Source organism: Antechinus flavipes, chromosome 5 (assembly GCF_016432865.1).
Source record: "Antechinus flavipes isolate AdamAnt ecotype Samford, QLD, Australia chromosome 5, AdamAnt_v2, whole genome shotgun sequence".
Classification (NCBI taxonomy): Eukaryota; Metazoa; Chordata; class Mammalia; order Dasyuromorphia; family Dasyuridae; genus Antechinus; species Antechinus flavipes.
This window is the reverse complement of record NC_067402.1, coordinates 91,579,605-91,651,320: the sequence shown is the minus strand read 5'-3', so window position 1 is coordinate 91,651,320 and position 71,716 is coordinate 91,579,605. Positions and strand designations below refer to the sequence as shown.

At 39.4% G+C, this 71,716-nt stretch overlaps 3 protein-coding genes across 6 annotated transcripts; 2 read left to right on the top strand and 1 right to left on the bottom strand.

Moving 5' to 3' along the window:
• The first annotated feature begins 18,608 nt into the window (after positions 1-18,608).
• On the top strand, positions 18,609-32,636 carry LRRC61 (leucine rich repeat containing 61). 3 transcript variants are annotated; one of them, XM_051961815.1, is made up of 2 exons: positions 18,609-18,870; positions 31,244-32,636. In XM_051961815.1, the coding sequence occupies exon 2, from the start codon at positions 31,462-31,464 to the stop codon at positions 32,239-32,241; it is 780 nt and encodes a 259-aa protein (XP_051817775.1). In that variant the 5' UTR covers positions 18,609-18,870; positions 31,244-31,461; the 3' UTR covers positions 32,242-32,636. The 3 variants fall into 3 exon arrangements, with proteins under 3 accessions (XP_051817775.1, XP_051817776.1, XP_051817774.1); XM_051961816.1 differs by lacking the exon at positions 18,609-18,870 and adding an exon at positions 25,943-26,031; XM_051961814.1 differs by lacking the exon at positions 18,609-18,870 and adding an exon at positions 29,455-30,746.
• Positions 32,637-40,203: 7,567 nt separating this feature from the next.
• RARRES2 (retinoic acid receptor responder 2) lies at positions 40,204-45,766 on the bottom strand. Its single transcript, XM_051961828.1, has 6 exons — positions 45,661-45,766; positions 43,694-43,919; positions 42,519-42,623; positions 40,938-41,036; positions 40,607-40,734; positions 40,204-40,388 (listed from the first exon to the last, which is right to left on the bottom strand). Exons 2-5 carry the CDS (start codon positions 43,889-43,891, stop codon positions 40,618-40,620), a joined length of 519 nt encoding a protein of 172 aa, XP_051817788.1. The 5' UTR covers positions 43,892-43,919; positions 45,661-45,766; the 3' UTR covers positions 40,204-40,388; positions 40,607-40,617.
• A 7,424-nt stretch (positions 45,767-53,190) lies between these two features.
• REPIN1 (replication initiator 1) lies at positions 53,191-62,857 on the top strand. 2 transcript variants are annotated; one of them, XM_051961805.1, is made up of 4 exons: positions 53,191-53,384; positions 55,015-55,120; positions 55,442-55,519; positions 56,234-62,857. In XM_051961805.1, exons 1-4 carry the CDS (start codon positions 53,280-53,282, stop codon positions 58,057-58,059), a joined length of 2,115 nt encoding a protein of 704 aa, XP_051817765.1. In that variant the 5' UTR covers positions 53,191-53,279; the 3' UTR covers positions 58,060-62,857. The 2 variants fall into 2 exon arrangements, with proteins under 2 accessions (XP_051817765.1, XP_051817766.1); XM_051961806.1 differs by having other exon boundaries at positions 53,192-53,384; positions 56,237-62,857.
• Positions 62,858-71,716: the final 8,859 nt, after the last annotated feature.

Sequence of the window (71,716 nt, the reverse complement as noted above, 5' to 3'; positions counted from 1 at the left end):
AAAATGAGTGCTATATTATATATCTTTAGCGTTTTATTATTAAATTCATATATGTTTATAATTTTCTTAATATTCAAGTATCCTTGTACTTTTGCATAAAAACAACTCTTTTCCTAGTTTAAGTAGTGGGAATATATTCTATAAAAGACAGATGAATTTTGGTAAGGAAACATTATTTTCCTACACAATGTATATACCATGAGTTACCTTTTAAAGAAATAAGTTTAATAAAATTAACTTGTAAATCCATTTATAACAAGAGTTTTTTTTTTTTTCCTCACCACTGGGAGTTTAATTTCTTTTTTGGAGAGCAAATTGTTTAGTTTTCTGTTAGGTTCTTTAATCTTTAATCTTTAATTCTCATTTCCCTCTTCCTCCTCCTTTCTTCCCCTCCCTCATCATCATATAGGTGTTTTGTGTATGTGTATAGTTAAATCTTTATCTGTTTTATTTAGCACATCAGTTTTTGTGCTTATTCATTTGTAACTTTGCTAGTCTTTAAAGTTTGAATACTTAATTCATTATTTTTCTCTTTTTTCTTTTGTTAATATCTTTCAGGATTATAAATTTCTTCATAAGAAAAAAAAAGTTTCATCATGGAATTCCCATGCTCTAAAATCTTCAATAGTTCCCCATATTCGATTACATGAAATTTAGACTTCTTTTCCAACTTTTTTTTTAATTTATTATAACTTTTTATTGACAGAACCCATGCCTGGGTAATTTTTTTACACCATTATCTCTTGCACTCACTTCTGTTCCGATTTTTTCCCTCCCTCCCTTCACTCCCTCCCCAAGATGGCAAGCAGTCTTATACATGTTGAATATGTCACCGCATAGCTTAGATACAATATATGTATCCAGAATCAAACAGTTCTCTTGTTGCACAGAAAGAATTGGATTCAAAAGGTAAAAAATAACCTGGGAAGAAAAACAAAAATGCAAACAGTTTACATTCATTTCCAGTGTTTTTTCTTTGGGTGTACCTGCTTCTGTCCATCATTGATCAATTGAAACTGAGTTAGATCTTCTCTTTGTCGAAGAAATCCACTTTCAGCAGAATACGTTCTCATACAGTATCGTTGTTGAAGTGTATAATGATCTCCTAGTTCTGCTCATTTCACTTAGCATCAGTTCATGTAAGTCTCTCCAAGTCTCTCTGCATTCATCCTGCTGGTCATTTCTTACAGAACAATAATATTCCATAGCATTCATATACCACAATTTACTCAACCATTCTCCAATTGATGGGCATCCATTCATTTTCCAGTTTCTAGACACTACAAACAGGGCTGCCACAAACATTTTGGCACATACAGATCCCTTTCCCTTCTTTAGTATCTCTTTGGGGTATAAGCCCAGTAGAAACACTGCTGGATCAAAGGGTATGCACAGATTGATAACTTTTTGACATAGTTCCAAATTGCTCTCCAGAATGGCTGGATGTGTTCACAACTCCACCAACAATGTATCAGTGTCCCTCTTTTCCCACATCCCCTCCAACATTCCTCCTTATCTTTCCCTATCATTCTAGCCAATCTGACAGGTGTGTAGTGGTATCTCAGAGTTGTCTTAATTTGCATTTCTCTGACTAATAATGATTTGGAGCATATTTTCATATGGCTATAAATAGTTTTAATTTCTTAGTCTGAGAATTGTCTGTTCATATCCTTTGACCATTTATCAATGGGAGAATGGCTTGATTTCTTATAAATTAGAGTCAATTCTCTCTATATTTTGGAAATGAGGCCTTTATCTCTCTATATTTTGGAAATGAGGCCCTATTTGTGGTCAATAGTGATCTCTAGTTCTTTGGTCATAAATTCCTCCCTCTTCCACAGGTATGAGAGGTAAACTATCCTATGCTCTTCCAATTTATTTATAATGTCATTCTTTACGTCTAGGTCACAAACCCATTTTGACCTTATCTTGGTTTATGGTGTTAAGTGTGGGTCAATGCCTAGTTTCTGCCATAGTAATTTCCAATTTTCCCAGCAATTTTTGTCAAAAAATGCATTCTTAACCCACAGACTGGGGTCTTTGGGTTTGTCAAACACTAGATTATTAAAGTTATTGGCTGTTTTGTCCTTTGAATCTAACCTATTCCATTGATCAACTAGTCTATTTCTTAGCCAATACCAGATGGTTTTAGTAACCGCTGCTTTATAATATAATTTTAGATCTGGTACAGCTAGGCCACCTTCATTTGATTTTTTTTTTCATTCATTCCCTTGAAATTCTTGACCTTTTGTTTTCCATATGAACTTTGTTGTTATTTTTTCTGGGTCATCAAAATAGTTTTTTGAGAGTCTGATTGGTATAGCGCTAAATAAATAGATTAGTTTAGGTAGTATTGTCATCTTTATTATATTTGCTCGACCTATCGAAGAGCACTTAATATTTTTCCAATTGGTGAGATCTGACTTTATTTGTGTGGAAAGTGTTTTGTGATTTTGCTCATATAGTTCTTAATTTTCCCTTGGCAGATCAGATTCCTACACTATTGGCAGTTACTTTAAATGGAATTTCTCTTTGTAACTCTAACTGTTGGGTTTTGTTAGTGATATATAAGAATGCTGATGACTTATGTGGGTTTATTTTGTATCCTGCAACTTTGCTAAAGGTGTGGATTGTTTCTAATAACTTTTTAGTAGAATCTCTGGCGTTCTCTAAGTATACCATCATATCATCAGCAAAGAGTGATAATTTGGTTTCCTCATTGCTTATTCTTATTCCTTTAATCTCTTTCTCAACTCTTATTGCCAAAGCTAGCATTTCTAATACAATATTAAATGGCAACGGTGATAGTGGGCAACCTTGTTTCACTCCTGATCTTATTGGGAATGGTTACAGTTTGTCAAGGGCCGAAACTCATAAAAGGTGTGCTAGAATCAAACAACCGAGCACTTAAGGCTAATTACCTATTGGACAATGACTCTATTAGCATATGTTTGGAATTGCTCTTTTTCTAGTTAATGCTAACATTTTTGGGATTAAGAGAATTGTAAGTAAGGATTAGGGGATGGGGTGACAGAGGCCAGAGAACTACACTTTGCAACAAGACCAGGAGAAGGGAGGTTGGTAGTGACTTGTGGCAGTTTCGTCCATCTCTTTCACTTCTCCCCTAAAAGACCAAGGACTTTTACTTATCCTGACTCTGGCTTATCCTGAGGCCTCCAGGGAGCTACCTAGGACTTTACAGTGATCCCAATGAGAAAGGGGAATATGTTCTTAATTAATATACAGGAAAAGAAAAGGCAACTGGATAGTTTTGGAACCTTACCATTAGTTATGCTAGGAAAAATGGATTCAGGAATGACCTCCTCTAACAACTAAGGAATATTAATTGTTTTATGGAATTCATTGGCCTCTCATAACTTTATGAGATTATGGAACTAGGACCAATAGGACCAATATTGTTGTCTCCTTAGAATAAGCAAGTCTCCCTTAATTGCATAAGGACAGGCAAGGACAGATGATTTGTCTTTTGGGAGATGGCAACAGATTAAACCTGTTCTACAATGAGTAGATGATCTAGGGGCCCCAATGGCATGGATGATATCAACATTTTCTTTTAACAACACCTTTCTTGAGCTTAATACCAGAATGGAGAAATGTAGATCGACAAAATGGGGAATACAGTCAATTACATTATTAAATGATACAGAATAGTTTCCTCATTGGTTAATAGATCCCAGAGAGTTAACTATAATCAAAGAATTGAATTTCACAGGAAGCTTGCAGGTCCACTTATAAATCTAACTTCAAACTTTAATTCATCGGCATTGTGAACGAATCTGCTGACCAAACAGTCTCCAGACAAAACCCCAAAGGGGGATATAGCCTGATCCCCATCACACAAGGCTCTTCTAGAAAAAATGATAAAAGATCTTAAAAGAGAGTTATAAGAAAAATGGGGAAAGAAAAGAGAAGCTCTGCAAGAGAATATGGAAAAGGAATATAACTCATTAAAAGAAAAATTTGATGAAGTGGAAAAAGAAAACAACTTCCTGAAATGTGAATTGGAAAAGGTAAAGAACGCCAAGGGAATAGAATTTGTGAATTGAAAAACATAAAGAACTCCCGGGAAAGTAGGATTTGTAAATTGGAAAAAGAAAATAACTCATTAAAAAAAATCAGTGAAATGGAAAAAAAAAATCCATAGAACAAACCAACTTATTTAAAAACTCAATTGGACATATACAAAAAGTAAAAAAAAAAAAAAAATAATGAAAAAATAACTCATTAAAAATCAGAACTGAACAAATGGAAATGAATGATTCATTGAGACCTCAAGAATCAGTCAAGCAAAATCAAAAAAAAAAAAAAAAAAAAAAGAAAAGAAAAGAAAAGAAAAGAAAAAGAAAAAGAAAAAGAAAAAGAAAAATTAGGGAAAAAATGTAAAGTAAAAAATTACTTGGAAAAACAACAGACCTGGAAAATAGATCTAGCACAGATAATACAAAGATTTTTGGGCTCCCTGAAAACCATGATGAAAAAAAGAGCCTAGCCACTATTTTTCAGGAAATCATCAAAGAGAACTGCCCAGATGTAATAGAATCAGAAGGTAAAATAGGCATTGAAAGAATTCATCAAACATGTTCTGAAAGAGTAATGGGGATAAATTGGAATCATTCCCAATAAAATCAAGAGTGAAACAAAGTTGCCCACTATCACCATTACTATTTAATATTGTATTAGAAATGCTAGCTTTGGGATTAAGAGTTGAGAAAGAGATTTAAAAAATTACAGTAGGTAATGAGGAAACCAAATTATCACTCTTTATGGATGATATGATGGTATACTTCGAGAACCCCAGAGATTCTACTAAAAAGCTATTAGAAATAATCCACAACTTTAGCAAAGTTGCAGGATACAAAATGAATCCACATAAATCATGAGCATTCTTATACATCACTAACAAAATCCAACAGCTAAAGATACAAAAAGAGAAATTCCATTTAAAGTAACTGCCAATAGTATAGGAATCTGATCTGCCAAGGGAAAATTAAGAACTATATGAGCAAAATCACAAAACACTTTCCATACAAATAAAGTCAGATCTAACCAATTGGAAAAATATTAAGTGCTCTTGGATAGGTCGAAAAAATATAATAAAGATGACAATACTAACTAAACTAATCTATTTATTTGGCGCTATACCAATCAGACTCCCCAAAAACTAGTTTAATGACCTAGAAAAAATAACAAAATTTATCCTGCAAGAACAAAAGGTCAAGAATTTCAAGGGAACTAATAAAAAAAAATTAAATGAAGGTGGCCTAGCTGTACAAATCTAAAACTATATTATAAAGCAGCGGCCACCAAAACCATTTGATATTGGCTAAGAAATAGACTAGTTGATCAGTGGAATAGGTTAGGTTCACAGGACAAAATAGTCAATAACTATAATAATCTAGTGTTTGACAAACCCAAAGACCCCAGCTTTTGGGAAAAGAATTTACTGTTTGACAAAAACTGCTGGGAAAATTGGAAATTAGTATGGCAGAAACTAGGCATTGACCCACACTTAACACCATATACCAAGATAAGGTTGTTGAGCTCCCCACTCACCAAGGGAGTTCCTTACCATCCTCCAGGTACTTTTTTTTTTTTTTAACTAAGTACTGCAAGCATTTATTAAGTACCCTACATCTTCTCTAATGGCATCTGCCACTTCTAGCAGTTACATTCCTTCTTATATACCATCTCATTACATCATCTCATACCCAGCTTTCCTTGTCTTTACCCCGTCATGGTACAGGCTACTCAATAACAAAATCATTAATCTTGGGGTAAATAACCTTTCACTACTATCTTCCTGTTTTCCTCCTCTGCACATCTTGCTCCCCCTCCTCAGGTTATTTCCTGCTATACAGCACCTTTTGCCATGTATACCTAAAATCATCTAATATAGGTCAAAATGGAATTTAGGCATAAAGAATGAGATTATAAATAAATTAGAATAACAAGTTAGTTTACCTCTCAGACCTGTTGAGGAGAAAGGAATTTGTGACCAAAGAAGAACTAGAGATCATTACTGATCACAAAATAGAAAATTTTGATTATATCAAATTAAAAAGTTTTTTTTTGTTTGTTTGTTTTTTACAAACAAAACTAATGCAAACAAGATTAGAAGGGAAGCAACAAACAGGGAAAACATTTTTATAGTCAAAGGTTCTGATAAACGCCTCATTTCCAAAATATATAGAGAATTTACCCTAATTTATAAGAAATCAAGCCATTCTCCAACTGATAAATGATCAAAGGATATGGACAGACAATTTTCAGATGAAGAAATGGAAACTATTTCTAGCCATATGAAAAGATACTCTAAATCATTAATCAGAGAAATGCAAATTAAGACAACTCTGAGATACCACTAAACACCTCTCAGATCAGCTAGGATGACAGGAAAAGATAATGTTGAATGTTGGAGGGGATGTGGGAAAATTTGGACATTTATATATTGTTGGTGGAATTGTAATTGCATCCAACCATTTCAGAGAGCAATTTGGAATTGTGCTCAGAAAGTTTTCAAACTGTACATACCCTTTGATCCCCAGTGTTACTACTGGGCTTATGTCCCAAAGAGATCTTAAAGAAGGGAAAGGGACCTGTATGTGCAAAAATGTTTCTGGCAGTCCTCTTTGTAGTGGCCAGAAAATGGAAACTGAGTGGATACTCATCAATTGAAGAATGGCTGAATAAGTTGTGGCATGTGAATGTTATAGAATATTATTGTTCTGTAAAAAATGACCAGCAGGATGGTTTCAGAAAAACCTGGACTTACATGAACTAATGCTGAGTGAGATGAGCAGAACCAGGATATCATCATACACTTCAACAAAAATACAATAGGAGGATCAATTCTGATGGAAGTGTCACAGAACCAGCTACACCTAGCAAAAGAATACTGGGAAATGAGTATGGATCAAAATATAGCATTTGCACTCTTTTTGTTGTTGTTTGCTTGTGTTTTTGTTTTTCTTCCCAGGTTATTTTTACCTTTCTAAATCCGATTTTTCTTGTGGAACAAGAGAACTGTATAAATATGTACATATATATTGTATTTAACACATACTTTAACATGTTTAACATGTATGGGACTGCCTGCCATCTAGCGAAGGGGGTGGAAGGAAGGAGAGGAAAAGTTGAAATAGAAGTGTTTGCAAGGATCGCTGTTGAAAAACTACCTATGGGGGACTTCCAGCCAAGATGGCAGAGAGGAGGCACACAGCTGTGTAAGCTCCATGTTTTCTCTCACTATCCATTTCACTACAAGCCTCTGAATTAATGCTTGACTGAAAAAAAAAAACCACAAATAGTTACCAAGAGAAGACATCCTTGAAACTCGCCAAGAAAGGTCTGTTTTTGCTCGAGGGTGGGGATGGTTTTAGATCAGGTGCAGGCTGAGGGCAGGAAGTGGCAGCAAGAGCAAGAGAGCAGAGTGCAGAGGGGGTGGGGTGTGATCGCAGCAGTCTCTGCAGGGAGAGCTTTGCTACAGGACTGGATACTTTGCCCTGGCAGCAAGCCAGCAGCCCAGCAGAGAAGCTAAAAACATGGGGGGCAGGGGTGAAAAATACAACCCCAAACAGCTGGAGTCTATTGGGACCTGGCCACCCCTCCCCCACAGTGTCGCAGCACACTCTTGGAGTCTCAGAGCGCAGGCGCAGCACAGTCCTGCTAGTGCCTTGCTGCTGCCCTGCAGTCTGAAGAGGAAACTCGGTAACACCACCCAGCCCCTGCCCCCAAAAAGCAGACTCCATTTAGGGTTTTTTTCTTTTTTTTCTTTGCTAGTTTGTTTTTGATTCTTTGACAAAATGAGCAAAAAATTGAAGAGGACTTTAACCCTTGACAGCTTCTATACAGATAGAGAGCAGACTCTAAATCCTGAGGAGACTAAAAACAGACTGTCTCCAGGTGAATCCCCAAAGGAGGAGATCATCTTTTCCTCAGCACAGATGAACCTCATAGAAGTAGTTTAAAAGGCTCTCACAAGGGAGCTAGAAGAAAAATGGGAAAAGGAGAGGGAGGCTTGGCAAGAGAGGCTGGAGAAGTCATCCCACTCATTTAAAGACAGAGTGGATAAAGAAATCAAATCCTTGAAAAATAGGATTAGTGAACTGGAAACAAAAAATAGCTCTCTAAAAAATAAAATTGGCAAATTGGAAAAAAATTCCATAGAACAAAAGAACTCAATTGCACAATTGGAAAAAGATTTTTAAAAAGTGAGTGAAGAAAATACTTCACTGAAAATCAGGTTCGAACAAATGGAATTGAATGACTCAAGGAGACAAGAAGAATCAGTCAAGCAAATCCAAAAAAATCAAAAAATGGAAAAGAATCTGAAATACCTTCTGGGGAAAACAACAAGACCTGGAAAACAGATCCAGGAGAGACAATCTGAGAATCATTGGACTCCCAGAAAAGTATGATGAAAAAAAGAGCCTGAACACTATTTTCCAGGAAATTATCAAAGAGAACTGCCCAGAAGTCATAGAAACAGAGGGTAAAATAGACATTGAAAGAATTCATCGATCACCTACTGAAAGGGATCCTAAAATCAAAACACCAAGAAACATAGTGGCCAAATGCCAGAATCCTCAGACAAAGGAAAAAATATTGCAAGCGGCTAGAAAAACCCAATTCAAGTAGCGAGGAGCCACAATAAGGATCACCCAGGATCTGGCAGCATCCACATTAAAGGATTGAAGGGCCTGGAATATGATATTCCGAAAGGCTAAGCAACTTGGTATGCAACCAAAAATAACTTACCCAGCTAGAATGAGCATTTTTTTCCCAGGGAAGAAGATGGACATTCGACGAAGTAAGCAAATTTCACCTATTTTTGATAAAAAAGCCAGAACTTAACAAAAAGTTTGATCTACAAATATAGAACTCAAGAGAAATCTAAAAAGGTAAATATAAATCTTGGTAACTATATTTCAGCTATAGAGATGTATAAAGAATACATGTGTACCTTTTTCTAGAAACTAGATGTGGAAAGGATATTGTACCAGAAAAAGGGAAATGTGGGGGCACTACATCTCATGAAGAGGCAAAGGAAACCTATTATATCTGGGAGAAAGAATGGAGGGGGATGAATACAGTGGGTATCTTACTGCCTTCAGAATTGGCTTTAAGAGAAAATTTTTAGACATATTCAATTTACGGTGAAACTTCTCCCACCTCATTGAAAAGTGAGAAGGGAAAAGTGAAAAGGGAAGGAATAAGCTAAGTGGAAGGGAATACGGAAACTGGGAGGGAAAGGGGTAAGATAGGGGAAGGAACTCTAAGGCGGGGGGAGAGATACTAAAAAGGGAGGGCTGTGAGAAGCAAGTGGTGCTCACAAGCTTAATACTGGGAAAGGGGGTAAGGGGGAAAGAAGGGAGAAAAGCATAAACAGGGGTTAACAAGATGGCAAGTAATACAGAATTGGTCATTTTAACCATAAATGTGAACAGGGTAAACTCCCCCATAAAGAGGAAGCGGTTAGCAGAATGGATTAAAAGCCAGAATCCTACAATATGTTGTTTACAGGAAACACACCTGAAGTGGGGAGATACATGCAGTTTAAAGGTAAAAGGTTGGAGCAAAATCTACTATGCTTCAGGTGAAGTCAAAAAAGCAGGGGTAGCCATCCTGATCTCAGATCAAGCTAAAGCAAAAATTGATCTAATTAGAAGAGATAAGGAAGGACACTATATCTTGCTAAAGGGTAGCATGGATAATGAAGCAATATCAGTATTAAACATATATGCACCAAGTGGTGTAGCATCTAAATTCTTAAAAGAGAAATTAAGAGAGCTGCAAGAAGAAATAGACAGCAAAACTATAATAGTGGGAGATCTCAAACTTGCACTCTCAGAATTAGATAAATCAAACCACAAAATAAAAAAGAAAGAAGTCAAAGAGGTAAATAGAATACTAGAAAAATTAGATATGATAGATCTCTGGAGAAAATGTAATGGAGACAGAAAGGAGTACACTTTCTTTTCAGCAGTTCATGGAACCTATACAAAAATTGACCATATATTAGGACATAAAAACCTCAAACTCAAATGCAGTAAGGCAGAAATAGTAAAGGCATCCTTTTCAGACCACGATGCAATAAAAATTACATTCAATAAAAAGCCAGGGGAAAGTAGACCAAAAAATAATTGGAAACTAAATAATCTCATACTAAAGAATGATTGGGTGAAACAGCAAATCATAGACATAATTAATAACTTCACCCAAGAAAACGATAATAATGAGACATCAGACCAAAATGTATGGGATGCAGCCAAAGCAGTAATAAGGGGAAATTTCATATCTCTACAGGCCTATTTGTATAAAATAGAGAAAGAGAAGGTCAACGAATTGGGCTTGCAACTAAAAATGCTAGAAAAGGAACAAATTTAAAACCCCCAGTCAAACACTAAACTTGAAATTCTAAAAATAAAAGGAGAGATCAATAAAACTGAAAGTAAAAAAACTATTGAATTAATTAATAAAACCAAGAGCTGGTTCTATGAAAAAACCAACAAAATAGACAAATCCTTAGTAAATCTGATTAAAAAAAGGAAAGAGGAAAATCAAATTGTTAGTCTTAAAAATGAAAAGGGAGAACTCGCCACTAACGAAGAGGAAATTAGAACAATAATTAGGAGTTACTTTGCCCAACTTTACGCCAATAAATTCGACAAATTAAATGAAATAGAAGAATATCTCAAAAAATATAGCTTGCCTAAACTAACAGAGGAAGAAGTAAATATCCTAAACAGTCCCATCTCAGAAAAAGAAATAGAACAAACTATCAACCAACTCCCTAAGAAAAAATCCCCAGAACCAGATGGATTTACATGTGAATTCTATCAAACATTTAAAGAACAATTAACTCCAATGCTAAATAAACTATTTGAAAAAAAAAAAGGGATTGAAGGAGTCCTACCAAATTCCTTTTATGACACAGACATGGTACTGATACCTAAACCAGGTAGGCTGAAAACAGAGAAAGAAAATTATAAACCAATCTCCCTAATGAATATTGATGCTAAAATCTTAAATAAAATATTAGCAAAAAGATTACAGAAAATCATCCCCAGGATAATACACTATGACCAAGTAGGATTTATACCAGGAATGCAGGGCTAGTTCAATATTAGGAAAACTATTAGCATAATTGACTATATCAATAACCAAACAAGCAAAAACCATATGATCATCTCAATAGATGCAGAAAAAGCATTTGATAAACTCCAACATCCATTCCTAATAAAAACACTTGAGAGCATAGGAATAAATGGACTTTTCCTTAAAATAGTCAGGAGCATATATTTAAAACCAATAGTAAGCATCATATGCAATGGGGAAAAACTGGAACCTTTCCCAGTAAGCTCTGGAGTGAAGCAAGGTTGCCCACTATCACCATTATTATTCAATATCATATTAGAAACACTAGCCTCTGCAATAAGAGTCGAGAAAGAGATTAAAGGAATTAGAGTAGGCAATGAGGAAACCAAACTATCACTCTTTGCAGATGATATGATGGTATACCTAGAGAACCCCAGAGATTCTACTAAAAAGCTATTAGAAATAATTCATAATTTTAGCAAAGTAGCAGGATACAAAATAAATCCCCATAAATCCTCAGCATTTTTATACATCACCAACAAAATCCAACAGCAAGAGATACAAAGAGAAATTCCATTCAAAATAACTGTTGATAGCATAAAATATTTGGGAATCTATCTACCAAAGGAAAGTCAGGAATTATATGAGCAAAATTACAAAAAAAGTTTCCACACAAATAAAGTCAGACTTAAATAATTGGAAAAATATTAAGTGCTCTTGGATAGGCCAAGCGAATATAATAAAGATGACAATACTCCCTAAACTAATCTATTTATTTAGTGCTATACAAATCAGACTTCCAAGAAAATATTTTAATGATCTAGAAAAAATAACAACAAAATTCATATGGAACAATAAAAAGTCGAGAATCTCAAGGGAATTAATGTGAAAAAAATCAAATGAAGGCGGCCTAGCTGTACATGATCTAAAATTACATTATAAAGCAGCAGTCACCAAAACCATTTGGTATTGGCTCAGAAATAGATTAGTTGATCAGTGGAAAAGGTTAGGTTCACAAGACAGAATAGTCAACTATAGCAATCTAGTGTTTGACAAACCCAAAGATCCTAACTTTTGGTATAAGAATTCATTATTTGATAAAAACTGCCGGGATAACTGGAAATTAGTATGGCAGAAATTAGGCATGGACCCACACTTAACACCATATACCAAGATAAGATCAAAATGGGTCCATGACCAAGGCATAAAGAACGAGATTATAAATAAATTAGAGGAACATAGGATAGTTTATCTCTCAGACTTGGGGAGGAGAAAGAAATTTGTGACCAAAGATGAATTAGAGACCATTACTGATCACAAAATAGAAAATTTTGATTATATCAAATTAAAAAGCCTTTGTACAAACAAAACTAATGCAAACAAGATTAGAATGGAAGCAACAAACTGGGAAAACATCTTCACAGTTAAAGGTTCTGATAAAGGCCTCATTTCTAAAATATATAGAGAACTGACTCTAATTTATAAGAAATCGAGCCATTCTCCAATTGATAAATGGTCAAAGGATATGAACAGACAATTTTCAGAGGATGAAATTGAAACTATTACCACTCATATGAAAGAGTGTTCCAAATCATTATTGATCAGAAAAATGCAAATTAAGACAACTCTGAGATACCACTACATACCTGTCAGATTGGCTAAGATGACATGAAAAAATAATGATGAATGTTGGAGGGGATGCGGGAAAACTGGGACACTGATGCATTGTTGGTGGAGTTGTGAACGAATCCAACCATTCTGGAGAGCAATCTGGAATTATGCCCAAAAAGTTATCAAATCGTGCATACCCTTTGATCCAGCAGTGTTTCTATTGGGCTTATATCCCAAAGAAATACTAAAGAAGGGAAAGGGACCTGTATGTGCCAAAATGTTTGTGGCAGCTCTGTTTGTAGTGGCTAGAAACTGGAAAATGAATGGATGCCCATCAATTGGAGAATGGCTGGGTAAATTGTGGTATATGAATGTTATGGAATATTATTGTTCTGTAAGAAATGACCAGCAGGATGAATACAGAGAGGCTTGGCGAGACTTACATGAACTGATGCTAAGTGAAATGAGCAGAACCAGGAGATCATTATACACTTCGACAATGATATTGTATGAGGATGTATTCTGATGGAAGTGGACTTCTTTGACAAAGAGACCTAACTGAGTTTCAATTGATAAATGATGGACAGAAGCAGCTACACCCAAAGAAAGAACACTGGGAAACGAATGTGAACTATCTGCATCTTTGTTTTTCTTCCTGGGTTATTTTTACCTTCTGAATCCAATTCTCCCTGTGCAACAAGAGAACTGTTCGGTTCTGCAAACATATATTGTATCTAGGATATACTGCAACATATCTAACATATATAGGACTGCTTGCCATCTAGGGGAGGGGGTGGAGGGAGGGAGGGGAAAATTCGGAACAGAAACGAGTGCAAGGGATAATGCTGTAAAAAAATTATCCTGGCATGGATTCTGTCAATATAAAGTTATTATTAAATAAAAAAAAAAAAAGAAAAACTACCTATGCATGTGTTTTGTCAATAAAAAGATATAATAATAATGATTTAAAAAGAAAAAAACAAATTATTCAATATACAATTTAGTAAGCAACATATTTTATCTAATTAGGAGATTCAAACATATGACCTCTTTAGGTAAGTTACCAGAGAACTTTGTTTCAATAACTATTTTTTAAACTTAAAATCAATTCAAATACAGATTTAAACTTCTAGCAGCAATACCACAACACGAATTCACACATATTTTTTACAATTTTATTCCCAAATGCATCAATTGAAAGTAATTCTATCATATACCATTTAAATTTAAACACATAGTAAATAATGTCACATTTTGAGGAGAAAGCTCATCCCTCCTCAAAAACTCTTTCTCCTAGACTACTCGAAATCTTTGAAAAGACAGAAAACTATTTGAGAACTGAGATGGAGATACAGGCCCCTGGGCAAAATGGCAATAGCACCTATCTCCCCCCACCTAAATTTTGTATTCTTCCCTATGTGGGCCACTGTATTGGGAAGGGGGAAAGATTTTAAAATGTAAAGTAGATTTCCCCAGATTTCCCCAAGCCACATAGAAATAGATGATACCCTCTTACAGAATCCAGAGTCTCCTGAAAAGAGTTTGGGGACTCTGGGGAAGGGGTTGAAGAACATAGAAACCATGTAGAGAAAAACCAAGGCTGACTCCAGAGCATGGGGTTTGGGGGAGCCTATCGTTCTTTGAAAAAGCTGGACTGGATATAAGTCCACATACAATGGCCTTGGTCATTCCCAATCCCCTCAAGGGAAAGAAGCTTGAAAGTTTCAGAAAAATTCAAGTTAGTTTGCAACAAGATGCCTTGCAAGTGCTTTTAAATCCCAAAATGGCCACATTTTTTTCCCTTTGTAACTCAGCTGCCTGAGAGAAACATTGAAGACAAAACATACACGCACACACACACAAACTGCTTTTAAATTTCTTTTCTTTCTGTCTAGTACAGAGTTGTTCCTTCCCTACTAGCTGGAAAAGTATCGTATTTCTTTTCTTTATTTATTATTTATTTGGAGTTTCTTATAAATTTCTTTTATGCAGATCCTTCCTGCACCCCATTATGGAGATGTCCACACTCCAATGATCCCAGGTCACTAATATTTACTCAACTTAGATTTCCTGACAACTTCTCTCTTCTAGGACTATATGAGAAGTATGTCCTATGAGTTTCACTCCTTGGCACTATTACATTCCCTATTTACTAATCTGTCTGACACCTCAGAACCTGTAAGATGGCCCCAGCTACCAAAGACAATACTAAATAGTCCATGTTCTGACCTTTGGTCTAAGAACAGTTTGCCTGGTTGCTGCAGAATCTACTCTAGTTTTCTTCCTGATACTTAGATTCATCAGCAACCTTACTTACCAACGTAGGATCTTGGACAGTCTATGAGGGGGAAAGCCTGAGCTGAGCCATAAGGCCATGAAATGAATGAGAGGAGTCTCCTTGTGCTTGAACAGGGGCCACTCTGAATTCATAATGTCTGGATCCCTGATGAGCTCCCATTTGTAAGAAACAAAATATCTTATCAAGAAAGCCACTGACTTACTGATATAGTGTAGGAAAGATTTATTTTACATTGTTGCAAGAATGGGTGCCTGAGTGAGTAGATATACCTTTGAAACTCCAAAGGCAGCATTTTATTTCTTATCCTGAAGCACAAGTTCTTCCCCTGATTCCTCATTAATTGGATATTACAGAAGTTACATGACATGAATCTCCACCCTTCATTACATAACCAGTCCTTTCTCCAAAGGAGGGTCCATTCTAGAGGTGGGGGGGGGGGGGAGAGAAGTTAACAGAGGAGGGATGAGGGCAAAGACCAAGAGATTCTTTTCAAATCTCAGGCTACCACCCCTGATTACAAAAAAATCAGTCTCTGCCCCCAAGGAGCTTACCTTCATTTTGAGGAAGATAACCTCCACCCTTGATTATTTCTTGATGTCCTTGTGGATTTCAGTTTTCTATTTTAAGTTTCATTTCTCCAATTTAATTTTTAAAATGGTAGAAACCAGAATGCCCATCCATTTCTCACATCATGATATTCTGCTGTAAAATATTGGGAAGAGTATCAAATTTAAAAACCACACAATACTGTACTCTGCATTTCAGGTACAAGTCTGCCAGAAACAATTCTTAATATCAACAATTTAACATTAGTCTAAATCTAAGCATTCCTTGTTGGAGGAGGGAAGGGGTATCCCAAACTGGAAGAATCCTCACTTGCCCCAGACATATCCTTATTGCAAGATAATTTGAAGTAACATTTATAGGACTCTCAAAACAGGTGGAAAGTCACAATATGCTAAAATACAATTTAGGGTTAACATTTGTCAAACAGGAAATCACAATGTGAAACCCAAATTTATTACAAGAGAAATGAAAATGCATGTGAAACTCAGCATTCACAATTCATACAGAAGTTTGCATATTTGTGACAGCAGAACAAAGAAAGGAGGAGATAACAGGAAAAAGGCACAATATGGAAGGGAAAAGATGCAGTAAAGATGAGAAAAGGACAAAACTCCTTTCAAAAAGGAGCAAAAAAAGATGGCAAAAGCCACATTCTTTTCCTTGGGAACTGCTAGACTATGAATATAGAACTGTCCATTTTATCTGCAATGGACTCCAACTGAGCAAGCATTTTCCCAGTCTCACACAGATTGGCTGGTGCTTCTTGCCTTCTAAGGATACACAGGAATTTGGCTTGGGGTACAAACAACAAATTATGTCAGTTCAGGAGTCCGCCTTGTCTTTGACACATTCGGGGCCTTTTGCATGCTCTGGGTCCAATGTTTCTAGAAAATATGGCAACTCAAAGTAAGTTCAGGGGACACTTTAACACGTTCTATTCAATAGAAGAATAATCACTTAATCTTCTTTTTAAAAAAGTTAAAGGGGTGGGGGAATTAAATGACCACTATCCTCAAGAATGGAAAAGGATTTCTTCTCTGTGACCAATACTTTTCTCCAGTGTTTCTTATTAAACTTTTTTATCTCAAGACTCTTTAAGAATTTTTAAATTATTGAAGACTCCTCCCCAAAAGTTTTTGTTTAGGTATATCTATTAATATTTACTATACTAGAAATTTATTATTGAAAATAATTTGACCTTGGTTTTAGAACCCTTATGGACATCCCAGAACAACCATCGCTCTAATCTAGGGGTTAACAAACTACTGTGGAAGGCTAGCCAGCTATTTTTATACATTGTAGACCCAGGAGAGCTAAAAATATTTTTATAATAATTATTATATTATAATAATATATATATAACAGAATGTTATAGATGAAACTGGTCTTGTATATAATCATTAATATTAATATAATGAACTAATATATAATATGTACTATTATAATAATATTGTATTATTTTAATAATAAATAACTTTATTTTAAAAGATAAAAATAATCTTAAATTAAGGGTGCTGTAAAAACAGGCTAAGGGCAAGATTTGCTAAGCTCTTGCATCCCTTTTAAATGGGAAAGAAGATACTATAGAAGAATCTTATTACCAGTTCTTTTGAGGGACAGAGAAGACAACATTTTAACAAGAAAGAAGGCATTTTTGTTCTCAGTTTGGTTACCACTCTTATTTTCCCTAGGCCTTTTGTTTTTGTATTTAAAGGTTTTTTTTAAAAAAAAAAAAGTCTAGAAAGATTGGATAAATATTTATTTCTTAATATTTTTAGTTGAACCAAAAAGGATACTTTTACAATATCTCCACAGATGTTAGATAAAAGCTTGATAGATTGTTTTATGCAATGATCCTGTTGTCCAAAGCAAAACAACCACAGCTGCTCAGCTTCAACACTTTTTCCACTGCCATTCTTTAGAATTACAACATAATCCATTTGTTTAGACTCCAAATTCTCTAAGGTGTTGCTTAGCAGATGAGCTGAAAAGTATTTGTTGAACTAAATTATTGAGTAACATGATATTGAGCTTTCCCCTTCTATATCATCTTTTCTACTGATTTTCAGGTTCTTTTGCTTAATCCACCTGATTGTCCCTTTCCCATTCCTAGATGGGCTAAACCACATTTGTACCTCTGTTTATGGCATTTCCCCAAATACAAATGCCTCTTCCAGTTCTTTTCCACAATCCTCATCTACTATTTCAAATAAGTCTCCTCAGTTGAACCCCAGACCACTAGAATTGCTCTCCTTTATATCTCTCTAGTCTTTTTCTGTTCAATTTGCTTTTATAAAACTTTTTTTGCAAGTTGGAAGTTGTATATTTCATGTGCATTCATATATATATATATATATATATATATATTTCACGGTCATAGGATGAGATCATGTAGTTTGATCTTTCCCTCCTCCAATTTTTTACGATTCTTTTCTTGATTATTTCCCCATTCATTAACAAGATTTCGTGTTTCTGTTACTTGTCTGTATGTAAAAACAACAAAAATTTTAAAAAATGAATTTTTTCCAATTCAACTTTTCCAACACTGTTGGTAACCAGTATGATTTTTTTTCTAAAAAATCAGTCAATAAACACTTAAATCAATTCATGAACAATTAAAAATAATAATAAAGAAAACGTGTTTTGTTTTTGAAGTCCTGAGTTATTCTTTGGATCAGATTTTGCCAGTGAACATGGTGAATAATAACGTACAATAAATACTTTCCAAGCGGCAGAGTCACCATTGACCTTACATTTTCTAAAGAAACCTTTTTATATTCCAATTTCAAACATTTCTACTGAAAGAACCAAGGGCATTCTAATGAAACAGTATTTTGGTGCATGCCCAGACCACTTGAAATAGCATCACTCACTAGAAGAGGTTCGAGATCAGACTGGGGAAAGAACAGGACAACTAGCGCATGCGCTTTACACTAGCACTGCAAGATAACGGAGGAAAGGAGAATCCTCCTTTTGGACTGTATTATCCTATTTATTTTTTCGGGGGAGGATGAGTCTTAGAAGGGTGGTTTTTCGGCCTCAATTCTGACTACCCCTCTGAGTGATAACCCCCCAGTTACATTCCGATGATCCGGTCCAGGTCTACCGCTCCCTCCGAGCCTCATCATAGGCTAGTCGTGGCTGCGAACCCAGAGCGCCCAAGACAGGGGAAAGTGGGGCGTGAGCTGCTCCCAAGGTTGGGCCCGCCTCTGTGGGCGGATTGGATTGGATGCAGTTGGTTACCGCCCCGACTGAGATTTCCCCTGCGGCGTCGGGTAAGGGCCTGTGGCTCCGGGAGGCCGTGTTACGGCGGGGGTCACGGTTAGGGGAAGCGGGGCAGGAGGTTGGGCATTATTTCTCCTTGACGCCTTTTCAGTGCTCGCAGTGAGGGACCAGAGAAGTGGTTTAAGGTCCGGTTGCTCAAACGGAGTGGCCTGTGGCGTGTCCTGCCCACCCAGGAAGACAGGGTGCACGAGACTCGTAGTCCGAGAGAATCATCGTCATGGCCTGAGCCCATTCTGCACTCACACCTGCTATTATTGGTAAGGTGAAGCAGGAACTAGGATTATACCCAGGTGACGAGGAAACTGTCTCTTGTGTGACCACGGGCAATCTTTCTGGTACTGGGTTTCCTAATCTGTAAAATAAAAGGGTTATTGTCAGTGTTTGGGGAGTGTCTTCCAGCCCATATAAAATAAAAATGCTATGTTATATATAATGTGATTAAAATGTAACAATATATAAATGCTAGCTTTTATATAGCCCTTTAAGGTTTGCAAAAAGCTTTTCACATATACATAGACATACACATTTGTATCTTTGAGATTCCAAATCTACCTTTGAGGTAGGGATGTTTCATTGGAAATGTTCAAGAAAACGTTAGATAACGAGGATTATAGAGGAGAATTCCTCATTGGGCTAAAAGGTTGGAGTGGAGAATTCGCAAAATCTTTTAATAAATTTTTGTCCAAGATCACACAGGAATTGTGAACCAGAAGACAAAAACAAGATCTCTGAATTGCTAGTTTATAGTCTTTTCCATTCATAATAGTGCTTCCCTTTTCCAATCATAATAGTGCTTCCCCTGACTACACATGGAGAATATGGACTTAAATAATAAAAATTCATACCTAAGTGGCATTTTCTATAAATGCTTTTGTCCGCCTTTAGCCCTCTGACACCCTAAGACTTACAATTCAAAAGATTTTAAGTTTGAATAGATATTAGTTTATCTAGTACAACCTCCTTATTTTACAGATTAGGAAATTTAGTGAAGAGGTTTATCTGCCATTACATAGCTGAACCAAGAAGATATCTTGTCATCTGCTTTAAAGCTATTGCTTTTTCTTTCCCCACATTCCTTACAACAGTTACATGAAAAATGTCCTATTAAGCTGTTAGTACTAGAAAGACAAAATGGAAGAAGAATGAATTTTACAGAAATCAGGTAAGTCATTAATGGTGGGAGAGTGAGAAGCTTCAGATGAAGAACTCAAATACCACATTGGTAGAACTCATAATGAAAAGGTTGGAGGAAGTGCTTCATTATGTTCTTCATAGAAAGATATAAGTGAACAAAACTCACGAACTATGAGAAGGGTTTATTAAGCTCTAACTAAAGAAGTACCCACCCTGATGAGGTCACATAGCTCTGATTGTTAAAGATACACATACCTATATGTACATACATATGCACATAATCAGAGTTACAATAAAAAGATATGATTTTAAAACTGCATGATATAATTGGTTCATATTTAAAAGTAAAATAAAATCTTAATGCAAAACCAAGGTATACTTGATTTTGTGATTTTAAACATTATCCTTTGCTTATTTTTAATTTATAAAGGACAAGTTCTTATATGGAAAAAAATTAACTGGTTATTGTTATCTCAGCCTATTATGTACATATATATTTTATGTATGAATGCATTCACTATCTCAGCCATCCTGTCTCTTCATTTTTTCAAATGCTCTTCCCTTTGTAAGTAGGCTTATTCTTATGTAGTTCTGAATTTGGATTTTGGAGACTTTGATTTGGATTCTATGATGCTAGTGGTATGACTGTGGACAAGTTACCAGTGCCTCCTTTACCTTATCTGCAAAAAATAATAAAATACTTATTCTGTCTTACCCCATAAAATTATGATTCTAGTTAAGTTGCTTTGTAGAGTTTAAAATTCTACAAATATGAATTATTACTGTCACAAATTGGCCAGATTACTGTCACAATTGGCAGTACAGAATGTCACAAAACATAATCTATTTTCAAAATCCCCTGTGCACTAAAGATGTCTTCAGGTGTATGCTGGAAAACCATTTATCAAACATTATAGAGGGGCTTCATGCCTCAGATGGAATGCTGAAATTGTTTAATCTAGTATTCTATGTTTCTCTGGTTAGAAATTGTTGGGCTGGAGCTTTGAGATTTTGGAAATATGACAATAAGCAGATGTTAAATAAGGAGGGCTGAGACAAAAGGCAAAGAGCTTAACAGTGTTCTCTCTGTCCACAGCCTTCAATGGGACAGTTGGGATCAGACTATAGGTAAAACAAATAGAAGCCCTTGAGGAGAATATAATTCAGGAAGATAATATATATTCATGTTGAAAGAGATAATAAGAACAAAGCAATTTTAAATGGACCACCAATAAATTTAGGGCAGATAAAATTTGTGAACACTAAAATACAGGCTAATATATTTACATGATTGCTGAAAGACAGTTTACAAAAAGGGGCCTAACTTGTGGCAAACAAATATATCATGGTTCTAGAATACAGAGTTGGAGAGGCAACCAATACTCTCACCCAGCCTGAAGTGACCCACTCCCATTCCTTTGTGGTAAGTGAGAAAGTCTCAGTAGTTGTTCAGTTGTTTTTTATTTAAATCAGAAACTTCTTTTAGATCCTATCTGATAATGGTGTTAAAGAAAAAACTCAGATCTTGGGTCCTCCAGCTGTGGATTCTAATCCAGCTCTATTATCTACTGTATGATGATGAGTAATTGGTCTAACTTCTCCTGGCCTCAGTTTTTTCATCTGTGAAATGAAGAGACTGGAATAGATAACTCCTAAAATCCTTACTAACTCTCATGTTATAGCATCTTTCTTGAGCAGAGATGTGGTCTTTAGTTTCTATGGTATCTCACGTCCTACAGACATAGAGAATAATACTATTATACACTTGATTTCAACAAGTAATTCTATGTATAATATCAATAATGCATTGATGGTGATTCTAAAGTAAATAAAGACTACTCTTCAGAGAATTTAGAGATTGGTACCTACGATCATGATCCTGACTCTCTGAGCCCATTCTTCAACTGTAAAATAGTAATAATAATACTTATACTATTTATCACATAGGATGTGGGGAAAGTGCTTTGTAACCTATAGAGGCTCTATATAAATGTGAGCTATTAGCAGGGAAGATAAATCAAGTAATTGTAATATAAAAAAGATAAGTGCATGATATATGTTAACAGTATTATAAATGACCATAGTATAAAGAGATTACCACTAATTCATAGGTTCACAAGCTTAAAATTCATATAATCACAATTTAAGTTTAGGGATCTTAGAGATCTTTTAGTTCTTTATTTTTTAATTTGTTCATAGGTTGAAAGTAGCAAAAGTGAAATTTGAACCTTAGTCCTCTGATTGTAATTTCATCATTCTTTCTGATATACCACACTAGGGTCTGGGAGAGGGGGATATTGAGAAAGATTCATTGAGGAATAGGCAGTTAAACACTTAATATTCAAATAAGTCCCTCATAGACTTGATAGGTATTAACTAGGGATAGGAATAGATTTGAAAGTATTGGATCTTGCCCTTTCAAGACCCTCAAAACAAAGATCATCTAGTGTTTCCTCTCCTACTTTTCAAAAAACAAGTTGAAGAATTTTCCCAACAATGGCCTACCGTCCTTGATCTAGCCTACTGATAGAAATAACAGGCACAGCAGCCATCTTAATCACATGATTCTGAGACCTGATGAAGGAATGGAACACTTCAATTTTTACCAGTTTTGTGTTGGGAGGTACTTTTTTATATTTAATTTCAATCACTCTGGATACAATTTCAATCCTTTTTTCTCCATTTCAAAGTGAGAAGCTCCTAAATTCAGAATTGGAAGTGATTCAAGAAGGCATCAAGTCAAAGACCTTCATTTGACAGATGAAGAAAATAAGGTCCACAGATTTGAAGTGATTTGTCCAAAGTCATATAGGCAGTGAATAGCAGTATTAGGATTTGAATTCAGGTCTTCTGATTCATTCTCTTCAAGCACTCGTGGGCTTTCCGTGGTATATTTTGTCTTCTTTTCATCTAGTTGACAGCTATATTAGATCTGCTCTTTTTCTAGTCAACACTAATTTCTTTGCCATTTTTATAAGTGAAGTTGGATTACATAGGCTATTTCTTATCCTTTTATTATCTTCATTTCTCTCATCTCATTTCTTTCTCAACTTATTCTAATTCTTACTAGAGGCCTGAACTTGAGTCAATAACCTTGTTAAGACTATTCCTAAATACCAAACAACAAAAAAACTTTTGAGTTTTAAAAATGTATCTTATGAATTAATGGTAACATTTTTAATCTTGGATTTTCTTCTTGTACTGCTTTACTCTCTACTTGAAGGGCAAACTAATTTTATCATTAACCAAAGAAAAAATTCTATATAATTCATTATATTTCTGAATAGCAATGACAGCTTTATCATACCATTCCCCAGCTAGCATGACAATCTTTGAATTAACTTTGTTTTTATGTAGACAGCTTGTCTCACCCAGCTCAGAAGTGACTCAGAGTCTAGGGAAGCCTGATGGATTTTCATCTTGTTCTCTTCTACCAGAGGTCCATTTGTTTCAGTTTACACCTTCTAGTCCTTACAGGATAAGAGTAGCTAGCCTCCCACCATGACAACATGACTGAGAGAGACAGATTACTAGGACTCCACTTTTAAATCTAAAATGATTTATAGAGTAGAAGCACCATTCTTGTAATTAGGCCAAAAGGCATTAGCTTGATAAATGGGGTGGGGATCTTCTTCCCAGGATTTTAGAGCCTTACAGAAAGTCTACTGAAGTTTCTGTAGCCCTTTGAGATAATAACCTGAGTACCCAGGGCCTCAGGGAGTCAGGTGCTGCCACAAGTGTACTCTCTGCATACCTTCCTAAAGATCTGTTTGTACTTTCACGCAAAGGAAAATGGGAAGATCATTCCCCTGTGCTATTGTAACTCTGTACCTCTCTACCACTATATTCATTAGCTTCCCCTGGAAGTGGAGCCCCCCTCTCCACAGAGAACTGGTCAAGAAACCAGACATGGGGGACTTGTTCCACTAAGGAAAAATATCTGACCAACCCTGGCCCTGCTAGCCTTCTTTTGTGTTCTATCTACCTTCTGGAATCTTCTCTGCATATTCTACTCCCCAGATAGTCCTGTCATCTTAAACCAGAGATTTTCCCTGGAGATGGAGAGTATTGAGCTTTTTAGAGAACAAGCGGGAGAATTTTCCCAACAATGGCCTACCGTCCTTGATCTTTTGGATCAACCTTGGGGATGTAGTAGTCAGTTGGAAGAGAAGACTTTTCTAGCCCAGCATTCATAGCCAGCTTATGTGTTTAGGACATCGAGAGACTAGAGGATGTCGAAGCTGTTAGCATTACTTCTGCTAATTCAGAGAGTTCAGGACAGCACAGAGCATTCAGCATTCTGGTCAGTATTACCTGATAGGACCTGTAGTCTCTGAGAATTATGCCCTTTACCTTCTATCTCCATGCTTAATCAGAAGATTATCAGTTTTCTTTTTTGATCACTTAAAAATTATAATTTCAACATTGATATATGAATAGGAATGTTTGCATCATTCTTGTGTGATTTTTATTACTTCGTAGAAGCAGAGTTGACATCTTGCATCATATAGCTTTTCAAGCATAAAACTACCAAACCATTTCAGCATCATAGATGTATTCAATAAAAGGACAGGCAACAGCAAAGAGGTCCTTTGCATGATAAGAATAGATGTAGACCAACAGAGCATTTCTCAAAATTACTTTCAATCCTTCTTAAAAGGATGCTAAAATGTACCAGTTTTAAAGGGAAATGAAAATATGTAACCCCATCCTAATGTATTCACCCATTAATGTCTTCATGGACCCACAAAGTTGCAAAGAATTATGCTCAAGATTGTTGGGACTTAAGTGGTAAATATTGGGAGCTACCCCAATAAATAGAGTATCTCCCCCACTAATCTAACCCATAAAGTTCATTTCTTGTGATCAATTGGAATCTAATGAATTTTTAGTGTTTTCTACTGTATACAAGGAAATATACAAATGAAATATAGATCTTGATATCAGGGAGCTTATAGCTTAATAGTGAGGGGCACAATATGACAAATATTAATAAAAGTAGAATAAAGTAAGAAAAGTCATAAATCACTCTCATCAAAACAAGTTGGGGTAAGGGGAGGCAGACTATTCTTTCTTTACTGGTGAGAGAACTGGAATTAAGAAAAAAAGACCTGTCTCCCAGGGGATGGACCCAGGATTCCAAGGCTCTTAATTCCAAATTCAATGTTTTTTTTTTTTTTTCTTTCACTACACCACAGTGCATCCTGAAAAGAAAATATTCATTGGAATGAAATAAAACAGCAGGTTAAGATGGTATGTTTTATGAGAACTCCTACTAAAGGGGAAAGTCCTCAATTGGGAGAAGTGAGAAAAACTCATTCGTTATGTTAATATGAATTATGTTGCTCAATAAGAGAGGCCCTAAAAGGATGGATCACCAGAAAGGTATATTTTGATGAGGGAATTAAGGAAAGAAAGAAAAAGTTGGAGATTGCTTAGGAATATTAGCCAAAGTATGGGGCTCTGACTGAGATTTGGGGCATCTGGTGTAGACAATACTAAAAGGCAGAAAGGAAGATTGAAAAATGAGGTGGGGTGTGACCCAGAGGCCTTCACAGCTTGGTCCAGTTGATTAAGATAGCCTTGGGGATGCATTTCCCTTTCCTCTTTATCAGAACTAAAAGAGACCTGAAGCACCAGCCAGTCAATTAATTCCCTCATTTTGAATGTGAGGAAACAAAATTAAAGCTAACAATGGTGAAATTATTTTTCCTTATTTTCACAATGAACTCACAACAGAGTTGGGTTAAAATCACTTGAAGTTCAAATCAAAGCTCTTTTCACCACCCTACATAGGCTCTAATGGGTTAATGAATTCAGACTCTATCTTTCAAGTCCCCATAATCCATTCTGTTCATATAGAATTTGTCCTCCCAAGGCCATTTGGTGGGGTTTTTTTTCATTATAATGCCAAATTCATTTTATATTTTCAGGTGGTGTGTTCATTAAAAATGTGTGGTTTTTTTGAACACTGGTCTACTCGGATATTTCACCACCTCCTTAATAGATAGAAAGTGGTATGTATGTATGCTTATGTTAATATATGTATAGCTATATTCAGTGTCTATAAGCAATAGTGGCATAATGGAAAGAGCAGAGGATTTGGAATCAAAAGATCTAGGTTAAATGCCTACTTTTCTACTTACTACTTACTGTGGGGTTTGGGGCAAGTTTCCTTGTCAGTACTTCTCATCTGTAATTAGGGGATTGTTCTATATCAATAGTTCTTAAAGCTTTTGGTCTCTGAACTATTTTACACTCTTTAAAAATGTTGACTCTCCAAAGAGCTTTTGTTTGTGTGTTTAAATTTATTGTTTCTATCAAAATTTATAGTATTGGAAGATAAACTGTCTTAGTATTATTTTGAAAATAATTTTGGCTTAGAGGATCCCTTGAGAGAGTTTTAGGTATCTCAGTAGTTCTCATACAATACTGGGAATCACTGAGCTAGATCATATTTAAAGCCCATTGCAGTTCTAAAACCTATAGTCCTAAGAAGATAATTTTCTTAGGGTCCCTTCCTCTAAATATGTTCAGATTAAAAAAAAAATCAGGGCATATGCCTTCTGTTCTTTCCTTCCTTCCTTCCTAACTCTCTCCATCCCTCCCTCTCTACTTTCCTCCCCTTCTTCTCTCTTTCCCTCCCTCCCTTCCTTCCCTCCTTGTTTCCTTCCTACCTTCCTTCCTTCCTTCCTTCCTTCCTTCCTTCCTTCCTTCCTTCCTTCTTCCCACTCTCCCTTGAACCTACCCTTTTTTCCTTCCTGCAAAGCATTGTGTTAAACTCTAGGGTCGTGAATTTTAAAAATCAAACACTCTCTGCTCTCCTCATATTTAACGGGAAAGCAACATACATGGAATGTTTCATCTATAAATCTGATGGAAAAGTCACATGGTTTCTAGGATGCAGCAAGTAAGCAACTGGAAATGAATGTTTCTTTGAAGTCATTTTCACTAGTAAAAATCATATCTATTTCTGGAGTAGAAGCATTTCTTTCCCAAAGCTTCTTAGCTTCAGAATTCACTAGTGTTCAACAGGGTCTGGAGGGAAATAGTGCTGGCTGAAGATGGTTGCCCTCATTTGTATAGACATTGCCTCGCTTATTGGTGGCTGAGCCAGAAGCAAAACCCACGGTAGTTTGAGGATTGTATCCACATCCAGGTTCCTGCACTAATCTTCCCTTTGGATATCAGTTAATCAGCTGCTGTTACTGGTGGACTTCTCCATGATGATTTCTTCCCTCAGCAGTGGCTGAAGGTGTTGGTCTCAAAGCAGATCTGGTGGCCTGGGGGATGCTTTCATTCCCAGTGCTTTGGGGTTTAAAATCTTGTTTCCATCAGGATTTGAGTAATGATGATGGGTAAGGTGCTCCTTCAGCTAGGCTGGCTTGCTTCCCCTATGGGTGACTGTTCAGGAAGGAAATTCTGTCAAAGGAAAAGGGCTGAAGGGTTTTCTAAGTAGCAGCTTTCATAGAAATCATCCTTTCCCACACACATAACTGCCGAGTAACTGCCTTTACCTCAAGGCCAGTTGAATATGAGAGAATCTTGATTCATCCTTCTGGGTGCTGGTTGTTTCTCTTGCTGACAGAACAAAAATAACATTGTGGGCACTATACTAGAGATAAGAAAATTGAGGCTCAGAGAGGGAACTACATCATACAATTCCCCAATATAGATTCCCTAAAGAGAAAGGACTTAAGTCATTCATTTGTAAAGGAGGAAGCAAGACATTTAAAAGACAGTTATTTTTTATTATATTGTTTATGCTTAGATTATTTTGTGTGAAATAACTAACTTATGCAAGAATCATTGTCTTCATCATACAGAAGGTAAAATAGGTTCAGAAAGGGGGACGTCTTCTATCCCTTGTCATATAGCCACTGAGATCCTTCTAGAATATGTTTTTTTTTTTTTAATACAGAGAGTGCTACTATTCAACCACCAGTGCATGTATACTTTTGAGTTTTTTTCAGGACTTGATAAATTTGTACTGATCTATCTAGGTCTTGTTGAGGCTAGTAGTATGTGATTATGCAAAAACTAATTTACCTATTCAAAAATTGTATCTGTGGCTCTGTTTTCTCCAATAGCATCATGACCTAACTATTTCATAATCAGCTAATCCAGGAACAAGAACCAGGGGCTTCTTGATTCCCAAACCTCCCTGTTATAGACCACATAACAACAGTAATAATAACAATAACATTTATGCGACATTTTTAAAATTTGCAAAGTGCTTTCCATATTATCTCAGTTAAGCTTTGTAATAATTTTGTAAGGTGGGTATTATCTCTATTTTATAGATAATAAGTTGAGGTTCAGAAGTGATTTTTCCATGACCCATAATAGTAAATGTCAGATAAGACTTTCAACCTCAAATCTTCAGATTTAAAATTCAGTATACTATTCTCTTTCCACATACTAACCACCTGAGACTTAGATCTGTTGTAGAAATCAAAAAAGAAAATTCTAAGAAAATAATTGCCTAAATATACTACCTTTTACTTGCAAGCAAGTTTAATGAACAGTATTGTGTACAAGCTCAATTCGATTTTACTATATGACTTATTTTGTACAGAAAAGCAACAATCGAGAAATGTTTGTTCCAGTGATTTTTAACTTTTTTTCTTAGTATCCTACTATATACCCTTTAAAATTCTTGAGAACCTCTCAAAAGCTTTTGTTTATATGAATTATAACTATTGATATTCAGAAATTAAAATATCTTAGTATTATTATGAGAATAGTTTTGATCTCTTGGACTTTCTAAAAGGTTATTAGGGATCCCCAAGAATCAACCACATTTTGAGAATTAGTTTATTTTGATAGATTTCACTAAGAAGGTACAAGTATATATGAGAATGCAGGAAAAGCAAATTCAGTTAAGAAATAATTTTTTAAATATATAAATGATATATAGTAGCAACAACCTCAGCTCACAAGACAGCTGCATGAACAGAATATAGATGATGCATTGTTTAGAGAATTAACTACTTACTATAAGATAAAAAGTTCAGGATATTTCATCAAATGCATATATGTTCTGGAAAAGGTCTGACTCGGGATCATCCCAGTAGTTTAGATTTAAATTTGGAGCAAAATCAGACTTTTCTTGCTCATTCAGCAAATTAATAAATAAATTTGTTTATCCATAGCAAAAGAAAGATATTCAACAATTTGTTGATTCTGATGAATGCAACTCTTGTTTTAGACTGTCTATCTTGATGTACAAATTAAGCATTAGAGTGCTTCTGGAGTGCCTTCGAATTTGTGTTTACTTGACCATTCAATGATGTCAACAGCCTGAGACAACCAAAACTTAAAGATGGTTTCAATACCTTTTAAGGAAAAAAAATTAGTCTATCTCACATGGAGTGAGGGATTGTTACATGGAGTGTACCATTGTTCTGCATTTGTACTTCCTCAGTAAATTGTAACTGTTTATAGTTATTTAAAAGCAAGATGGAGTTACTTAGGTTCAAATTTAATTAAACTCTGGCCTAAAGATAATGAAATTTCTCTACTCCAATAAGACTTGAAATATCTCAGTTAAACCCTCCTGAGAAGCAATTTTTTTTTTCCAGAATCATTATAACAGGTCAAACCAGAAGTGTAGACCTGGGCTTTTGGCAAGTATGCCCCTGCCACTAACTTGGTGTGTTACCTTGAATATATCACCTCATCTCCCTGTGCCTCAGCTTCCTCATCTGTATGAAAGACTAAAATGGTGATCTCTCAAATCCCTTCCAGGGTGCATGCTGTATCCAACAGCATGAGTAATCTAAAAATGAATAGAGAATGAGGTAAAAATTGAAAAGTGGTAAAAATGGGTTCCAATGGCTTGCGTCTTTAGTTAAAAGAAATCACTTATGTTTTAGCCTTCTTTTAAAGTGTAATTGACTTTTTCCTCACAAGTGTTGATGAATAATATTGAATTGCATTTAGGGCTTTTGGGAGCTAGTAGAGTGAGTCTGGGAAGACTTCATAGAAGAGATGACCCTTTAGAAAGAGGGCAGCACTGGTGTAACTTAATAAATGTTTGTTTAGACTAGATGTAGAAATGGAGAGAGAAATAGTTATGTGCAGAAGGGAGAGGTTACATGTGTTTACTATGAGTTGTGTTGTCATGGGCTAGATGTTTTAGGGAAGGGGAATAGGTCAGCTAGTAGAATCTTGCTGAAGATCTCCTAATGTGAGGGTGTTTGCCAAGGTCAGTGGTACTGTCAGGGAAGGAAAAAGAATTATAGAAATATTTATGAACATGTCCTCCAGCCTTTTGCCTCAGAAATGGACTTTGGTCTTCCCTTCTGCACTGGTACTTGGGTATGAATCTAGCCCTTTAAATGTATGGGAGGGGCTGGTTGCCTTGGCAGAAGGCCTGGTTTCCATGGAGATTAGGTATGGCTCACAAGGTGGTAACTGTTGTAATTAATAGCAGCATATCTTGGGAAGTGGCCACATTTGAAATCACCAGATTCTAAAATTCCTGGGGTGAGTGGCTCCTCCCCACCATTCAGAAGCCACTCCTGATTCCTTTACAAGCCTTTGGGGCACATCCAACTCATCAAGGTTAATGAAGCCACCAGGATTAAGGACTCTGTGCTGAGCCCAGGACTCTTGGGTTCGGACCCAGCTTGAGTATCTTAGACTGAAAGTGGTCCAACTATGCAGAGAATGTGGCCCATAAGGGAGCATTGAAGGAACAGCTTGGAGTGTGTCTTTTTTAGCAGAGGTATTTGAATTTTTCCAACCCTTTCTCCTTACTGCAAATCCTTCCCTCTAAGCAGCTCAGGCTCTTTGCTATTTCTTCTCTCTACCTATGACTCATTCTTTCCTCTTGCTGTTAGTTTATACTGGATTTGTTTTTGTTTTTTTTTCCTATTCCCAGCTTGAACTATCCTTCCTCAGATATACACCCCTGCTCCCAAAGTCAACACTTCTTCCGAAGAAAGGACTATTTCAATCCACACTGATCTCTCCAATTTCTAAAGTCACGTGTAGTGCTTAGAGCCTAAACAACATATAATAATTCTGTGAGGTACATAATGGAGATGTTTTCCATTTTGCAGATAAGAACTGAAGCTTAGAGAGAGGCTGTGGTTTATTAAAAATCATACAGCAAGCATCAGAGTTGCATTTTGAAACTACATCTTCTGATGGTCTTTCTGTCACACTAAGTTGCTTCTGTAGTAGGTGTTCAGTAACATGTTGATTGTCTTCTTATCCCAGGGACCCTGAAACAAATCAAGTGGGACTTGGCCTACATCAAGGTGATTATTGATGCAAGGGACAGTGTACATCATGAGGGAATACCTGAGCTGACCCTTGGATGAAGCCAGATCTCCACCAACTAACACTTTTCCCAGTTCACCCCAACTGTCTCTGAATAACCAGACTCCAGCCTATTCAAGTCTCCTTAGGCTTCTGACTATTGCCACCTAGTTATCATGGAGTCCCATGGGGAGAGAGCTGGAGAGGGTGATAAGGTACGTCTTACAGCCCAAATGCTTAAAGCCTGGTCAGGTGAATTTTCCTTGGAATCCATTTTGTTGTTGAAACTTTGTGGTTTAGGGCTGGTGGACTTGGGCTGCTTAGGTGAATGTTTGGGACTGGAATGGCTGGACTTGTCTGGTAACACCCTCACCCACCTGGGACCCCTGTCCTCCCTCCGGCAGCTAGCTGTACTCAATGTCTCCTCCAACCGTTTGACAGGACTAGAACCGTTGGCCTCTTGTGAGAACCTGCAGAGTCTCAATGTAGCTGGTAACTTGCTGGCAGGGGTGGGTCAACTGAAGTGTCTGACAGGACTTCAGCGCCTGGAACATCTGAGGCTTCAGGACCCCTTGGCACGGCTTAGCAACCCACTCTGTAAGAGTCCTTCTTACAGGGCTGCGGTGGGGGAGCTGTTGCCTGGCCTAAAAGTCATTGATGGGGAGCGAGTGTCAGGTCAGGGCAGTGAATTCTACCAGCTGTGCCGGGACCTTGACAAATGCTTGCATCGGAACCCAGGGCCCGTCCCTCCCTGTGAGGCTAAGCCCTGGGTGGAGCCCAGCTACTGGAAGCCACCCCAGGACCAGGGCAACTCCATTCTGGAAGAAGCATGTCGCCAGTTCCAGGATACAGTACAAGAATGCCAAGAGCTAAGCCAGAAGGCTGATGATACTTTAGCCCAGGCAGAAGAGGCTCTTAGACCTGCCAGGGGGGATACAACTTCCTTTGTCTTCTAAACCCAGCTAATACCCAATGTTGAGAAGGAAGTTTCCCAGAGCACCAGGCTTTGAAGAATCACAGCCTTCATTATTGGCCCCACAAATTGTATCTAATTAGTTTTGTCCCCCTTATTATGTTTCCTACATACTCTCATGGAAAATTAAGTCTAGAGTCTCATTCTTGTGGAGATAGTTTGAACCCTCTTCCTTCTTTCTATCTGTATGTACTCAGAGAAACCAAACATTCCAGACCTCTTCCAGAGTATGTTGTGCCTCCCCCAGCTCCTGCTCTCACAAGATTGATACCAAGAGAGCAGGTGCTTTTACCTAAATTGATTCTCTACCCCCCAGTGGGGTACTGGTGGATATGTAAAAGCTTCTTGAAAAAATAAAATATGCTATGCTAGTAAGAAGTTTCTCTGTCTTCTTGGTATCACATACCTGCCTGCCTACCTAAATTGCCTGCCTACCACACACAGACTTGAGGATGTGGAGGGAATTGACCAAGGTTACTTTTTAAAGATCCTGAGACAGAAGGTGATACATCTTGGGACAAAGAACTGAACATGGGGTGGAGAGGAAAGACTTCAGTTTCTAAGATTTTCCCAGAATTGCCTATCCGAAGTCTATCCACCCTTTAAAGCCCAGCTTAAGTCACACTTCCATGAAATCTTCTGAGACTAGTATAGTCCCTCATTGGTCACCCTCTTCTCTAAAATTCTCCTAGATTTTATAGTAGATAACCTGGAGAGCAGAGAGTATAATTATCTACTGTTTTGTATAGTTCTGTCTTGTTTCACTTCTAAAGGGAACTGACTGGACTCATCATCCCAACAGATTGAATATGCTGTAGTAACCCAGGAAATGTCTGTTGATTCACAAGGTGAATCACAGACCCTCAGAACCAGAAGGGATCTCAGAGCACATGTAGTCCAATGTGTTCTTGTTTGTCCTTCTTGAAGTGGACCATAACATCAGGGAGGTGATGCCATGACAAGCAAATTAATTGAAGGAGGGCTCTGCAAGATTACCAGCCTCACTTTCTCCTCTGGAGTCTTCTGAGTCCAGTAGCCAGATATAGATCAGGAGGACTAATGATGGTCCTGGATATAATGGGAAATCTTGGCCTTAATTTAAGCCAAGATTTTTAGAGGTCTCAAGTTGGACTGAAGGAATACCTAGTAAGCAATTAAGATTAGATAAGAAATGAGGCCGAGAATGACCTCTTTTACCTAGTCAAAAGATAAAAAAAAAAATCAATGTGGTAGAGGAAAACTCTCAGGGTTCCTGGCCAAAATGGAAACAATTGGGGCCCAAAAAATGACTTAGGAGGGCCTTGGCCCGGTACCTACTGTTGGCCAATCAATGAGAGCCAGAGTGATTTTGAGTTTGTCATGTCCTTCAGAAAGCTAGCCCATACATCCCAAGATATATTTAGAGATTTCAGCAGCTTACATTCCTAAAAAAATGTTTTCGAAAATAAAGATTTATATTTCTTTAGACAGAATACCTGCAGATAAGAGTATGTGGATAATTCTATGTGAGCAGAAAGAAGGAAAGGGAAAAAAGAATAGGAAAGAAAAGTCCCTTCAGTATCTGAATGGAGATCTCCTTAATCTCCTTAAAAAACTTAACTATCCAGATTCTGTTAGAAGACTTCCAAGGATATGAAATTTACCAATTGCCAAATGAACTTTTGAAAAGTTGTAATTATTCCTAATTTATTTTTTATTTTGGAGATTTATTTTATTTTTAAAATTTATCTTTATGTTGAACCCTCAAAAGAGCATCTCCATACATAGCAGAAAACAAAAGTTAATTGAATATGAAACTCCATTTCATGTAGGGCTTGATTATCTTATTGATTCTCTTTTTTTTATCCCTCAATAGTATTTTATTTTTTCCAAATATATGTAAAGATAATTTTCAACATTCTTTTTTTGTAAGACATTCATTTTAGTGTGCCAAATTTTTCTCCCTCACTTCCCCAGTCCCCAAGACAGCAAGCAATCTAATATAATAAATATGTACAAACCTTTTCAACATATTTCCATGGTATTTTATTGATTTTCTAAACTTAAAGTAATGGAGAAAATGTTTTAATAATACAGATTAAGCTTGAAAATATGCTCTTTACTATGGAGATTGAATGTAAATCAACATATGCTATGTTCATTTTTGTTTTCCCTTTTTTTCTCTCTCTTGGTTTTTCCCTTTTTTCCCCGATTTTCCTCTCCCAACATAATTCATAAGAAAATGTGTAAAAGAACTGAATATACATGTATAACCAGAAAAAAAAAGTTTCCTTGTATATTTTTTTCCCTAGAATCTTTACCTGTATACTATCTCTTCAATCCTTCCTGAAGAATCAGGTAATTTGTTTTGCCTACAGCTATTCTCTCTCCTGTATTATCCTTCTTGATCATCCCTATTTGTTTTGCAGTTGAATTTGGTATATTTCTACACCAAACCCTATGTTTATTCAGTCCTCTTTTGTCTATTTCCAATTAAGAATAAGGTTCATCTTCCTGAATGAGGGCTCCTTTCATTCCTTCCTCAACGTTTGCATACTTTTCTTCTCACACACCCCAATTATGAAAAATACAAAGTTCCACACCTCTCCCTCTTCCTACTTTCCTTAATATTTTTTAAAGCAATTAGCACTGTATGTGGCAGATAGTGGACTCTATATAAATGCTCATTCCCTTCTTTTCCCTTTTCAAACCTTCAAAGCAGAACTAGCTCTTCTCTAAGGACCTTTGGATTTCTTATTTACTTGCTCAGCATCCTTTGAAGACATTAATGTTCTGAAAGAACATTAGTACTAATATAATAAAGCTTCTTAGGGAGACAGCAATAATTTTAAGTTTCCTTACCTTAGGGGCTTCTGTTCTAACAAGTCAGTGATTCTAAATCTTCTGGTTTTGTAATCCTGAGGCCCTCAGATCTAAGAGTGCTATTGTTCTGTCAATAATTATAAAAGTCCTCTGGACTAGGAATATAATAATATTTCTTCTCTTAGACTTTAGGGAAGTTATATTGACGAGGTTTAGGTTTTGGTTTTGGGATTCCCTTAAGTAGGGAACCAAATGATAATATCTAGATTTAGGGAACCAAAATGAGATTAGGGTTTCTGGTGGTCAGGGAGTTAAATGATAAAGTCTAGTGGCAGATTTGGGGTTCAGGGAACCAAATGGAGAGGTTTGACTCCCCTACACCCTCTTGGAATTCGGTGCAAGGATAGGGAGTTTTGGGGAACTCCCTTCTGTTGGCACAGAGATTCTCTGTAAAGGAATTTACAGACCCGAAAACCTAAATTGATAAAAGAGGTTTAATTATAGGGATTGGGAAGTAAGGTTAGAAATCTTGACAGAGAGGAATAAAGTCTGGTTAGGGAAATAGGTGAGAATAAAGAGAGGATAACACTGGAAAAGAATATTATTCCATTGGGCAGAGGTTTCCTTGGCATAGCATGACATGTTTGGAACCTCTGCAAAGAAAGGATTTTAGATTGGCTCTTTTATAATAAGAGCTTTGACTACAAGCTGAATGGGGCTTGTGGGTGGAGTTTCAGCTTGGGCTGGAATTTGAATAGAATTCAATGAGTTTCAGGACTGAATCAACCCCACCTAGATAACAGAATGAAACTGTCTTGTTTGCTTTCACCTGGGCGGGGTCCTTCACTGAGGGCAGAGTTAAAGGAGATTTTATCTTTCAAGGATTTTTAGAATTTGGGGGTCCCTTCTTCATTAGTGATCCTGAGACTGTTGTTCTAACAATCTGTCGATGATTTCAAGTCTTCTGGCTTTAGAATAGTCCTACAAACATTGCTGTCTGTTGGTCAGTGATAACCAAATTCTTGAGACCACTTCTTGGTTCTACCCTAGGCCATAAAATTAGCATATCTATAACATGAAGAACTAGATAAATGTGTCTCCTTCTGTTTCTTTGCTAAATTCTCTTGGAATTTAGACTTCTTCAATTGGCATTACAATTACAATAAATTTTGCACCTTAACTTAGAAATGGGTTCAAGTCTGCAAATTTTTTTGAGCTGCCTCACGACACAGGTCTGTGACCTCAACCTTTTGGGGTCCTTTTGATGAGGTCTAGATTTAAGGTACATAAATGAAAATGAGGTCTAGTGGCAGGTTCGGGGTATAGGGACTCAAATAGAGCTCCCCTGCAACCCCTTTAGATTTGGCACAAGGATAGAGATTTAAATGAGGTCTAGTAGTAGCATAAGAGCCCCCTGTAAAGGAATTTGCAGACCCGAAAATCTAGATTGATAAAAGAGGTTTATTATGGGGTTTGGAAGTAAGGTTAAAGTCTAGTTAAGGAAATAGGTGAAGGTAGAGATAAGAGGACACCAGAAACAGGATTTCAGTGGACAGAGATCCCTGGCATGCCAGCCATAAGGCTGGCATGTTTCAACCCTCTGCAAAGAGAGGACTCCAGCTTGGCTCTTTTATAATGAAAGATTTAGCTAAAGGGGCCTGTGGGTGGAGACCCAAGTTGGGAGGGCTAGAATTTGCTTGGTGAGGGTTGGGAAACCTAAACAGATCATTAGAATGGGGGCTGGGACAGCCCAAGTTGGCTCAGATCTGATGGAAGCTAGGAGAGCCTGGATCTCCGATTGGTATTCAAAGGGATGCTTTTGACCAGAATTTGTATATCAAATAAAGGTCCTAGCTTCCTGAATTGATAATGCATCAGCTAGGAGGGGTTGGGAATCAGAAAGGAATAAATTAATCTGAAAGTACTAGTTTCTTAAAGGGACCACAACCCACATCACTTTCCCAACCTCAACAGTACTATATCATCATATTTGTTATTTAGTCATTGATTTATGTCTGACTCTGCATGACTCCATGGATTTCTGGCAAAGATATTACAATGATTTGCCTTTCCCCCCCCCTCCAGTTTGCTATTTTACAGATGAAGGGAGCAAATAGGGGTTAAGTCACTTGTCTAGGGTCACACAGCTTATTAAATGTCTAAGATTGGTTTGAAAACAGATCTTTCTGATTATAACCTAGTGATCTATCTACTGTACTACCTAGCTGCCCACATTTTCATATAACCCCTTCTGAATGCACAAATCAGTTTATTTTTCTAAATTTCTCTGGTTTTGTCTTTGTATTTCCAAATTCCTACTTAGCTCTGTTTTTTTTTTTTTTTTTTTTTTTTTTTTTTTTTTTTTTTTTAATGAATGAAGCATTTATTAAACTGTCACTATGTGCAAAAGCATTGTGCTAAGTACTGGGAAAGTGAAAGAGGCCCTATTCTCAATGAGCTTATATTCTAATGGGAAGAAAGCTTATATAAAAGGTCTCAAAGATACAGTACAAAAGAGATACCAATGTCTCTTCTTTCCTATCATTTTCACTGATAAAAACATATCTGTTTTTGATGTTAAACCATTTAACAGAATCAAGGTGGTACTGTCTTCTTGTCTTGGTGGCTTGGTAGCAAGAACTTTTTTCTGGGTTGACAGTAACTGTGGCTATATCACTTCAGTCCTAATGATTCTTGTGGGGAATAGATAAGGTGAAGAACTTACAGGAATGTATGAATTCTTTTTCTGTATTTTATTGTTTCTGTGTCTCCCCTATGACCTGTATATGTGCAGGCTCATATCTACTTGAGCCTTGGCCAGCTAGAAACATATTTACTTAACCTGAACTAATGACATTTATTGGTATTTGACATTTATCAATATTTAGTCTATTAGCTGGACCACTGTCTGCTTGATTAAGCCTGAAGGCCTGACTTTCTGTTTCCCAGAAATCAGGAGATTTCAGGGAAACAGAAACCTTCCATTCCAATCTCCCCAAATAGCAACAACCAATTAGATGCCTCCCCCTCCCCTTCTCAATGCTCTCTTACTTGTGATGTAATTTCTTGTATAAAAGCTATGTATCTTTACTACTTCTTTAGCCCTCCTACCACGAGCTTATCTTGCGATGGGACGGCTCATCCTCCGGAGGTTTTTTTTTTTTTCAATAAACAACTTTTCTGCCTTCTACTGAGGGATCTCTGAGTAGTCATTTTGGGTAAGAGTCTTCTACATCCCTCACAATTCTTAAATGATTTCTCATTGACCTTTTTTTTTTAAGACAATTTTAAAAAATTGATATCTTACATTTTCATCTATTTTAAAAAATATTTTGATTTTGTTCTAATATTTCTGTCTCCTGGTGTCACTGTTTTCTGTCTTGTCTGTGCTAGTTTTCAGAAAGTCCATTTCTTGGTTAAAGTTTATCACTTGATTTTCCAAATTATTTATTCTCTTTCCAATTCTTTCTTCCAGAGTTTTTATTTCATTTCTTTTCTCTTGCTTCATTTTTTGTACATATTCTTGTTGTCTTGTTGAAATCCATTTTTTTCCTTTAAGCTACTGCTTGTAATTTTTAGGTAGTCTTCTCTTGAAAGATCTCTATAGCTACAATAATTTTTGATACTAGTCTATATTTTCTTAGATTTACTCATCTCCATCTCCAGTTCCCAAATTGAGGCTTTAGGCCAAAACCAGACTCTGTCCCCTACTACATATTTGGGTGGGGTGGTTGACTGAACTTAATCTCACCCTATGATACCTTGGGTTCTTGTGCTGAACTCTTTATCCTGGAATTAGCCCTCCTCCCATTGCCTATATCTTTAAAACTCAGATCACTGGATCTGATCTCTCTGAGATCTTGGGACAGAGTGTTAGGCATTACAGATCCCTGTTCTGTACTGATCCCTGCCATTTCCTAGGGCTTCCAGGGTCCCATTCTAAGACTTTCTGACCATCTTGGCATTTTCCAGGGACCAGGAGGGATGCTCTTCACTCACTTTCCTGACTGTCGTCTTTCCTATTGACCTCAGGTTTCTGAAATATTTTCCCCCTACAGTCAAGTGGAAGAGTCTTATTGAATTATATAATCATTCAATCTAGTATGAATTTCAGCGTTTTTTTTTTTTTTGTTTTGTTTTGTTTTTTTTTGGAGTAGGTATGGTAGAGTTGTAGGGTGTGACTCTTTTCAGATAGCCATTGTGACTGAAAGTTGAATAACTCTAAGGAAAATTCTCACATCAATCCTATCTCATTGCAACTTCCCCACTTTGCTTCTAATTCTGCCATCTGTGGAAGAGTAGAATTTCAATTCATTCCACATGACAACCCTTGAAATATATGAAGCCGTTATGTTCTCTTTATCCTAGCCCCCTCAGGCCTTCTTTTTTGTAGGCTAAACCTTCTCATATGGAATAATTTTGTGCCTCTTCACCATCCTGACTGTCCTCCTTAGCACATCTTGTCAATGTTCTCTTTCTCTTTTTTTTCCCTGAGGCAACTTGGGGGTTAAATGACTTGCCCAGGTCACACAGCTAGGAAGTATTAAATGTCTGAGGCTGGCTTTGAACTCAGGTCCTCCTGACTTCAGGGCCCACACTCTATCCACTGTACCATCTAGCTGTCTTGTCAGTGTTCTCTTAAGATACAATGCTCATATCAGAAAATAGAATTCCAACTATGATGTGACCAGGATGTTATTAATTCCCCCTCTTTCTGGAAATCCCACTGTTCCTTCATTGAACTCAGAAATGGCCTTTGCTCCTTTTGTGGGCAGGATTGTATAAACCAGTGAGGTAACCATAATGGTAGCAACCAGACTTGACCCTCTTTTTAAAGGTTATTGATATATTTTTTCTTAAAGTGCAATTACTTCCTGATATATACTATTCTGATCCCCTTGAGAATCCTCCCTTGTAACAAAGAAAGACAATTCATCAAAACCAGCTGATAAAACAAATCATCTCACAACATATGCAACATTTTCCCTCCTTCACCCTTCCAAGCCACCACTTCACTACTGAGAAAAGGAAGGGCAAGTTTCATCCTCTGTCCCAAAGACTGGAAATGGGCCACTGCCATTTGTCTAAGTTTTGATCCCTTTTTTATGATGCCTAAGACACTGTGGAAGGAAGTAAACACATAGAGTTTTGAGAAGTTTTATTTGACACAAGAAGGAGCAAGGGTGCTGTGCACAGGGTTAGCAGAGCCTGGCCTCTTCTCCCAGGTGAGGTGGGATAGGGGATGCTTGCTCTAGTAAATAAGGAGGGATGTTGGGAGCCTTTGAACTATTCACTGGTTTTCAAAGGCAATGAAATCAATGTAGCAACCTGGAGGGAACAGAAAAGAGAAATTCTTGAGTTAAAGATGAAAAAGACATTAACTCCATTGCCACCTCTAATATCGACTTTCCTGATGCTAACTCTGACTCCATTCTCAATCTTAGATCCAAATCCTATCCTTATTTGCAATCTTAAACCCATCATCCCTGGCTCTCCCTGCCCAGTGTACAGCTGTTTCCCCCCTTGCCTCCCAAAGGAAGTTTTACCTGCTTAGGCTTTAGCCAGAGTTATGACTCCTAGAAAAGGCATATGTTCCAGGGAAGTAATAGCTGTGCGTTTCTTCACCGGCTCTTTCCACTTGAGTGCACTGGGTTTCCTGCTGCCCCTCAGGATCCTGTGGGTACACTTAGGCTTGGTCTCAGCCACAAGGTTAAACAGAAAACCACTTCCTCCTATTCTGCCCCTTCCTCTTCCTCCTCCTCCCTCATCATTCTGCTCAAGACCACTCTTCACCCAGGAACCCTCCGGTAATTCAGGCTTCCCAGCTCTCTTTCTCCCTTCCTCCTTCCCCCCTAGAAATATAGCATCAAGGCCTACCCTTTGACCCCATGGGGGCCCAATAGGGCAGTGAATCATCTGCTTCAGGACCCGGTCCTTGGAATCAAACTTGATGCAAGCCAAACAGCTCCTCTTCCGCTGGAATCATAGAAACATCAGTCTATGGATTGTAGATCTAGAGCTGGAAGGAATCTTGAGCCACCTCTTTATTTTACTGATGAGGAAACTGAGACCCAAAGAAGAAGTGACCAGGTCAAGTCACTCAGGTAGCAACCGGCCAGAGTAAAAGTCAAACCCAGCTCCTTTGACTGCCAATCCAGCACTCTTTCTCCTATGCCACATTGCCCATAATAGATGAGTTAGTGCTAGAGAATGGGATGCACTGAGGACATGGCAGGATGGAGTTGTTGTAGGAAAAGACATATGGGATCAGCTGTGCTGAAATGGAGAGCACTGGGGACAATGGGCTTATTTCTTGGCTAACGGGCACCAGAAATTAAGGGGATGTTGGCGTTATCCATGACAGTTGGTATAAGTGGAACACCAAAGCTAGTGCCCAGAACCTCCTCCATCCTCCAGCTTTAGGATCTTAGAAATAATGTGATCCAACCCCCCTATTTTACAAATGCAAAGGTCATTAAGACCCAGAGAGATTAAAGTGACTTGTTATGGTTACTGCAGAGCTAGGCCTAGAATTGAAGTCTGTAGATATCTAGTGCTATGTTCCTTTCACTTCCCCTAAGCTTTATCAGTTCTAGTTAAGCTATGGTTTTTAGGTTGTACTAGTTCTGTCTTAGATTTACCCAGGGGCCTAGATTAGCAGTACCTCATTTTTAAGGATCAAGGAAGTCTAGGGAATTCAGTAGTCTTGGGAGATCTGAAACCAAATCCTGTCCTTTTGGTCTGTCTAATGTCTTGAAACATAGAAGTGATAGGTAGAATCAATCTCTCTTTCTGGAGACCTTAAAGCAAAGTTCACACAGGACCTGTCCGATTCTACTTCAGAATTGCTCCTCATAAAAACAATCATATTTCCTCACTGTTATTCTTGAAGACTAAGTTCATTCCTTCCCTCATCCATCGAAGGAACTCATTTGCAATTGGCTTAACCTCCAGAAAGCTGCCTGTCCACCCCTCTCCACTCCCACGATGGGGCCGTTGCCACTGCCTTCCAAGATGAGGCTTGTTATTCTTCTTCCTCTCCCCCAAGTCACACTAGCCCACACACAAAAGCCAGGTTTCCATGCTCTATCTCTTTGACATACACAAAAGAGGTACATGTTCTATTATACAGACGACCCCCCATTTCTCTATTACACATATATGCAGTGCATGCCCCGTTATATTTCTAAACACACACAAGACACATGTTCCACTGTATATACATAATGCAAAGGCATATGTCTATCTCTATATACAAAAATATATATCTCATCACATATACACACATTAAGACACAGGCATCAGTAATAAACACAGACTTGCATACATCCCTCCGTTCCATTACATACAGACAGAAGTGTTTCCTTGTATATACTTAAGTACAGAGAGACTCAGATCTATGTCCCTGAAACCACACCAATACATACATAGCAGAGGGGACGTTTGACCTTCACTCACCCCATTGGGTTTGACCTTGCACTCGGCATTCCTCCAGTCCTTCTTTCTGCAGCTGGTCTGCTGCAGCATAAACTCCAGTCGGACAAATGTCCCTCCAGGGTATGGCTAAGGATAGACACAAAGGTGAACCAGCTCCTACCCTGCTTAAAACCTGTTCCCCTCCTTTATCTTGTGGTTTGTAGACTTCTCTAGGGTTAGAGGCATTATCTTACCACCCTCCACCCCATTGCCTAGCACAGGTTTCCATAAACAGCAGGTGTTTAATCAACGTTGGTTCATTACTACTACTGTTTTTTTATGCTACTATATTGCATCATTGTTGTTCAGTTGTTTTCCAGGCATGTATTATTCCTCGTGACCCTTTTTAGGGTTTTCTTGGCAAAGACATTTAAATGATTTGCCATTTCCTTCTCCAGCTCATTTTACAGGGGCAAACAGGGTTAAATGCCTTGTCCAAGCTCACATAGCTAGGAAGTACCTGTAGCTGGCTGTGAACTTGGGTCTTCCTGATTCCAGCTCAGCACTCACTCGACTAGGCTACCTACCTTGCCCAACTATAGTGCATTGCTTTCCCTCAAGTGAGATGGCTTTGAGAAGGTGATACCCAGTGTGGCACAATGGAAAGTATTGGATTTGTAACCAGAGGTCCTGGGTTCAAATCCTGGCTCTGCCACTTTCTGTGATCTTGGACAGGAGGTTATCTCTGTAGGCCTTGGTTTTCTCATCTATGAAATGAAACCATTGAACTAAATTACCTCAATCTGTGGTCCTATAATCTTTTCTTGGTATCTGGAGGCTAATCTTTTTCAAACTTTCTTGCTGGGCATCTGGTATTGTTACCAGAAGGTGTCAGTGGTCCTACATTGATAAATATGAGTTGTTCCTCCACACATGTGCCCTGATCATAATTCCTCTATGTGTGTGCTCACTATTTCCATGAATACTTTATGTATTTGTGAAATAGTGTTCCTTGGATTTGGGGGGAAGGTGTAATATTCTATTGTGACTTTTTTATTGTTATTCTATTAAATGCCTTTACATAAAAACAAAAACAACAAGAAACTTGCCTGCTGGAGAAATATTTACATCTCTGGAATAGAACCCCACAATGTGTCCCCTCCCAAAGCAAATTTAAGAATTTTCTCATTCCAATCAAAGGGATCCCTCCTACCCACCATGTCACTGGCTCTGTCCACACCAATCTCCTTGAATGCCCACTGCACAGGTGGATGATTGTGGAACTTCTCCAAAGCCACCTGCAAGCCCCGTTGTTGTGGCATTGAGAGCTCATCTCCTCTGGTTCCTGTGGGCCCCAGGGTACTGAGCCACAGGGCCAAGGGAAACAGCAATTGCCTCATTTCTTTTCTGCACATCACAGTCAATTGGACCCAGGCCAGGCACCTGCAAGGGATAAAGCTGTGTCCATACAAGATTCCCCTGCCAAATCCCACATTCTCTATTCTCCCTGCAGCCCTACTCCTTCTCCTGTGTCGCCCAAACTCAACATCATAGTTCCCTGCCAGTCTCTGCTGATCTGCTCTTAGTCATTCTTCAGTTGTGCAGGAAGAAACAGGTTCCAATGGGGAAGGAGTAAGAACCTGGGGATGGAAGGCAGAGATTGATATAACCTTAGATGGGGTCATGCTCAGGAAAGGTGGGGAAGTAGGGGGCAAATACACTCTATCTATTGAAAGGAAAAGTGAATTCAGAATAAAATGAACAACTAGGACACCTTTGATGAAATGAGGAGCAATTAATGTAGCCCAGTGCTGAATTTGTAGTCAGAGAACTTGGATTTGAAATTCAGCATTGCTCACTCGGCAAGCTCATTAGAGTGGGCCTGGCCAAGTTGTTTTATTAGGATCTTAGATTCCTAATTAATAAAATAAGGAAGGGTGATTGCTCTCCAACGTCCTTTGCTGCTCAGTTCCTAGGAGCAAGTGAACTATAGCTGGGGAACCAGACAGAGTTTGTATGGAAACAGAGATTAGCTAAAGATCTCTCCCAGTTCTGAAGTCATCAAAGCCTAGGTGTGGGGTAGGGGTGGGAGGGCTATGCAAAAAGAGCTACTTCCTGTGAGTTCTTTCAGAAAGTGAGAATGTGACTCCCTGGATGCTCTTTAGCTACCTCTCTTTCTCTTTCCTTCCTAGCTTTCTCTTTTTAGTAGCTGCCTTCCCTAGCAGAACTGATTAGGAAGAGCTGCTCTGAAGTTTCCCAGAAATTGGAAATGATGTCATAGTCAGGGCCAGGCTCCTGAGGCCCTGGAAACAAATTCTATCTTCCCTCCCACTCTCTGTCCCATTCTATACACTCTACTTTAACATGCCACCTCTTTTTCTCAACTCTGTCTCTCTTCCCAGTCCATTCCACTCAGTATCCTCCCCCTTCCCCTTCTCTGACCCTCCTCTCCCTCCCTCCCTCCTCTGGGGTCAGGTCAGTGCCCGGGAGTTTCCCAGCTCCCCCGAGGTCTTAGCTCCGCCTCCAGCCCCTGGCACTGAGAAGGCCTGGGTGGGAAGGAGAAGAATAGAGAAGGAAGAGGAGAGACACACACTGAAGAAGAATATTTTGGGGAGGACGTAAACACCCTTAGAAGAACTGAGCGGGTGTTTAACCCTCAGCATGCTGGGGCCTGTTCCTGGGCTGTCCAATGGGGCTTAGCCCTCAGCATGTTGGGGCCTGTTACTAGGCTGTCCAATCCAAGAAATCTTGGATCTCAACAAGATTCCAGCTCCCCTTCCCCCTGCAGAGCCTCCTGGTTCCTACAAATATTGCTTCTTTTCTCGCTTAGCTCCTTCCCAGAAAGGCTTCCTTATTTCTCTTCCCCTAAAAGGCCTCCCCCTTTTTTTTTTCTTTTCTGGGCCCAAATCACTTCTGCTTTCTTTTTCCTTCTCCCAGTTTCTGGGAACCAGATTGTCCTTGCTCTTTATCCCCCTACTTGTTCCACTGTCGCAGACCCCTTATCCCTGAGAAAAGTTCCAAAGTTTGATCCGATATCCAGCATAATGGGGATATAAAACTGGACTCTGGAGTCTGCTTTTCACCTCCCCTCTGACCCACCCTTCTATTTCCTCACCCCACTTCTACTTTCTCACCCTCATGTCCATCCCTCATTAAACTCCCCTCCACCTCTTTCCCACTTCACCTTCTTCTTAGCTGGGGCTGCTGGACCTCTCTTCTTAAGCTCCCGGTAGCCGTCTGCCTCTCCTCCCCTTACCCCCCAACCTCCGCCTCCCCAGCTCCTCCCCTGCATCTGGTCTCTGCCCCCATCTCCTCCCACCACTGGCTCCATGACACCCCCCTCCCCATTACCATCATCCAATCCTTCTAGGTTCTTACTCCTACAACTCCTGGGATGCCCTTCTGCCCTAACTCTGAAAGATCCAGAATGGTCTCCCAAGCAGCAGCCCCAAGCCTTTGTCCTTCTCCCAAGCCTCCCCTTTCTTCTTCCATTCTCCCTAACCCCACCCCCCCTTTCCAAATTCAGGGAATCTGGCCAGCTGGCTGGACCTCAGTCCAGGCAGCTAGCTGAGCTCCTCCACTAGACTATGCCATCCAAAAGGGAATTCTGTCCCCATGAATCTACCTTTAGGGTAAATCCTGCCACACATCAGCTTTACCTAGTCCAGACTTTGACCATGGTGTTTGGTCTCTCTCCTTGTTTCTAGACAGGGCTGTCTTTACACATTACATCTTATCTTGCCTCCCCATTGCCAGTTCCAGGATCTCACACATATCTAATCAGAAAATTCCTTCTAAAGCCACACATCCCTTGATTTGTCAACAAAATAAACATTTACGGAACCCTTACTATGTGTTCTGGGCTTGCACTGGGGATAGGAAAGTAAGTATCTCTGACTTTAAAAGTTTACATTCCATGTTGGTGATAAGGATACATTTTAAAAAATAAAGGCTATAGAAGAGACATATTAGTCCCCTTGATAATATAGTGACATTCTGATGTAATTGGAATTTTATTAGGAGAGCTTCTGCTCATCCTAGTAAACCCCTCAAATCAACTTGATGAAATTATAGCATCTAGACCAGGGGTGTGTTGGAATGAATGGTTTATGACAAGTAGCTGCTGAATTTAAAGTGAATACTTAGAACTCAGAAACTGGGAAATGCTAACAAATCAGGATTTGGTGTATTGTTTAATTGATTGTCTAGACTGAAGAAAATGATGGAGGAAATGTGACTAATGCTGATTAAATTTTAAAATGTGTCAAGCTTATTTTGGGGGAGCTATATATTAAATATCTACCAACATACTCCTAGACTATAGTCTCTTCTATAGCCTTTATTTTTTAAAGTATTGTCAGAATTGGGGTGCTTCCATGCCACTTGCAGAAGGACAGTGAGCTCCTCTGATTTGGATCTCCAGCCTGGAATTAACTTGAAGATAATTGGTGATTTCCAGGAGCAGGGAAGGAGAAAGGAAGATATACAGATTTTTGCTAGAGAATAGTATGGTTTGTGAGAGTTGTCTTTGGTTCTGCAGAATATGATGCAAGAAGAATTCAGCAAAGGATGGGGAGTGGAGAAGGGGAAGTTTCTTTCCCTCTCAACCCCATCAAGAGCAACAACGGAAACTCATAGTAGAAGCCCATGGCAAACTGAGACTCTCAAATCTAGATGACTTTTGCCTTCCTATTCCCTTTTCTGAGCACAGGTTAGTGGTTAGTTTGCATATATCCTAACTGGTCTATCAGCAACTAGGTGGCAAGGTAGATAGCAAACTGGTTCTAAAAGGTCTAGTTCAAATTTAACTTCAGTCACTTAATAGTTAATGTTATTCTGGGCAAGTCGATGAAACTTGTTTGCCTCAGTTTCCTCATCTATAAAATGAACTGGAGAAGAAAATGGCAAACCCTCCAGTGTCTTTGCCAAAAAAAACAACAACCAAAAAAAACCCAAACCCAAATGGGTCATAAAAAGTTTGACACAATTGAACAATTAACAATTGGTCAGTAGTCAATAGACATTTATTATGTTTTTCCTTTGTGCCAAACACTGTGCTAAGTTCTGCAGATACAAAGAAAGGCAAAGCAGCTTCTTTTTGACATTGGTATAGTTTCACTGGACCTTTGAGTTTCAAGACTGATGTATGTAGATAACAGATATAAGAGGTAATAAGAGATCAATCAATTGAATTCAGGAGAATTTTTTAGAGTAAAAGCAGGGGACAAAAAGCAGCAGCCACTTTGGTTGCTCTGCCAACATACAGGTGCAGGAAATTCTAAACATAAATAATTCTCAGTTAAGACTAAGCTGCTACAATAGAGAAGTTCTTGGCAGCAGGGGCAAGTAGCTAAAATGACCATGATGAAAAGAAAAGGAGACTTCAGGTTGCCCCTGGGAAGAAAGTAACAGATGGAATTACAGAAGGGCATTTCCAGACTTTAAACTCTGCACTGATTTTGAGATTAGATGCTTTTCCCCTGTGTCTAAAGCTGTAGTGTGAGAGTTGGAGTTGGTGAACTGGTCATGACTTCCTATAATCCTAAAATCTAGATGCTTGTTGAATAAGGAAATTGCCACTGATGGGTGGGGGAGATGGGAGGAAGAAGACTGCCCCAAGTATTTTCGTTTGTAGGAAAGTCGGGGGGAAGGGGAGAATGAAGAAGGGAGAAGGGGAGAATGAAGAAAAGAGCAGGAGAGTTAGATATGGGAACTAATGACAATTGGTAATCTATGTAACATTTAAGCAATCTTTCCGCTTTTTACACATCACTTATTTAATATAGTTAAACTGTTTACTAAGAGAATGAGTTTTAAAGGGGCAGAACTTTTGATTGACATGTAAAAGAATGTAGTGTGTACACAAGCTAAGAGACCAATTTACATGCATGTCTCTAGGAGTTTTTTGACCTGGGGTCCATGACTGTGGGGAGATTTCAGGGCAACCTGAACTTGGATGGGGAAATTTTATTTTTTTAAATTTTCACTACCTTCTAAGGGAAATCTTTTCCTCCCATGATGAATGTAGGCAGATGACCATGCTAGGATTAGCAGTGCCTGGTACTTTGTCACAATAAAAATCACTGATATTTTTCACATCATATTACAATTGTTTACAAATGTCTTGAAATGTTATACCATGATATTGCATGTGATCCAATTTTGCGGTTTATCAAATGTATTTTAATACTTTCTGTATTAATAAATGAAAATAAAATACATATTCTTTATTTTATGTTATGCATTTAAAAAGACTATTTGGAGAAGTGATTATAGATTTAAACCTGTCAAAGGGCCCATGACAGTCACAAAAGATTTAGAAACCCCTATTCTAAATGTCTGGGAGCAGAGCTTTTGAGTAGACGACAAGAATGGACTCAGATCCTGCTGATGTCTTTAGACTCAAATTTAAAAGATTGACTGGGCACTTATATATTCCAATAGCACAACCTAGTGGCGACAGTAAATACAGTATAATTTGGAGTCTGGGACTGATGTTCTGGAAGCTCCATAGGTTGTGACACTTGAAGAGTGCTGGAGAAAGCCTAGGTTTGCTTCTAAAACAAGCAGATGAGGACAGAATATATTCTGGGCATGCAGGACAGTTTATGAGATGCAATGTGAAGTTCAGGGAAAATCAAAGCATGTAGTAGAAAAGTCATGTGGATAAATCCTGAAAGGTAGGCTAAAGTCAATCTGCATAATGGCACCTTAAAGAGAGAAAGTATCAGAGGCATGAATAACCTTGGATATATGCCTTTCCTGTGTGAGTGCTTAATTATCAGTGGAGTCTAAGTTTTTATCCATTCTTCTCATGAACTCTGTGTGTCTGGATAGAAAAGTAGATCCAAGTTTGGAGGAGGAAAGAGAAAATGTTTTATAGTTATAATTATAATTTTATAGTTCTTTCTTTACCATTTTAGTAAAAGCTGTTGCTAAGGAAACAAAAACATGTTTAGTTCAGAAAAATATATTTTCACGTTAGCCATATCCCCCCCCAAAAAAAAGTATGAAAACAAGGGCGAAGAGGAGGAGTGTTGCCATAGGAAAGCTAAGTAAAAGGATGTTGGAGAGAAGGTTCTAAAGCCAAATTTCCAGGGCCATGTGAAAAAATTGTGTCTTGAAGTCCCCCGAAATAGTCAATGGAACACATAAAAAGTTAAATTATTAGGGGTTGGATGGGGTGAAACCTCCAAATGCTCTAATGCTTCCCAATTACACCAGACAATTATCCTAGCTATGACTTTAACAGGATATATATAAATATCCTGAAAAAATTGCTTCCCCTCATGATGCTGTAGTTGAGAACAATGTAATTGTCTATTTATCCAATAAAAAGTCACATGCTAAGACAGAAAAATCATTCTTCTTTATACTTATCTCCCTCTCCTTGTATTATAATTATTTGTCTCCATTCATTTTCCAGGATGAAATCTGTGATTTCATAGGACACTCAGAGAAAGCACTCTCTATTATTGCAATATGGCACATACTTTGCAATTTCTGATGTTAGAGTGGCCTGGGGTCACAAAGAGGTGAAGTAGTTTACCCAAACTCATTCATCCTTTGTGTCAGAGTCTGAACTTGAACCTAAGGCTTCCTTATTCCAATCTTGTTCTCTATTCTTCATGGTTTGGCAATATCATTTCTTTCCCCCCCAAAAAAAAAAAGTTTTCATTGATTTTTTTATTTGGATTAATGGATTTTTTGGATTATTGATTCTTTTCAAATTATTGATTTATTTATTCTATTTCTTAAACCAATGGGGTCAAACTCAAGTAGAAATCTGAGCCATTAAAACCATATAGAAAAATCTGCAGGCACATTAACTTAGAAAACTACATATTGATAATACCATCCTCTGTTGTGTTTTTATTTTGTTAAATATTTCTCAATTACATTTTTAAATTGGGGGGGGGGGCAAGGCATTTAGAATTAAGTGACTTGCTCAGGGTCACACAGCTAGGAAGCATTAATTGTCTAAGGCCACATTTAAGTTCAGGTCCTCAGGTGCTTTATCCACTTCACCATCTAGTTCCCCACCCCATTATATTTTAATATGTTTTGAGTGGCACTGAAGAGGGCCATAATGTGGGCAGGACAGAGTGGTTGACAGCTCCATTTTACAGCATCATCTTTATTTCAAGTATCCCTTCCTCTCCCAGAGACTCATTTAACAAATATGTACAATGTGCATGTGATATCTGTTGATCTACTACTTCCACAAAGGATGACTAGAGGTGTCTTTTCAGATCTCTTCATTCCTGGATCTTAAGTTCTTCATCTATAAAATAAGAAAGTTGGATTGGATGGCCTCTAAGGTTCCTTCTAGTAGGCAAATTATTAAAGCAGGTTTTTTGTTGAAAGATCCATTCTCTATATTAGGTGATAAAGAGGAAGAAAATGGAGAGATGAAGTATTCATACTTAAGGATATAAGAATTGGGGAGGGGGGATCGAAACTCTGCACTGGTAAATAGTAATGAGAGATACAGAAAGGGATTCTACCCAGGGAGCTCGAGGATGTTGGCCACCAGTACTGACCAATAGAGAAACAAAAGAAAATACCAGATGGGATTGAATCCAGCTGGTTTATTCACTTCTCAAGACTTGTAATAGTCCTAATGCACTTCTCTGATCATATCATCCCACCTCTAATCAAAAAATTCAGTTCCTTGATATTGTATATTATATAAAGTTATATATGATCTGACTGTAGCCTACTTTAACTTTATGCCATGATCCTTTTCTTCAGTTAAATTTGACACTTTTCTTTCCCTTGTCCTCATGTATTGTTCCCTGCATGTGCTGTCCCCTATTCCAAGAAAGGAAGGATTCCTTCTGCTATCTTATTTGACATCCTTTCTATTCAGGTGCTGCCTTCTCCTCAGGAAGTCTTTTATATATATGTAGCTCATCACTTATGTAGAGGTTATAGATCATCACTTCCCAAAGGGAGAGAGAGATTGGCTGGGACTTGGATGAGAATCAAGAAAAGGATCCTTTTTGGTTCTGTATTGGATTAAAGGTTATATTACCTAGAGATAAGAAGATAAATAAAATGATGGTAATTTTATGAAGGAATCCCTATCCCTAAAGCTCTGAAACTGGGATGAATCTAGATATTTGGCAGTGTCCTGTCCTGAAAAAGGTAAGAGGTTCTGGTGAATCAATTGGGGTTGTCTAGAGCCACATACGGCTTGGGGTGAATTGTAAGTCTCTTGTGAAGACTGAGTTTAATAGTTGAATCTAAAGGTATGATTTTCAGATTAGGAGGGAGGAAAGGAATCCATAGTAAGTAAGCAGAGAAGATAGGTCTTTGTAAGGAAGGCAGGGCCTTGCAATGTCTTTCATCACATTATGCATATATATTTTCTACTCCACCTGTGTCTGGGTTTTGCAATTAAGTAGCTTTATAACCTTAGGCAAATTTCTGTGGGTCCTGGTCTTAGACCAGATGCTCTCCAAAGTCTCTCTTCTAATGCCAGTCAAATCACCAATGTCTTTCCTCCTTCTCCTCTCTTAATGTTGTAAATCTATCTTTAGCCAGGATGTTTTCCCATCATTCATCTCTGAACATTATTGCTCCTTTGCCATGGAGATGAGGGAAGGTGATCCTAGAGTAAAGGCTAAAAAGCTGGGACCTCTTTAGGATCCAGGGATGAGCAAGAATACAGGCAGAAAGACAGATTTGAGGATCCTTTAGAGGCAGTTGATAAAATAGATTCTAGGACCTGATGGATCTTTAAAAAATCATTTGGTCAAGTTAACCCTGATTCCATGACTGTATCTAATTACTGGTTAGTGTTCCATGAAAAAGGATTTAGTCCTCTGTCTATATAGTTTTATTTTTCATTGACCTTAACCAAATCACTCAACTAATTATTTATTTAGTGCTTTCTATACTCTGACCTGGGAAAGAAAAAGAATGAAACGATTTCTAATCAGAAGGAGCCTAGATCGTAATGGAAGCGTCTATAGATCTGTATCTATCCATCAAATTCACTTCGTTATCAGTAAAATGAGTTGGAGAAGGAAATGCCAAAGTATTCTAGAATCTTTGCCAACAAAACTCCCCAATGGGATCACGAAGAATAGCACACGACTGAAAAACAAGGGCTGACCCCACAGTGCCAGGTGCCCCACTAAACCCTCACTAAGTAATTAATTAGGGGGTACCAAGAGAGGAAGGACATGGGAAGGGTGGGCGCCCAGGTCGGGATCAGTGCAGACAAAGTTCTTTACAGATGGGGAGGCCCAAATAGGCGATTCGTCTGGATTAACACAGCTGCCCGGGTATCTGGCTCTGAATTCGGGGGCGGGGTCTTTTTTTTCAGCAACAAGACGGGTATAAGATGAATGGAAATCAGAATCTTTGAGAACGTCCCCAAGGAGCTTGCACCTGTATTTCCTTTCGGAGGACCTACGTTAGAATCCTAGCTACAACCAATCGCGTGACCTTGGAGAAGTCCCTCAGTTTCCCCGTGAGTAAAACTGGAGCGGGGCCCGTGTAAATAGCACGCGTTGAATGCCAGGATACCCCCAAGCACCGTCAGAGTCGGGCCGAGGCCGGCGGTCCAGAGCTCGGGAGGCCGCCGCCTCCGCCCCGCGCCCGCCCCCTGCAGAGGCCTTGGCAGCTCCGCCCCTCCCCGCCCTGCGCCCGAGCACGGGGACTGACCCTCGGCAGCTCCGGTAGTCACATGGTGCTGGGCTCTGCCAGGGAAGGAGGGAGGCACAGAGGGTCGGAGCGCGGACAGGGGGAGGAAGGAGCGCTCGAGGGAGCCCGGGAGGTGGTGGGGAGGGGATGGGCCTGGCGGCGGTGAGGCTGGGCCTGTTGCTGGGCGGGGAAGCGGCCCCAGTTTCCCCGTACATGGATGGGAGACGTGCATACAAGCACACGGACCGGGAGGTACGACCCTGCGGGGGAGAACTGTAGAAGGAGCGGGGATGGGGTGGCGGGATAGAGGGGTGGAATTTGGTGGTTGGGGGGGAATGGCGGCTACCAATGCCTGGGGTGCGGGGCCGGGGAAGACGCATGCGCGGGAGAGGGGAGGGAGCGGCTGTGCGCTTGCTTGGGGTGCGGCGCCTGGGGGGGTAGGAAGGAGAGTGGGGCCTTGAACACTGGAAACTGGGGTTTTGATGGGAGGGGGGAGCAAAGAACGCCTGCGACTCTTGTGAGACCCAAGCGCGCGTGGGTGCCAAAGTGTGTTTGCACACATCTCTGTGCGCAAGTGCAGGGGGGGGAGGGGTCGCGCGGGATGTGCGGATGCGCACGTACACCTGGAGGTGTGTGCACGCCCCTGCGTGGGAGAGGTGTGCCCGGGCGCCCTGGCTAGGGTGTGCTCCTGCGTCTCTGCCCTGCCTTTGTTCTCCACCCCCGCCCAGCGGTGGTCTGTGAGTGTGCGGGCAGGCTTGGCCTTCTGACCATCTAGGGAAAATGTAGACAAAATAATGGCTGGTAACGGATGAGAGAAACTTCCCTGGGAGTAAAGAGACCCCTGGATTGGGGTGGGGGCGGCGTCCCTTAGCTGCGGCAGAGCCCAGATTATCCGAGACCGTGGAAACCAATCTCATTCTGACGCAGATTCCCCTTTACAATTAAGCACTTGAAGGCCTGCATACCGTCACCAGAGTCGGGCCGTAGGAGGGTTTTTTGTTTTTGTTTTTTACATCTTTCTGAAATTTGCCTCCATGCAGCTTTTAGTCCACTGTGACTTTGCTGACTTTTGGGGGCAAGCAGAACAAGTCTAATTAACGTGTGGGCTACATACAGTATGGAAGGAGGATTGGACTTGTTTTGATTTACCCAAAAGGTATGCAGAACCAGAAAGCTTGGAACACTTCAGGAGGCAGAATTCAGATGGATGTGGGGAAAGAAAAGAAAACGCTAACAATTCAAGTGATTAACAAGTGGAATGGAATGTTATGTGTGTCTGTGCTTGTATATAAGTAGGTGCATGTATATGTGAAAGGGTATAATATGTATTATTTGTAAATAATTCTATATCCCATCATATACTAAAGACAGTTGGTATTTCTGGCCTCTCCCTAAGTTTTCAGGCTAAATATCCTTAGTTCTTCAACTAGTTCTTGTAAGATCCTTGGGTCTTACAGCCTAGATCCATCCTGATCTTGTTTCTGATTGTACTTGCTAAAACTTGTTAGTATTCCTTCTCAAAGGGAGTGCTCAGAACTGAACATAATTCTCCAGGTGTGGTTTGAACAGGGAAAATACTGTCAGGCTATTTCTTCTTTGGTACTAGATGTTATGTACCTCCCTTAACTCCGCTTAAGATTGCTTTTGATTCTTTTGGCTGTGATGTCAAACTGAATTCATATGAAATGGAGTCCAGTGAAACCCTCAGGTGCCTCCCCATCTCACACTTGTGAAATGACAATGATATAAAATACTTGTGAGGAAACTCACCGTTGCTTCACAAAAACTAGTTTTTCCAAATCTTTCTGGGAGGACTGACCATCTCTGTCAGTAGTTGTTCAGTGTGGTAGTAGTGGTGTGGATAAAGTCTTTGTTGTTACAGGCATCCCTACATTCTGGAAAGGATCGGAGATACCTTTCTTCAGGGAGAAGTAGGTTCATTCGGAAACGAGGCTGGAAGGAGAATCGTCTATTCCTGCATTCCAGGGGTAGGGTCTGGGGTTTTTTCCTGATCTCTCCTGTGCTTGGTGAGGGTTACATATATGGGGGGCGGGGAGGGTCAAATTTTAAATGATGGCTACAGTGGGGTTGGATTTAATCTTGTATCCAACTGCTCAGTCTATGGGAAAGGGCCAATTCTCTGTTTCTCTAGATAGAAAAAGAAAATTAGAAAAACAGCAGAGGAGGGAGGGACACAGAGGAGATGACAAGGCAGGAAGCTGGAAGAATCCTAATAAAGAAGGCCTTGTTAAGAATCAGGATTCCTGCCACTTCTTCCCCTTATTCAATATGGCTGTTTTTTCTTATAGGATCTTTTGGGGAGGAGCCATGTGGCAGTGGGGGGCAGCTCCCTTCTGGTGGGGGCAGGGTGTTCCGGAACACTACAGGTAAGTGTCCCTTTGTTCAGTCCCCTTGGTCCTCTGAGTCTTGAGCACCTTCTTGCTATTCTACCTTGCTGTGGCCCTGATGGTGTTGGTGTTCTGTTCCTCCTTTGAGTTAGAGAAAGAGTAGAAAAGATAGACCTGAACTTCCCTGAAAGATGACTTATTCCTTGCCCAGGTTTGTTTAAAGGACTGCCTTCAGGGGTGCTTAATAGAGCTAGGAGATTATTCCAGTTGATGTTGGCTTTTCCCTTGTGCTACATAGATGATCAGAGTAGATAGTCACTGTTGTCTGAGTTTAAAATCTAGGAGAGAGCACCAAACTTGGAATGTTTAGGACTAACTTCGTGAAAAGAGAGAAGGTATGAAATGATTAAAACAAACCAAAAAAAGTATTATTTTTTTGGACTGGACCTGTGATTACTATTGTGCAGGGAACTGTCTTCCTAATAAAAATCAGCTACTCCTTCTGAACTTTGTGAGTTGGCTGGGACCCTGAAAGATTTAAAGATCTTGCTTGAGGTTAGACCACCATTATGTCACAGGCCAAAACTGAAGCCAGCTTTCCTAACTCTGAAGGTGGCTATGATATTTAGAACGAAACAGCACCCTAAGAAAGGTGATTATAGATGAGAAAATGGAGTTCCAGAGAGGTCATTTAAGATTTTCCCTAGATCACATAGTAGCCTTTTAAAAATAACTCTGATTCTTTCTCCCCAGCAGGGCTGGATCATCGCCGCAAGAGACCCTCTGCTATGGGTCCAACTCGGCCTCGGCTTTTCTCTGGATCTTTTCACGAGTCACTCCAAGGGTCAGACCAGGATCCCCGTAGGATTAAATTAGAAGGGAATGTGGCAGCTAGTCATGGAGGCCTATTCCAGGGTGGTGCCTACCGCTGTGCCCGCTGTGGGAGACATTTCCCTGGCTGGGCAGCCTTGCGACATCATACTCGTCGGCATCATGGCCGTCCACCCTTGCCTTGCCCTGAGTGTGGCCGTCGATTTCACCATGCTCCTTTCTTGGCCTTACACCGCCTGGCTCACTCTGCTGCCACATCCATACCTCCTGCTACGGGTTTCCTCTGCCAAGTCTGTGGGCAGAGTTTCAGGAGCTGGGCAGCCCTTGCACTTCATGGCCAGGTTCATGCCTCATCTGCCCGGGCAGTCGCCTGCCCCAAGTGTGAGAAACACTTCAGCCGAGCCTCCCAGCTGCGCGCACACCTGCGACAGAACCACCCACCTGCTCCACCACCCCGCCGATTCATCTGCAGTGGCTGTGGTCAGAGTTTTGCACAGTGGGCTGAGCTAGTTGCCCACAAGCAGATACATGTAGCTGAAGCACAAGCATCAGAAAAAGCCCTTGCACCGCGGCCCCGAGGCCGCCCAGCACTTACTGCTGCTCAGCCAGGAGGTGATGCTGCTGACCGACCTTTCCAGTGTGCCTGGTGTGGCAAATGTTTCCGTCACAAGCCTAATCTGATTGCTCACCGTCGTGTGCATACTGGTGAACGTCCCCACCAGTGCCCTGAGTGTGGAAAACGTTTCACTAATAAGCCCTACTTAACTTCCCACCGGCGAATTCATACCGGTGAGAAGCCTTACCCATGCACTGAATGTGGGCGCCGCTTCCGGCACAAACCCAACCTTTTGTCTCATGGCAAAATTCACCGGCGCCCTCAGGGTTCTGTGGAGGCCACCAGTAGTCAAGGGAGTTTCCAGATTCCATCTCAACTTTTGGAGACTCAACAAGATCAAGTCACAGATCCTCAACAGGACCAGATTGTAGATCCTCAGCAAATCCAGGCCATGAATCTTCAGCAGGAACAGCCCATAGAATCCCAACAGGATCAGTCCACAGACCTTCATCAAGGCCAAATGGACTCCCAGCAGGACCAGGTCTTGGATCCCCAGCAGGACCAGGGAATGAACTTTCAGCAGGACCAGGAAGTGGATCCTGCTGTCCCCTATAACTATGATGAGTGTGGACGCACATTTCGGAACCGAAAGTCTTTGCGTGGTCAACAGCAACTACATCCTGGGGAACGTCCTTTCATATGTAGTGAATGTGGAAAAAACTTTAGTAAGAAAACCCATTTGGTGGCCCACATCCGTATCCACTCAGGTGAACGGCCCTTTGCCTGCCTAGAATGTGGGCGTCGTTTCTCACAAGGAAGTCACCTGGCAGCTCACCGTCGTGATCACGCCCCAGAGCGGCCCTTCATTTGCCCCGACTGTGGCAAGTCTTTTAGGCACAAGCCCTACTTGGCAGCCCATCGCCGCATCCACACAGGTGAGAGGCCCTATGCCTGTCCTGACTGTGGCAAGGCCTTCAGCCAGAAATCCAACCTTGTGTCCCACCGGCGCATCCATACAGGTGAGCGACCTTATGCTTGCCCTGATTGTGAGAGGCGCTTCAGTCAGAAATCTAACCTGATCACACACCGCAAGAGCCATGGTCGAGAAGGGCCATTCATCTGTGCCACCTGTGGTGAGAGCTTCAGTCATGAGCAAAAGCTCCTGACTCATCAGAAGAAGCATGTGGCCTGACCTGGTAGGAGTGGGAGAGCAAAGACAGGGAGATAAACTTTGAGGAGTAGGCAAAGATGTCATGATGGAAGATGTTATTGATGGTAATGGGGTAAGGAATGGGAGGTTTCTCTTGGAAGCTGGTCAGGACCCAGGAGAGAGGACTCAGTATCCTTGCCCCAGCAAGTCTGTTAGAAGTTTCCAGATAACCCCAGGCTGTTTCCACCTCGCTGGAAGTTCTTCTCTTCTTGCCCCTTGGGGAAGAAGTATTTGAAAAGAAGATGCATCAGCAGCTGGAAAGATTGAGAACATCTGGGACATATGCAGAGATCTCCAATATGTTAGGCAGCATTTGGATTTATTTAGACATCTCCAGGGAAGGAAATGCCCTAGCGATGTCAGTTTTTGGCAGCATCTGATTTCTCTAGTCCCCTTCACGCTTCCTTTCCTACCTACCCTCTTCTGTCTCCCAGCTCAAATCTACCCCTTTGCTTTGCTTTCTTTTTTTTTTTTATGTATATGTAACTTCTCTACCCATAACTGGTTTCAGCTTTGAATTCTCAAGCATCTTTTTTGCCTTCCCTCCCAGATCAAGATTTTGTCTAAGTCCCTAATTTCTTTTTAACTCTTCTAGCTTTCGTTACTGTACTGCAGAGACAGACAGACACAGAGGAATGGGATAGGCATGGAAGAGATCTTAACCTGTTGAAATGGACCTTTGAGTTCATCCAATTTGCATCTAAAAGAGGAATTAATCTCATCCCGTATATTTAACAGACCAGCCTCTGCTTAAACACTTCCAGTGATGGGAATGGAGAATCCTTTGAAGGTAGTTCATTCTATTGCTGAATATCTAATTGTTGGAAATTTCTTTTTTACATTAAGTGAAAGGGCATTTCCTTATTTCTACCCATTGGTTCTAGTTCTGTCCTCTGGAATCAAGCCATACAAAGTAAGTCTGGTTCCCTCAAGTCCCAGTGAATAAGACAGATTTTCAGCTATGACTACAACATATTCTCTTCCTTTGTTGAATTGCAAAAGTTGGCATCTGAGAAGACCGTTTTCCAAGGGAAATATGTGTAGAGGTTACTCAGACAATAAAGTAAGCATCAATGGGACTTAGAGTGTGGGTGAAGGAGAATGGGGTCAGGTCCCATGCTTTAGGAATTCCAGAGTGCACTAGGCTTTAACAGTTTCTTATGCCTGGGAATTTCTAGAAAATGCAGTGACTTTTGCCCTAGGGATTGTGATAATTTTCTAGGAGGACAAACTGAAGCCACTCAGGACTTTCTGGCAAGCAAATAAAACTGGGATAAGAACCCAGATCTCCAGGGAGCTTTATCTTCCTATTTTTTTGCTGTGAGTCTTCCTATAGGTTACACTAGGGAAGGCAGAATCATCTTTATTGCTTACTTTGGCACTATTTTAGGATCACACATTTAGAGCCAGAAGAGAACAGTTTAAATGTTATTATGTCCAATCCTGGCATTTTACATATAAGAAAGTGAGGCCCATAGACCTGTTTAAGGTCACACGGATAATAAGTGACAGTTGAAATCCAAATGTGGGTTCTCTAAATTCAGTTTTGTTTAGACACTACCAGCATCATCAGTGTGATTATAAGGCTGCAGGCTTTGGTTAGACCCAGATTTTGCTGTTTATCAGCCTGTGCCCTAGATGGTAATCAAAAAGTGACTTTAGTAGGGAAAATAGTTCTAGAGAACATCCCACACTTGGTTGCCAGTACTGGGCTAATTCTCTTTTGGTGTCAATTCATATACACAGAAATGAACATACATGCATATATACATGTATGTAAATGAGGTCCAGTAGGTAGACAAGAGACCTCTAAATGGTTTTTCTGCCTTCCATGGGAGATTTAACTCCCAATATTACAAATAATACTACTTTATATTTAGTTGTTTGTGTATATGCCTCAGAGTCATGAGCTTAGATAATATTAGAACTGGAATACTTAGATAACTAGTATTTGATAATATGGCTCCCCTGGGCCATCATACTTGATACCCTCTATTTTGGCTTCCATGCTGTTTGCATTTTACTATTTTACTTCTGACAGATCCTTATTCCATTTCTCTTTTTGATTCTTCATCATATGTCCCTCAAAACACTTAACCCTCTTCTCTCTACTTTTTTTTTTTTTTTTTGGATAATATTTTTTGATCCCATAGTTTCAGCTATCACGTCTATGTAGGTAACTGCCGCATCCTTTCAGGTCAAACTGGATAACTTCCCTATTACTATCCTGTCCTTTTCTTATTCATGGCTTTCCCATTCCAATCTTTATGGGAAATTGACTCTTCCCTAGAGCTCCAGCTTCATAGTTCCAACTGCTCACTGTGAATCTCCATCTATGTGTTCTATTGGCACAGTAAAATCAGTCTATCCAAAACTGGGCTCATTCTATAATCTACGAAACCTGCTTTTCTCACATCCTCTTTTTACTGTAATCACCATTCTTTTAGTTACTTATGCATACACAACTTGCCATTTTTCTGAAACTTCTCTCCCCAAATCTAGTGCTGATAATTCTACCTGTATGATCTCACCAGTTATAGTTTAGGGTCTCATTTCATTTTCTAAGCTGTTGTAATAATCTATTTTATCTTTATGCTTCCAAAATATCCCCTCCTTGCTGCTTAAACAAACTTTAATGCACTGCTTTGATCATGTCACTTCTCAAAAATCATCAGTGATTCCTTATTACCAAGGAAAGTAGAAACTCTTGATCCTAACATTTGAGATATTCCATAATCTGTTTCCATCCTTCTTTTCTAGCATATTTCCTATAACATTCTTTACTTGAGGTAAGCTGGGTTTTGCTCTCCCCCATTTTCATCTTGTCCCCACCTATCTCTGTTCTTTTTCCTGTCTTCCATTTTTGGAATTTTGGAATGTGCTTCCCTTCCCACCCATCTTCACCTCTTTTACAAAATCCCTTCCTTGAATACTCAAGGTCAGGTTTCATCTCCACAAACCTTCCCTCACCACCCTCCCCCACCATCCTCTAGGTGAATGTGATCTTTCCTTCCATTTTTTTGTGAACTTTACATTTAATCTCACTTTCCCGTTGTATCATTGTTATTTCTGTACCTGTCTGTTCCCCTGTTAGATTGTATGCTCCTTACGAGCAGGGTCTGTGTTTTGTCTCTCTCCCTAAAACTTAGAATAGTTCACATAGGAGGTGCTTAAAAAATATTTGTTCAGTTGAATTAACTAGTCTAACCCCCCTCATTTTGCAGATGAGGGTGCTGAGGTTCAAAGAAGTGGGAAGCTATATCCAGGGTCACACAGCTAGTTTGTGGCAGAGCCTGGTCTAGGACTCAGGTTAGTGCTAGTTTTGCTTCCCCATCACCGATTCCCCACTAGATTGTGAAGTCCTGAAGGGCAGAGACTGTCTACTAATTCTGTATCCCCTCCCTCAGCAAGGACAACATAATAAATGTGTTGGATAAATTAATGAAGTGATTCCTTTGAGTTAAGATCTCCTCTTAAAATGGAAATGTTTCTTTCCAGAAGTAGTGTTAACAGCTCTGTCCTGTAGCATTTAAGTTTTATCAAATACTTTTTTCTATATCCTTCCAAGATAGGTAGTGGGCATTTTATCTCCCTTACCTTTAAAAAAAAAAAAAATTACTTAGTATTTTCTCCCAGTTACAGTTTAACTTTTTTTTTACATTTGTTTTAAAATTTTTTCAATTCCAGATTCTCTCCTTTATCTTCAGCCCCAACCCCAGTGGAAACCACATGTGAAATTATGCAAAACATTTCCATAAAAGTCATGTTGTGAAATTTCTCACGCTATCTAAACAACAAAAACAAAAAAAAAACCTTAAAAAAAAAAAAAAGTATGCCTCAGTCTTACTCAGATACAATCAATTCCGTGTCTGGCAATGGTTAGGATTTTTCACAATAAATCCTTCAGAGTAGTCATGAGTCATTGTACTGCTGAGTATAGCAAAATCATTTGCTGCTGATCATGCCAGAACATTGCTATTACTGTGTTTACAATACATTTCACTTTGCTTGGATTCATAGAGGACTTTCAGTTTTTTCTGAAAGCATTCTGCAGATCATTTGCCATAGAACAGTGTCCATTGTAATCACAGACTACAATTTATTCAGCCATTCTTCAACTGATGGGCATCCCCTCAATTTCCAGTTTTTTGCCCTGAAAAGAGAACTGCTATAAAAAATTTTTGTACATTTGTTTTTTGTATGTTTTATATTCATTTTTTTAAATCTCTTGATATTCATGCCTACTAATGGTACTTTTGGTTCAAAGGATATGCATGAATTTAAAGCCCTTTAGGCATATATGGATCATATTTTTTGATCATTTATTAATTAGGGTACCTCCTTTTCAAAAGAGGAAATGGGCATAATGAAGTGACTTATCTCTGCACATAGTTATTGGGGGGCAGAGGGGGGGAGGAAGGTGTGTCTTGTTACCCAGACCTCAAGTTGGTTACTGCTTATTCCATGTTCTTTTGGTCACATCATGCTATCTCCTAAGAATTCATCTGTGGTCCTATTTACTATCTACTTTTCTGCCTGTGTTTCTCCTGAAATGTTACCACAATTGTAAAGGGCAGGTCAGTTGTCTGAAGGTAGCAGCTGTTGCTAATGCCCTTGAGCAAGGTACCCTACCAACTCTCCCTCTGAAACTCCCTATGGACAGAATATGAAAGGATGAACTTGAACCTCTCTAATATTAGACTGGCCTTTATACTGGGATTGCAGGGGTCAGTATTGATAAATGAAAAAACAAGAAATAGAACTCATTTTGGTAAACTGACTGTGGACTCTGGTTACTTGAGTGCTTTTTCCTAGGTGTCTTTGTTTTATGTTCCTTGTGCTTTGTGTACTGTCTTGTACATTGGGTTCTCTGTCTAAACATTTTGAGTTCTTGGGCGCAAAAAGTACACCAAAGTTTTGGAAAATAATACAGTTACAAATTCAGTAACAGTTGATTACTTGTTTCCACATTTGTAAGAAACCTGTTTGGTTCATTGACCTAAGGCTCTCTTGAGATCTCCCACTGCTTCCCAGTACATCCAGACCTTTCTTACAAGGAACTAATTAGAATAGCACACAGTCATATTAGCAAAGAATAAGCCCCTGAAGCACTTGAAAAAGAAAGGGAATGATTTTTGGTCATTGCAGTAGGGAATCGGTCTATTTGGTGGAGGCAGAATTTGCTTCAGTATGAAAACACCATGTTCTTGGTGGGAACAATTTGAGTCTAGGGAATTTTAATATTTATCTAGGAGCCTGGGTTCTTATCCTAATCTGTGCTGTAGTTTCTCTGTGTCTGAAATAAATCTGAGAACAGTCCCAGAGTGACCTCCAGTGGCTTTGTGATGAACATATTTGGAGTCAGTCCACACTTTTGTGTGCCAGATGGCATAAGAGGATGGATAAGGAAGTTTCAGAGAACCATAGTATCCCAGCTCTAACTATAGAATATTTTGGAAACTACTCCCTACTTGTGTATAGAGGAGGAGAATGGACCTAACAGAGTGGCTTGGGAGATAATATGAAGGGCACCAACTCCTACTCCTTCCATTGAAAATCAGTAAGCACCAGCTATGTACCAAGCACTATGCTAAGCCTTGGGGATACAAAAAGAGGAAAAAGGGAATTCCTACCTCTTAATAGAGGAAACAAATATCAAGGAAAGCTATATATGGGATAAATAGGAAATAATTAAGAGAGGAAAGGTATTAGAAATAAAAGGTATTAGAAACAAAAGGGCCTATGGAACACTAGTGTTAAGAGGATTGAAGAAAAGACAAAAGCTACTAGCATTTTGATTGGATGGTAGATATGAATAACAAGAACCTTAAAGAAAAGGAGGTTGTTGACTGCTGGAGGAGAACCTGAAAAAAGGCACTGGAAAGCAAGAACTACTCCAATTCCTCTGCCTTGACTAGGAAGCTGAGGAGAATAACCGATGGGTCAGCCAGTATTGGAAAGATTGACCAAGGAGGCTATGGCATTAGAGGAAAGCCTAGTTTCTGTAAGAGCTAGTAGATAAAAGGAATGGAAATTCCAGAGGGCATAGGGTAAGGGCTGGATGGTATTAGGTTGGGATGATAAAGATTCTAAAATATTACAACTATGTAAAACTAATTAATGGTAGATAATAGATCTAATGCCTTTTCTGTTACACCATACTCTGTCCCAGGAATCAATAGATGACTTAAAATTTTTTTTGCTAATAATAAGGCATCTATGCCCCAGTTTTCTCATTTATAAAATGATGAGACTAAATGAGTAAGGTCCCTTATAGATCTAAATCCTGTGATCCTGTGGTTAGATATTGTCACTTTACCCTCTCCATTCCTGCTCCCTTTTCTTCCTAAAGCCTTAGCTTCCCTGATCCTCCCTGAACTTTAAGGGACTGTTTTATTGACACATTGTTTTCATCTATACTGACCCTTATGATGTTTTTAGTTATTACAAAATCTTTTAGTTAGGACACATGCTGTGGCTTATGATGTTTCTGTTGAAACATTAGAATGAGGTTCTGGCTACTCCCAAACTCTGTTAACAGATTGCATAAGATCTGACTGCCTAGTTTTTCATATCAAAAATCATACGTTCTTTTTTGTCCTGTTTCTCTACACCTTTTAGAATCTGGCGAGTTAACACTGAATTTACAAGAAGGCGTTTCTGTCACACCCTTAAACATTACTTACTTTTAAAACTTTTACAATGTTAATATACATTTTAAACAAATTAATGAACTCTCAAATTAATTGCATTTAAGGTTGTGATATAAAAATCCTGATCAGAGTCTTTTTTAAAAATGGTTTTGCAGTTTTAAATACATTGCCCAAGGTCTCCCACTGCATCCAGGCCATCTGCAGTCGTCCTGATCTATATCTGGTCTTGGGCCCAGAAGATTCTGGAGAAGAAAGTGAGGCAGGTGACCTTGCACAGCCCTCCCTCACTTCAATTCACTTGCATGTCATAGTGTTGAAGTTTGGGGTCACAGACCTGTGTCGCAAGGTGTCTGAAAAGAATTTGCAGGCTTGAACCCATTTCCTAGTCAAGGAGCAAAGTTTATTGTAATTATACTGTCATTACAAAGCTGGTTGAATTCCAAAATAAATTAGCAAATAAACAGAACCAGAGGGACACATTTATCCAGTTTCCCATCACTGACATGCTAATTCTATGATCCAGAGGAGTTGTCTCTGAAATTTAGTCATCACTGCCCAGATTATCAGTTAGCAATGATTTGAGGAGTGGTGCGTTCAGAATCAGATGGATTGAACCTGGGAGTTTTCTGAGGCAGACTCCAAAACCATGACTTATTGTTTGAATAAAAGCCTCCCCCTAAAATCAGGGGACCACAAAATCACCATCTCCCTGATGGCAGGGTCCTCTGGGAGGAGGACAGAAAAACCACTAACAAGAAAGGAATATGTGTAAATGCCCTCTCTTCATGCCTGGCACGCCATGCCCTGAACTTTTTGCTTCTCCTTCCTCCTCACACATTCACTTTAAAAGTAAATTTAGGCTACTGCTCTCCTGAAATGCTTTCTCAAAAGTCACTAGTGAACTCTCTTGCTAATAACAGTCTTGATATGATGGAAAGGGCAGAGGCCTTGGAGCAGAGAGGCTCTGAACTGTTTGAACTTGGACAAATTGCTTGATGTCTCTGGGCCCAAGTTTCCTTAGACCTTTCCATCAAGGGTCTTACTCTATAATGTGGGAATACAATTTAGGAGATTAACTATGCAAAAAAGTAGGTGGTGACTGGGATCAACCACTGACCCAATGGAACAAAGCCTGAGGGAGGGATAGGTCATCTTCATCTTAGGGGAATCAAAAACAACCTTGGGGAGGACTCTTTGAAGTGGAAGGAAAGGTGCAATGGGGATCCTCGAGTCCCGCACGTTCGTGTTTGATAAACGGAATCTGAGGCCAAGGAAATGAAATTCTGCACTCGGGCTGTGGGAAGTGAAAACCCATAAAATAGGTGGGTGTGAAGGGGAGCATCGCGGGTGCCGGCCGAGGCTTCACCGTTTTATTCCGGGGACGGGGCGGGGCAGCCTTAGGACCAGTCCCGTGGGATGGTGAGCGGCTAGGAGGGTCTGCGGGAGGCTGAACGATTGGCTGAGAGGATGCCATTAAAATGGAGCGGGTACCGGACAACAAGGTCTAGCCTAGGGGTGGCCGCGCACCTAGGAGTCTAGGCCTAGACGACTGGAATGCAGCGGATGTTTAAAGGTGAATCTGGGTTAGAGAAGAGGATTCGTGGCTGAAGGCCCCCAGAAGATCCCCGGCGGCTTCCTTTCCGCAAACCCTCACTTCATTCCATTTTTTTAAATGACTTCGTTTTGCCCGGGCATCTAGAGGGTTAAAGCCCGAGCCGCGGGTCCCCACTTCGCCCCTCCCCTCATCCCAGACCAGCTTACCGGGGGCCATTGGCCTTTGGGAACAAAGAGGATTTGCCTCTCTGGTCTTCTCCCATAGGGCTGGTCTGGCCACCTGAGAGGGATCACCAATAGCAGCGCGGTAGCCTGGGCCGCTCCGTCCTCCTGCCAATCAGCGCCGCTTGCCGATCCTTCCCGCCCACTGTTCAGCCCGGCCTGAGAGTGGCTGCGTGTTAACTTACGTTGTCGAATCCTTCCGGTCTCTTGTCTATTTCGAGTCAGCCAGTGACACCGGAGGGGGAATCCAGGAAGGACGTGGAGGAGCAGGCCGTGGCGGGGATCTACGCCCGGCCCTAGTCCTATCCCTTCTCACTGTCCACGTTGGAGGGAGGGCAGATGACCCGGGACTGACGGACTCCCCCGGCCTCCTGCACTTCCGCCCCTTTTCTACCCAGGCAGATGTCCTCCTCTGCGGGATGTTTCTGAGGCGGGGTTCTGAACGATCTCCCGGGAGAAGATGACCAGGCCCTAAGGGCAGGATCAGGGAGATGGGGGGGATGGAGGGACCCATGGTTGGGGCGGGGGAGGGGAAGGAGTAGGGAGGCTGGTCCGGCCCGAGCAGAGGAGGAGGGGGGGTGGAGGAGTAGGGAAGCTGATCCGGCCTGAGCAGAGGCGGGGGTGGGGAGGCTACGGGGGCAATACTAGCAGAAAGTGAGGAGAAACGCTGGGGAGAGAGCGGGGCCCCTGATTTCTGGAGGCTTCACTTTCGTGGCTCTGTCTGGGAGAGAGGATTTTTGTGTTGGTTTTCCCTCTCCTCCAGAGTTCTTTTGGTGGTGCATCTGAATGGACCAGGACTTTTTAGGATGTTTAAGACCCCCGGCCTTACGAACTGGTGGAGTGGGAAAAGGTCTGCACAGACTCAATTCTCATTTCTGTTCCTTACTGCCTGGGAGGCCTTGGATAAGTCCTTGCGCCACTGTAAGGGGGAGATGCTGACGTCTCTTCTTGCCTGTTTTCTTGTGTTGGCCTAAACAAACAAACAAAAACTATAGGCCATAGAGCACCTCAGAACTTAGATTCTCGTCTAGTAAAATACGTCTGAATTAGACTTTTTAAAATCAATTTTTTTAAGAAATATATTTTTTCTTCCCACTTCCTCCTCCTCGTTAAAGAAAAACTCCCACAAAAATCTTTGTAACAAGTATTCCAAATCATTCAAAATAAATTCCAGTTTAAAAAAATGTACATCTTGTTCTGCACCCTGACTCCATCCCCCTCTCCCTCAGAAGGTAATTTCTGAGGACCGTTCTAATGCTGACAGTCTTTGATTTTCCACATCTTTGAGGAGGAAACTCATGCTTGAAGAAACTTTAGAAAAAGATGTCAATTGATGCAAATTTTTTATTATAAAATTGTTTTGAAATAAAAATTTTCAGCCTATCTTTTTTGCCTTGCAAATTTTTTTTTTTTTAAAAGTAGTGCAATTCTGTCTTTTGATTATTTTAATCTAGTGTTGAGTGGTTTGCCGGACACTAGTACCAAAGCACAAGTTTTCTTACAAGTTGCTCTTGGCATCACACTGTTATCTTTCAAAAGGGAAGGAAGTAGTGATTCTTCTTTATGAAAGTGAAAATATGTTTCTGCAAGTTCTCAGGAGATAGAATATGAGATGATGGAAGTACAGATTATGATGCAGGGGTGTATGGGGAGGAATGGTTATTACCTGAACTTGTCCCCTTAATGTCAGGTAAAAAATAGAAAGGGTGATGTCAGTGTTTGTTCTGCCTTTGGGAGTGGGGCATCCCTTGCCTTCCTAAAAGAGAAAGAAAAACACTTCTTTATGCCCTAGGGCTAATTAAACTAGGAAAGTCAGCATCCTTAAGTTATCTTGAGAAAGGAAGGGAAAGTGAGCAGAATGAAGTTTGAAGGATCTGAAGCTTATTAAAACTAGGGCAGAAGACAATCTAAAAAGAGATAGATGATTCCAGGATCTGGATTTGGAGCTAAGGACTACCATGCTGGAAGACTTCAAAATGGGCAAGGAATGAAGAGGTTAAAGTAGTTGACTCAGTAACAATTTGAAAACAGTTCTCCAGGGATTTCTGGGAATGGAAGGCCTCCTCCATGAGGGTAAATAACTTAACCTCCCTTCAAGATCTTACAATACAATTCTTACAGGGCAAGAAGGCAGGATATACGATAGTGCTAATAAGAATTATGGATGTGTACAATGCTATTAATTTCTGCTTTCCTATTCTTAGCTGGTTTTCATGTTATCACTGTGAGTGAAGTAGGAGGTTAGTTTTACTGTCAAGAAATGAAACCAAGGTCATACATCAGGACTAGAATTTTGTACTTAGTCTTTCTGTGGACAATATAGCCTCTCTTTTGACATTTACTCCCCCATTCCCTGCCCCCAGGATTTGAGAGTTTAGCATTTGGCAGTCAGAAAAGACAGAAGGGATGGATTGGACATATAAAAGGAAGGAAAAGGGCCCCAGAAGAGTGGAGTAGGGTAGAATCTAGAACATATTGAGTGAGTTGGTCTGGGAGAGTGGAAACCAGAATAAATCTGTCTAGAGGATTCAAGAGGAAGGGATTCCTGTTGGGCTAGGTTATCTTAGAAAGTGTGAAGAGATAGGAGGGATAAGGTAATATAATAAATCTTGTATGTAGCTCTTTAAAGGTTACAAAGTTCTTTGCTTTACAAAATGTAGGATAGAGTACATTTTATCCCCAGTTTACAGATGAGGAAACTGAAACCTTATGGGGCTAAAGTGACTTGCCAAGTGACATAAGGGCTAGAGTCCCAGAAAGGAAGAGAGAAAATAAGTATTTAAGTAGTGCCTACAATGAGCCAAGCAAATTACAAAAGGTAATACAAAAGGTAGAAAATGTAAATAATCTTCATTTTATAATTGAGGAAAGTGAGGCAAATAGAAATTAAGTGAATTGCCCCAACCCACAAAAAGTGACTAAGTCTGAATTTGAACTCACTTCTTGCCCAGCCCTTTATCCATTGTGCAACCTAGCTGCCCCAACACTCTTTTCATAGTGCCTTTGGTATAGGGAGAGTCATGACCCAGTAAGAAAAAAGAGAATTGTAGATAGCAGAGATCATTGGGACAGCTGGGTTGGGTATGTGAAGAATGCCTTTGCTCTATTTGTTAGTAAGGAATGTTACCATCTGGTAGAGAAACAAATACCCACAAATGGTCGCTAAGCACTTGGTTATAAGGCCAATTCTGCCAGGGTAATCATAAGATTTAAAAGTAAAAGGGATCAGAGACATTACTAAGGGTAACTTTCTTCTTTTGCAGATGAGAAACCAGAGACCTGAAGAAATGAAGGAATTGGCATTAGATTCCATGGGTTGGATAGTTAACAGCAGAGGAGGAATTTGAATGAAAGTGTCCAGTCCCAATTCTTAGCTTTTTCTACTAACCGACATTTTCTATGGGAAATGTTTTATACCGTAACCCTGTAAGGCTATGCCTTAGACCAAATTTGTCTGCAACTTGTTTTTATATCATATTGAGCTAGGAATGATTTTTATATCTATAAGTAGTTTTGACAGGTGGAATGTGGTCCTGTAGCCAAAGTTTGCCAACTCCTGACTCTGACCATGGGGCATAATTAGCCCAGAACTGAGGGAGCTCAATCTGCAGTTACCCAAGGGTTCAGGCTATTCCAATTGCCAACTGGCAATTGCCCTTATTTTTAGGATCAACAAGAAAATCTTCCCATTAGCGCAAATTAGAATTATTGGGGAATAGGCAAGGCTGAGCAATCAGTGGAGTGAGGCTGGTGAACACTATTAACAGGTAAGTACAGAAAGCTTAATGAAGACTAAGTGTTTGAGTAGATGACATATGGGTCTAAACTGAATTTGTGTAGTGATAACAAATCTTACATGCCTAGTCTTTTTTCTTTTGGACCTGAGTTAATTTCTAAGGTCTTTTCCAGATGAACAAAAATAATAAAATATTTCACACTTACATTTCACTTTAAAGTTCTGAGCCTTGAGCTGGTGTTTATTTAGGTGGGGAGGGACTGATAAAGGCTTCTTGCAGAAGGTGGCCTTTTGGTTCAGACTTGAAAGAAACTAGGAGGGAGACAATTCCAGGCATGGGAGACAGCCAGTGGAAATGTAGTTTGGAGAGACATGTCTTCTAGTAAGAATAAAAATAAGGCCGGTATCACTGGATCTTGAGTACATGGAGGGGGAAAAAAAAGACTAAAAAGGGTCAAAGATAGGTTAGATTATGAAAAGCTTTAAAAGCCATAAAGATTTTATATTTGATCCTGCATATAATAGCCACCGAAATTTATTGAATATAAAGGGGCTTAAATGGTCAGACCTGTGCTTTACAATATCATTTTGGCAGCTGAGTGCAGAATGGACAGGAGTGGGGAGAAATTCAAGGTATTAAGACCAACCAGAATGCTATTGCAGTAGTACAGGTAATGAGGGCCTTCATTAGAGTGTGGGCAATGTCAGGAGAGGTGTTACAAAGGTAGAATTGCTTATGGAATATGAGAGAGTTAAGGATAGTGGTGTCCTTGACAGTAACAGGGGAATTAAGAAAGATGAAAGGTTTTGTGGGATGACTATTAGTTCAGTTTTGGATATGATGAGTTCAAGATGTTTATGAGATATCCAGTTTTAGATGTTCAGTAATCAGTTGGAGATATGAGATGCTAGATCAGCTCTAGATCTAGATCAGTAGAGAGGTTAGGTCTAAACAAGTAGATCTGGAAATCATCTGCATAGATGTGATGGTTGAAGCCACCTTTACTCTTGAGATCTCACCAAATTAAATTGTATACAACGCAAAGAAAAGAGGGCCTAGGATAGAGCCTTAGGAACCACCAGTGGTTAGTAATCTGAAGATTCAATGAAGGAGACAAAAAAGGAACAGTTTTATAGCTAGGAGGAGAACCAGAAAGAGCAGTATCATAAAAAACAAGGGAATTCAATTCAATAAAAACCTACTTTATACCAGATATTGTCCCAAGCTGAAGAGTATATGAAGGAGAAAAAAGTAATTGACTTTGTCAAAGGCTTGTAGAGAGGTCAAGAAGGGTAAAGATTGAAAAATGACTATTAGATTTGAATTAAAAGATCATAGGTAACTGCATTTTTAAATAGCATTTTATTTTTTTCCAATAAAGATGATGTAAAGATATAAAAGATGATTTTAAACAATTTTTTAAAATTTTGAGTTCCAAACTTTTCTCTCTTCCTCTTCTCCCCATTCCCAACA

Bases quoted from the DNA above. Each gene is read 5' to 3' on its own strand.
- LRRC61 (XM_051961815.1), top strand. From the start codon at position 31,462: ATGGAGTCCCATGGGGAGAGAGCTGGAGAGGGTGATAAGGTACGTCTT.
- RARRES2 (XM_051961828.1), bottom strand. From the start codon at position 43,891: ATGTGCAGAAAAGAAATGAGGCAATTGCTGTTTCCCTTGGCCCTGTGG. The intron at 41,037-42,518 runs GTGAGTGAAGGT...CTATGATTCCAG, and splicing joins GCAAGGTCAAACCCAATGGG to CGGAAGAGGAGCTGTTTGGC. The intron at 40,735-40,937 runs GTAGGCCTTGAT...GTGTACCCACAG, and splicing joins GGCCCCCATGGGGTCAAAGG to GATCCTGAGGGGCAGCAGGA.
- REPIN1 (XM_051961805.1), top strand. From the start codon at position 53,280: ATGGGCCTGGCGGCGGTGAGGCTGGGCCTGTTGCTGGGCGGGGAAGCG. The intron at 55,121-55,441 runs GTAGGGTCTGGG...TTTTTCTTATAG, and splicing joins TCTATTCCTGCATTCCAGGG to GATCTTTTGGGGAGGAGCCA. The intron at 55,520-56,233 runs GTAAGTGTCCCT...CTTTCTCCCCAG, and splicing joins GGTGTTCCGGAACACTACAG to CAGGGCTGGATCATCGCCGC.